At 35.7% G+C, this 65,314-nt stretch overlaps 1 protein-coding gene across 1 annotated transcript; it reads right to left on the bottom strand.

Annotated features, from left to right (window-relative positions):
- Positions 1-5,181: 5,181 nt before the first annotated feature.
- On the bottom strand, positions 5,182-33,572 carry LOC140165740 (oxysterols receptor LXR-alpha-like). Its single transcript, XM_072189058.1, is given in 11 exon segments — positions 5,182-9,055; positions 9,395-9,620; positions 10,398-10,571; positions 14,084-14,152; positions 15,533-15,622; positions 17,389-17,418; positions 19,494-19,705; positions 21,436-21,576; positions 23,913-23,948; positions 23,951-24,190; positions 33,384-33,572. Coding segments are annotated over 11 exon segments (1,545 nt in total). The 5' UTR covers positions 33,472-33,572; the 3' UTR covers positions 5,182-8,816.
- Positions 33,573-65,314: the final 31,742 nt, after the last annotated feature.

Here is a 65,314-nt window from a genome sequence, read left to right as displayed (position 1 = left end):
CTTAGGACTGATATTTGATTTTCTTACAGGAAACATTCATATTGTCCCACTGCATTAATTTTATTCCTAAGTCTCGATGTTATGAATGTTAAATAATAGGATGAAAACACCAGATATTTGCACACAATTCCAATGCAAGGCATGATCAACTGTACCACATGTATACAAAAGCCAGACATACAAGGTCAGAAACCCCATTGGGTTGTGGGAATGTCTTTAAACATCCTCTGAAGTTGAATGAAAGAACAGAGCGTTATCTAGGATAAAATTAAAGCTTTCAAATCTAGAAAAATGGGACAGAATAACTACACTTTGCAAAAATAGAAATCCCAGGTTGACCAGTACAGAAGGGCAAGATTGATATTTTGAAATTGCTGCTTCGATGTATTAGACAAAATAAAAAGACTTTTGAGTTATAAAATATATTTAAAACAATGAAACTGTGAGGGAGTGAATAGAACACAGTGATAATTGCAGACAGACCAGTGGATATGCAGCTATTGGTAATATTCAAATTATAGTTCCACCAATTGGCACCTTTTTACAGTGGTATGACAGACAACTGTCTTACTATTAATACTGGTGCAATTCAGTTTGCTTAAAACATCTTGTACTTAGAGAATAAAGGTATTGTTTTTAGCCGCTGTTGTGCATCTATCGTCTTATATAAAACGGCCGACATCATTATTTTAAGTAAAACAATGAGGCAAAGCCGGGTTGTTTTAAACCAAAAATAATGATGCTGCATGTTATATGAGACAATAGATGCATGACAGCGACTAAAAACAACTTTTATTCTCAGTCTTAAACACTTGCAATTCAAATAAATGTATCAATCATAAGTATACCAAATTTTAATCAAATTTAATCCTACATTTTACAAGGAATTACCTAGGGCTTAGAATTGATTAGTCTTGTTGTTGCTATGCACCTCCGATTGGTTCAAATAGTGTGTACGAGTATCGCGTTGACACACGCACGCTAGTGTGTTATATCGTGTCATATCACACAGCTAAGAACCAATAAGATTGCAGGAACTTTCTGAAGTGTTTAAGAATATACAATAGTATTATGATTTTTCTTGTTTACATCTGTCCCTGCCTATGCTTATTGTACACTATGCATAATAGTATCATACTTTATGCAGTGGTAGCACCGGGTTGGGGGAGAGGGGGTGTGAGGGACATTTCCCCCAATCATGGGCTTTACCTCACCCCCTTAGTCAATATAAGAAACCAGTCAAATATTCACTTTTTGGCCAAAATCTTAACTTAAGGAAAATGTTTCTATTTTTTCCCTCTACTTATTGCCCCCACCCCCTCCCCCAAAAAATCTGGGCCCCATGCCACCGGCTGTTTGCAGTCACATGCCAAGGATACAACCACCAATTAATGATAACGTGCATGCTGGTCTGACTCAACTGGATATATATAATGTACTCACTGATTCACTAGGCAAAAACATTACAATTACCACACTAGTTTCAAATCTTGGGCCACAACTGATTCAATACATTGCTTAATGTGGTTCTTATTTGGGTGTTTTTTAAGTGTTTTGACTAGTAATTATCACCTATACATACACAAGCAGAACAGGGCAGCTTCAGCGTTACTTTTTAAGGAAATTCTCTACAATTTGTGGACACACATTTAGGGACATTATGCCATTTTGTTTTAAAATTCTCATCTCTTATATATCTATACAAGAAAAAGTAAATAACCATACACAAATTATTTTCATATACCAATGCAATGCATTTTTTGGTTTAACACCAAAAACCAGGTGAAAACCTCAATTTCTTTCTTTTTGTCAGACAGAAATACAAACTTTTATATACAAAGATAGTATTGGGAAGAAGACACTGTATTTTGTGTTACTCCATATTGCAGGATGATGGATGCCAAGAATTATACTGCCCATAGTAATCTGCACAGTTTAATGATACAGTTGTCCCATTACATTATAAGACCAGTATCATATGCAAATTTCCCACCAAATCTAGACATAACATTCCACTCAAGTGTTTACACATAAGAGTGCACCCTACATGTAGGTAAAATTTCACACAATATTGTAGCTGCAATGCATTCAAAGTGCCTCAACTCATTGTAAATCTCCAACAACTACGGGCAGGGCATATATTTAATACCTGCCTGTCGACATTATGACATTAAGTATAAATAACTAGAGATGCCAATGGGTTTGTTAAAAAAACCCAGAACTTTAATAATCATGTAATATTGTGACAAAATAGCAGGCCTAATCTGACATTGTAATTCAAGTTTCGTCAGGTAACCTTTCTCACATACTCCCAAACAAAATCATCTTTCTCCTCCAACCATTACCAGTCCCATTTAATTTTATGTTCTTTAAAATTAAATATATTTTTTCAACCGAATTGTTTCAATCATTCAAATTCACCATAAAATTTAGCGATCTCTATGACAGTCTGCTGTGACCTGGCTCCCAGCACCAATGCCAATTCAATATGTATAATAAGGCAAGTGCTATCGAGAGCTGGCAAAACTCGCTATCAAAATAAACCACTGTGTTGCCAGTGCAAATATTAATTTTACTAGGGACACAAGATGAAAATATCAAGGGATTTTGTTATATTTTTTTCCCAGATGTTTTTTTTTTTGAACGACAGGCTGCAAAAAACAGATCTTACTTTGGCCTGACAAAAAGCATGTCAGTGGCATCTGTGATGTCTTATGCAAGTTGGAGGTTTTCAATACCTCTGGGCACTTCAAATACATTGTAGGTGCTTGTAAAATAAGGCCTACCTGATATCACCCTAAACAGCTTGGTCCAGAGAAGAAATCACAACTGTTCCATAACAATACTTGTTTCATCATGCTAGCACTTATAGACACTGATTTGGTCCTATAGAGCTATCGGTGAGCAGTTAGGTAACAACAACCCTTTTTATCATACCCTGGTAATAAACTGTATCAAGCATAATAATCAACATTTGCATAGTGTTATCGCTTAACATTCAAATAAGAAATGAAAGCACTATGCAAATGTTCAGGGTATGATAGAAATGGATTTCAGGCATACACCAATTTATTGTTCTTCATCTATTTATTTTTTCACATAATCTATGCTCTCCTGGCCCAACAAAATGATTGTGCACCTGCTCCACTGCCAAATCCTACATGTACTAATTTTGAGAATTGACAACATGTTAGCAAAGTGACTCATGGAAGCATTGATTTCTTCTCTGCACCACCCCTTCCTATAGTATAGTCACTCACAGTAGCTATTCTCGATTTCCACAAAAATACACCACACATTTTTTGGAATTAAACAAATATTACCTTGTTTTGCCAAATGAAACATAGCTAAATCCTAATCGCTCAGTTAGTTTAATTGGCAATAAAGGTCAAATTTTAATATTTTTGCCATTTGAGGAAAAATGGACAATTTTGAATTTTGCACAAAAAAAAAGCAATTTTCCATGTTTTTTTTGTTGCAAATTGCACTTGCAGTCACAAAATTCTAAGACTTGGCATGAGTTTAAGTGTTACAAATCTTGAGTATAGGCTAATGTAGTTAGCTCACAATTTTAAAATTTTATTTTATTTATGATACTGGTTATCATGGTAATGAAAAAGGTTTGAAAAGTTGTTTCCAAAACTTGAAAAAACTTTCCATAACTTGAAATAATCCTTGTAAAAGTGTTTTGGGCTTGATTGTCACATCATATGAACTGAAAATGCCTTAAAAACACATGGTTTTGGCTCTTATTTCCTAAATTTGGCCAAATATTAAAATTTGACTTATTGCTTATTAGAATTAACTAGCGGATTAGGATTATGTTTCACTTAAGGGATCTAGAATGGCGTTTATTATGCGTTTCGACAGTATTTTTTGTGGGACATGAGAGCACCTCAGACCTATCGAATTGCATTCTGAATCTGAAGCATGTCTTTCTGATATCAAATAATTTTCATTTTTGAAAATTACAATATAATACAAATTTTATGACAAATTATAAAAATTTGATATTTTTCAAATTTTTGATATATAACAGTCCTCGAAGTAAATTATATAAATCTAATGATATATTCTTAAAGTGTATGTGGCTGGGAGGAAAAGCCGACGGTCAAATGAAAATTTTGACATTTCATATTGAAGATATGGAATTTTTTCCCCAAAAGACCTAATTCTTTTTGGTGTTTTGGAAAAAAAATCCATATCTTCAATACGAAAGGTCAAAATTTTCAATTGATCGTCGGCTTTTCATCCCACCTATACATACTCTTTAAGTATAAATCATCAGATTTAGTAAGTTTACTTCGAGTGCTGTTAAATATCAAAAATATCAATTTTTAATGATTTGCCATAAAATGTGTATTAAATTGCGAATTTCAAAAAATCAAAATTATTTGATATCAGAAAGACATTCTCCGTATTCAGAATGCAATTCGATATGTCTGATGTGCTCTAATGTCCCAAAATAAATACTGTCCAAACGTTCATACCCCAGCCCTTAACAAACAAGATATTTTTTAATCCCAAAAAATTTTGTGCTGTATTTTTGTGGAATCGGGAGTAGTTGAATACCAATAAACCCACATTAAGTGTGTTTACAAATGCTAAGTACAAATATTTCATAAATGTACAATCATAGAAACCTAACAGAAAATGAAACAACATCTACTCCCACCTAGAACCATTGTCCATATGTTGCCTTCAATATTTTTGAATATCCTAAATTTTGTGGTCAAGAAGAAAGTTTACAATTTTTCAGGAGGGAATATATACATCACATTTCATATTAAATCTACAATGACAGAGCTGGCTTACTCTGTGCTTTTTATTATTATTTTCTTTAAATATAAAATCCTTACATAATAGTAACACAGGTTATTTCAGTAATTGTAAGAAAAAAAAACACAGCTTGGCACCATTCATTCCAAACATCCTATGTATGGCTCTTTTTTTCACCCTTTACAATGGTCAATTTTAAAAGCATACAATAAAGCAAGCTATTTTCAAGTTTTTAAGTCTTATAAGACCTTTTGTTTGTTTTACAAATGGGCAGAAGCATACTTTGTTGTAGAAGCAGACTATTGGGTATCCTAGAATCTTCTTGTGTTACTAGTCAATTACATGTAGATATTAAATGGAGAGGTTCCCATATTCTAAACTGGTCACTGGCAGTTCAGTCAAATTTTGCAAATCTCCCACAAGGTAGCGAATCACTATCATTTTTATAGTCTCTGATTGCAAATTCTGGTGTGTCCTTTTTGTAAGATATTCATGAGTTAGACTAGTGTGAAGACTCCATTGGGGAATCAATTCATGAGTTAGACTAGTGTAAAGACTCCATTGGGGAATCAAGCAGCTTACAGAATAAAGCTGTATAATCCTTCAATAGAAGATTCTGTGTTGCTATACTCTTTACAGTACCTGGCAATGTTCAGGTTTATCCTTCCTGTAAAACTGCATGGAATTAGCCTAGCAGTAGCATACTCTCTACATCCCCTACCTGTGCATTAAATTAAGTTTTCATTAGTACCATAGCATTTCACTGCCATTTTGATTCACAAATCTTGTTTTGTATGTACAAGGTGTATCAAAATGATTGGTACCCATCAGTTTCAAATTATTATGAACAAGTTTGCACAACAAAATACAACATTTTGGAGCTACCTTATTTATAGATAAATGTTATGAAAGGTCATAAAACTACAAATCCTGGGCATTTCAAGAGGATCCAATGTTGCATATTGAAGAGGCAGGCTTGTCAATAAACACCAAAAACGATGGGTACCAAACATAGAGCCTGTATAGATATGCCAAACTACAGTAGTGCAAAACACAGACTGTGTAAAATCAAGCAGTGTTGCAGAATACAAGTTTCATTCTTACAGAAAAATCAAACTTGAACAAATTGATTTAAATGGACACTGAAGGCTGCTAATGTACGAGACCACTTGTTTTGATCCTAGAAAGCAATGTGAATGGAAATGCTTATCAATGTTGTGGCTGTATTACAAAAATCATTTGATTGGGGAATTTTGGCTATGTTAAACCTGTCATAATAAAATTTGAATTCACTTTATTGTACATTTATGTGCTCTATAGGCTACAATAAAATATCCAAATATTATCACATCGCCATTACAAAACCAAACGTGTCAATTTAGGAGAAAAAGTTGTCTCTTTTGGGGTCTCAAAAGTGAGGGTGTTATGATCAATTACCTGATAGTGAATTTAATATCAAGCCATGTGAGTAGCAGGTGGCAAGACATCATTGATGGTCATGTACATGTACCATCATTGATGGTCATGTACCATCATTGATGGTCATGTACCATCATTGATGGTCATGTACCATCATTGATGGTCATGTACCATCATTGTGACCAATTATGTACAAGTGACAAGATATTCACAGATGGATGCAATTATATTAATCTCTATGAAAAAGTTATGGCAATGAGGCTCTTGACTTCGTGGATGCATTGTATGACTGAATTATATGATATGACTAGAATTTTAAATTGAGTCATTGTATTATTGATGCTTCATGTAGCCACTCTGCTCATTTGTAAACATATTTTATGAATATTCATCAATCACTTAATCAATTTGCATAATAACCTATTCACATCTTCAAACACAAGGGAAAACAGGGTAGAAAAATACATGAAATAAAAGAACACAATTCACGACCTTAGGCCCAGACATCATATACATGTATTGAAAACTTGAACAAAAATTGGTAAAACAGTATCATGCAAGTGATAGTCGACGGGAGCTGCTTTCAATAATATTAGGAAGTAACTGCCTCCTTAATGACATATGTTCACTTGCTATCGCCAAAAGGCATCCGTCTTTGTCTATAACACATGTATGTAAAACAAAATGTTAATCAAATCATGGAGGAAACGCTTTATGTAATTTACATAGATCTTTTAGTAATTGTGATGTTTTAGATTTCATGTGTAATAAACTGTAACCAAAGAAAATATATGCAGATGATACACCTTTTGTCAATACAAGTGCATTAAGTCAGCGCTATCCTTTACATGTTGTGCACATAAAGACCCCACAAAAAGACTTCAACAGAAGTGCGGGAATTAGTTTAGTGACATATACATAATTCAGGAGAATCATTGTGTTTACAAAATTGACACTGTTATTAAGACTCTTTTAAAGAGAGATTAAAATCTCCATTTTTTAAACAATAAATTTGTTATTCACACATACTTTTATCATGTTTTATGTACTTGCTAACATTACAAGTGCAGTCTGGTACAAATGTCTGAATTACACAAATGCAAGTTATGGGCACCATTTCCCAATTATTTAACTCAAAAAACATGGCAAAAGTGTCAATTTTTGTGCAGTTAATTTTCCGGCCTGCCACAATTTGAAACATTTTCACTTGTTTGGTAATTTTGCTATAAATTTCAAGTTGACTACATCAAATGTTTATAATTTTGCACAAGTTTACAGCAAAACAAAACAAAGCAAAAAATAAAATCATGGTTTTGCAAAAATTTCCGCTTTTAGAGATGTTTTGATGGAAGGAAAATTGCCCATGCCAAGATAGAAAATCTTTAGTTTCAGAAAACTGGCCAGAATTCCAATGTTTGAAACCTAGCCCTTTTGTTGCAATACAGTGTATTCAATCCACTCAGTAAATGGAATTTCACAGAGGAAAATTCCTCATATATTTGTTGCTTCACATACACATGTGACTCAAATATTGTTTTACATTAATGGACACACTTAAGCATGACAGTGAACTATCACAACATGGGCTGGCTATAACTATATCAAATGGACTTAGTCTTTAAGCAGGGACAGTCATACATTTAATATTACATGGCCTACATTAGGTGCATGAATTATATTTCTAATGCCCAAAATCTGGCAAAAATAAATGATAGAATTTACATGACATTATACAGCGGGGGGACCATGTTTACAAGCTTTTAAGCCTAAGGTTGCAAGTTACCACCATTTTATGCACACTATATTAACTCACTGGCTAGCAAAAATGTCAAACTACCAGTAGTTTATTTTCTCCACAAAATTTACCTGAACTTGGATTAAACCTGAATCCAATAATTTCTCAACAAGAATAAAATGCTCTCCTGTAAAGATTTAATATTTACGTTGCATATGATAGTCTCCGTCTTCTCATCCAATGTACATATAACATTCTATATTTCACAATTTCCGTAAGGCAGCTTTTCTTGGTGTACAGCTTATCTTTCTTCCATGAAAGGCTGCCTTTTGGTGCAATTTACAATAGTACCAAAAAGGCAGGTGACTTTTTAAAACTTGGAAGCCTTTTCAGTCTTCTCTCCTGCAAGATGCGATGTTCTAATCGTGTTGTTCACTCCAAGGCAGCCATTTGTGTTGATAAGACTACCAGTTTCTTCCATTGATGTGGTACAAGCCAGACTCTTGATTCATTACTATTCAGCCCATATTCCAGCAAAACATGGAATGCTTCATTCTGGTGTGGACTTCAGGGTTTTCATCAACCCTTTAAAACCACCAGTACTTTTACATAGAGAACTAAAGGGCAAATTAGTTCAAGAATTATATTCTTAGCCCTTTTTAATAATTAAACACCCCTTGTGGTGTTATCACAATTGAGTTGTGTCCTCAAGATGTGGGTGATTTTGTGGTGCAGATTGAGTCAATTTAGGTAGCACAAAAAGCCAGCCAAATTAGTTGACCTTAACATTTTTTTTCTTCCAAATTTTCAAGATTTTTTGTGTGCATGGTGGGTTGTCATAGCAACACAGTATACAATAACAAGACCCATCCAATTGTCATCATTACTGTACATCCCATATTTCTTTGAGAAGCGGCGGGATTGTCTGGTCCTGTAGTTTGAGTTGAAATAGCAGCTCTGAGTGGCTGTTATTGAGTGTCCTTAATTCAGTCAGTTTCATCAAAACTTTGGGAAGCAGAAGTGTTTGGTTGGGCCGCCTCATACGCAAGTAGGATCTCAGCATATCCAAGTAGCGTTCTTGCACCTCTTCAACTTTCGCTCTGTCATTTACACACGGCCGATCTGTCACAAACAAAACACACAAGTATACGGTTATCAAACATATCGTGAAGTTACTGAAATCCACAGTTTAGATACAGTAACAGCTGCCCATTCAATGTTGCCGTGTACAAATTCTTGTCCTCTTGTGAGAAGCACTGATTGAACAGAAACAAACCCAAGCATACAGAAAATGGAAAGGAAAGCACACAGACAAGGAAAACTACAACTAATCAATATGATGGTAAATGAGGACCATGCATTTTATTTGTCTATGTTGTACATTTTCTTTTCAATTAGAACTTTGGAAGCAAATTTTTTTTAGATATTTGAATGAATAATTTTAACATCTATATATCTCACCTGATGATAGAATGGTTATAGCCATAAGCAGGACATATTCGGCATAATCTAAATCAAGTTCTGACATGCTCTGTGCAAAGTCATACATAGGATCTACCAGGTCACCAATACCACCTTCTTGTAGTTGTTTACGCGTGTACGGCTGCTCATTTCCAAACATTATTGCGTCTTTCACTTTGTCATATCTCAAGGCAACTCTCAGCAACATTACTTCAATTGCTGAACCCTGTAGGTAAATAAATCAAATTATTAACAAGTGCCTCTTGCTGTCTCTCCACTGGTTGTCACAAAGCATTGTGTATAAGATCATTGTGTATGTATTTAAATGTAATAATCAAGGTCCTTCATATTTAATTGATCTTATCCAGGATACTGTTTCAGAAAGATACAGACAGAACCTATATGGGCTTTATGGCCGATTTTAAACACACTTCAAGGGACAATCTGTGCGTATGAATGAAGCCAACTTTTCAAACCTCACTGTTGCTTTATTATAATGACTTCTTACAAACAAGATGGCTCATATTAATAGTTAGACTTTCCTTTGTTTGCTCAATATCATTGATTCTATTTATACTGTAAAACGGACACATTTGTGTATTTTCTGTTTCATCTGTGCATTTGTTTCCCATTTGCTAAATAAACACAGGCTAAATAAGCGCCCTTGCACCGTCACAGGAGAGTGGGTTTGGAATAGTTCAAAAGCGTGTGTACGATCATAGCGTATGGAAATCGCCACCTTTCTACTGCAATTTATTTCAAAAAATTGCCTGGAAGAGGGATAAATATGTTTTGATTCCTCGCTCTTTGATCAGATATGAAGGACTCTCCATTATCCATTTCTCACAATAACATATTATTGATTTGTTCTTTTTGCCTGCTTTTGAAGTTTATTTTGTGGCAATCTCTGATAAACAATTGCATTTTTGAAAAACAATTGTGTTGTCACTGAAATGGAGTGAAATGGGACAAGTGGGCCTTCCATCATGGCAGGAATGCTTACCTTGAGCAAAACTATTTGGTCCTCCCGACTGAGATCTAAGAAGCCTGGGATGCGTTTGCTGAATTCTACTATGAGCTGTATTGTGAGAATGGTCAGCTCTGTTATGTGTGCAAATCTCCGATGGAGACTCATTGGTTCATTTGGGTCTTTAAGGTCTGTCATCCCATCCTGCAACTGAAAGAAATTATAAATATATAGATATTAAACCTTGTTGCAATGTCAACTTATCTCACCTAAAGCACCAGTATGAAGAAGCTGAGGTTACTAAGGTAACCACTCTCTTCTATTTCCTTAATAGCTGTTTCATTTGCAGCTCTCACAGAAAGCCAGCATTATCATATGCTACAAACTGTAAAAAACATGAAGATTAACATGTTTTCCATTGAAAGTAACAAACATATTACATAGATATGGTGATGTTGACATTTGTACAGGATCAGCAGAGTAAAATTTCCTGAAATCAGGAAATTTCCTGAAGACTTGGCAACACTGAAAATATATATTTGAAGTGGAAAATCACTCATGACTAATGACAATAGCTTTCTATTAGTGCTAAGTGAAAAATGGATTTTAAAATTGTTTTACTACAAAAGATGATATTTTCTATATGGATACAACTACAGTACCCCTGTGTAAAGAAGTTGAAGTCAGTTCACAACATATGACTCTTTATCAACAAATGAGACTCATGTTCCGTTACACTTGCCTATTTACATCTAAAGCAACATGGCAATTAAAGCCTTAATGTAAGATCTTTTTTCAAAATATACCTTTATTTTTTTCAAAACCAATTTTTTGGCATATTTGTAATACTTACACATGTTCCAACTTAAAATCTATGAGCAAACTGTCAAATTCGCCCTATTTGTAGTAAAACGGAATGATTTTCTGTTGGTCCGACATATTATCATAATTTTCAGATTATGATAATATGTCAGAACGATCATAAATCGTAGTCTCCTCTGAAGCCAGTTTAGTTACGCTCCCTCCACACATGGGGGGCGTAATAAACTGGCTGCATAGAGACTCTCTGAAACCGCTTTTCGCCGTCCTAATCCAAAAAGTGCGAGATATTTCGAGTGATAGAGGTGAAGTTTATGATGTTGTTTCTTTGCAAATTTCCAATGTTTTTCGCTTCCAAATGTATTGGGAACTTTCATAATGATTGCATATTAACTATTTTATCATTTTGGAAGAAAAAAAGAAAAATCTAAAAATTTAAAAAGATCGTACATTAAGGCTTTAATGTGCCAGGAAGATAGAAAGTACACATGTTATGTCTGTGGCACTTTACACAGAAGGTAAGACTAAATGGTGTCTATTAGCATGTTTCTATTGGCACCATTTACCGGTAAAAAGACAGATAAGAGATTACTTCTGCTCAACAGAAACTGACCGGCGAATAACGGCAAGAGTTTACCAGTAAAATTGTCCTTCTTGAGGAAGAAAATAGCAAAAACATTTAGCGGCAAAGGCTAATAGAATCTCACTCCGTTGCTTATACAGGCAAACAGAAATGGATGAGTCCATGCCATTATTGTGAAGAGACCTCTGCATAAAGTAATATTCAGATTTCCTTTTACAAATTAAGCGTACTGCTAGCCGTCCAGCACGTATTATTTTGCACAAGGTCCAATGCACGCGCTTGACGTCGCGCGCGTATACGCGATGGTTATGCTGTCAAAGGAAATGTGAATAATACTTTAGTCCAATTGTTTTCCATTTCATTCAGTTACCTGTCTTCTGCTGCTATTTAACAGCAACTAATTTTACCGGTAAAATGCAGGGGACTCAATAGAAACATGCTACATGTTTCTACAAAAATTAATTGGTTAGATATATCAGGCATGAAATTATAAACTTACAGAGCAGTGATACTGCAATTATGGCCACAATGTAAGGGCTAGCTCATATCTAGTGTCAACATCACAATGTGCATTACTATTACTTTACATGTGAACTTTGCTAACTATACTGATAAATAATTATTGACTGTGATTCCAGAGAGCAAATTTCCTTTAATGGATGAATGCATATTGTGACTAGATAATGCTGAGCCTGATGTTGAAGCTAATTTGCAGCTACCACTAGAAACAAACATGCACATCTATTCTTACTACATATGTCTGGCAAATATTGTCTCTCATATCTCTCATTTAGAGTCAATGAGAGAAATAACATGCACAATTCTAAATCAAAATCATTCAAATCAAAATAGGCCTAGTATTCAATGAAGACCAAACATGTTCCTCTTACGACACAACAAATATCAGAATCATGCATGATTGCATCTTCAAATAATACATAAACTGCAACCTTTCAGACCAGTGACACTATATGACACATTATTAATAGACGACTGAATATCATATTTGTTGACAATAACTATTGAAAATACATTTTGGCAGGTAACCTTTTGGAACAATATCATGCATTTTGTTTATCAGAAGACTCTGCAGCATTTCACAGTTCAGTGTATATAACAGGAATATAGCCAGCCACATGCCTGTATTGTAATTCTGACATGCATGTTGATTTGATGTTATCATGGTGAAATATTGACTAGCTCTATTAGCAAGAAACAGGAGCTAATCCATCCCTCTGCTTTGTCTCTACTTGGATGATGTAAAGAGATGTTCCTCTGGTATTGAGACAAGATAATCTGAATTGAGTAAGTACTATGCTAAGTTCTCATAGTTGTCTTTCCCTAGATTGTTTTTGTCATGTCATTGGCTTTAATTGGCATTTTTCTCTCTTTCTTTTCCCCATTAAACATGCAAATGAGCTATGGTTAATCTATGAGAATAAGATGATATACAAACTACAAGACATAAGGTTGCACTACTTCACAAGTTTCATGCCATATCTTGACCTCATTCCTGTATGTCAGCACATGAATTGCAGCAATGCATTTCTTTACTTTTGCAATTTGACGCCCACATACTAAACACACACTGTTTTTGTTTTAGTCTCCAATGTAAAACACTTCTTTTGCAAAGAGCGATGCTCCTGGGTTCAAAGTTAATCAAAACATTTGACAAAATCAATTCAAGATGTAACCTAAGCCTAGATTTCCTCATTTAATTGTGATACTTGATTTTTGTGTATATGCCATTAATATGCTTCAAGCAAAACAGCAAGAAGTGGAACTCCACAGAAATGGTTAAAGGACAATATAGGACCATGTCATAAACCTAAGTGTAGTTTCATATTTTGCTGATGTCAAAAACTATGTCAACATTAGATGAAGCTACAGAAACAACTACATAATCAAGGCAGAACATGCAAAAAGATCATTCACTGTCAACCTCTCAATAAATGGTATTGCATAAGACTTGTACTACTTGTACTCATGCTAGGTGTGGACCCCAATACTTGTGCCATGGGACCCTCCATCAACTCTTTATTTGTCCCGTGCTTTAATTACAAGACTAGCAAGGCACAATGACTCACATTTTTCAGCAATGTTCCTTCAACATATAACATTTACTTTTCTCTTCACTACCCATAACAGATACACACAATGGGTGATGAAAATATGTGGCCCACCCACAGCCCTGACTTTTGTATTGAATTACAGAAGCATCAAATTAATGTGGGGTTATTTGTGGAGTGTCATGAACACATGTGACACTGGCCTAAGCTAAAATAAGCAATGGCAGAACAGAGCCATTATTTGTATTTACTTTGTCATCTTTGTTGGTCTTCGCAAAGTGCTTAGCGCCTGGAAACAATGAAGTAATGTTGATTTCACCCTGGTGGGAACAAATGGAGGTCAAGGGTCAGAGAGATGCATACATAATTAATCATAATAACACAACATCGCATCTTACATAGTAACATTTTGATCAACATGTTCTGAAGATTTCTAGCTGCCAATCTTACAAATGATGCAACATCTCTCCTAAATTACTTGCTTGAAAATATCAATGGCAGATACACCAAAAGTCAAAACACAAATGTTCCAAGGCAAAATATTAACCTAATTTTGAAATTATGGTACTGATCTGACATATAAATTGATCAACATTATTAATTACTGTTAAGTGGCAATATTTGTTTTACATTATATTTTTGTATTTCAAGTAGCTACCATGAAAATTACAAAAGTGTTTATGACTTAACCCAATAGACAAACCAGATGCAGACCATTCACCAACTCTGTGCTTTATATGCTGACAATTCTAGTATTCATGAGGGCCCAATGTCTAACAAAACACACCAGCGTTGCACGCCATTGTGTTATGCAGTAGAGTGTTTTGTCTTTGCGTAAACGTGAAAGACCGTAAAAATATGCAGATGTACGTATAAGTTTCGTATGGCACACTCTTTGGAACAATTGGCTCTCATTACAAGATGATGCTGGGACTTTGCCAGATGGTGATTGGTCTGTATCTCTTTAGTCTATGCTTAAGATGAACAATGTACTGGTAACTTCTTAATGACAGGAAAGACAAGAGGATTATTATTAGAACCTTGTACTTTAGTAGTGGCTCATAATGAATGAGCCCAGTGCTCATATTACATAGGGGCTAATTAGAGATGTGCCCCAATATTTCATAAAAATGCCCCTGTGAAAGCATTTATATGGCAATGGGAAAAACTACACACAGGGTTTACTTTTTGGATAAAGTTTATATTCAAGCCTTGATTATAAGCTCCTACTTTGTTAACATTTATTTAGATCAGAAAGATCTGCCACTGTGATAAAGCTTTGCCAAATATCAGGGGTATGGAATCCATTTATGGCAGCAGTAAAGTTGGGGGTCAAATATCACCCATGACAGATTTACCAAAATGTGTGTCCTATCAACAAGGTGTACAAGGTGGTTGGAGTCAGCTACCGTGTTCTCTCTAATTAACGCCCAGGGGCCGTCTCAGAGCATTTAATTAAAAAACATCATCTGGCAGTCAACGTGGTGCTCACAAACAAAAAGGAATTTCTACCAATATTGTAAACATGGTCAATAACACTAGACGCACACATGCATATCGTGAAATTGGCGATTGTATACTTTAAAATACGGGTACTATATGTCATTTGCAGTATATATGGAACTGTTTGGTTGGAAAAAATGGCAATGGGAATTTATTAGAGGTACTGGATTTTTAATAAGAGAGAATCCGGTATTTACTTTTGAATGATCTGCAGTGCTCTGCTGTGTCAGTTGTAAACCTTGTAACCCTGCAGGGCCTGCTGGAAATATAGATGTCACACTCAGCTCCTGATAAGATATAAGCAACAAATCAAAGGTAGGTCAGTCAAAAGGCCTGTCAACACAATTATATAGCTACATTACAAAGTTCTCTATCTATCCCTGCCTGCCTGCCTGCCTGGCAAAGTTCAATAAGCGTCTACTACTGAATAAACTTGAATTATTAAATTACCACACATATGAAGGGTATTTATGATTCTTTACACAGTCACTCCCATACAAGTTGTCCAGACAACTAAACAGCCTCAATGCCAAGTCACAATCTGATCTCAACGTATTCCATTTCTTATATACAGCTCATGGAACTGTGTTGCAAGAACTGAAGCCTTGAGAACTCATATTATGACAGCTTTACTTGGAATTGTGCCACTTTGACTTGAAGAGAACAAGAAAAAGAGCAAAAAAGCGGCAAGTTACCGTATAAGTAACACTTTCAAACTCTGCAAAGAGCAAAGTAACACATCATCACACAATTAGGTAAATGTATTCACCATTCCACCGTAGGTTTGGAAGGGGACTATATTGGCATTTATGCTTAAACATGTATATATACTTGATAGAGAGACTGCATATTTTGTGCTTCCATATTGCACAGCTATCAATCCCAACATGCAAAGCAGCAAGTGTGTTAGAAAGCAGTTTTGCTGTTTTTGAAGCTTTTATATTAAATTTGGTAATTACTGTTTGACCCCTTTGAGGAAGAAGTGAAAATTATTATGATCAGATATGACATTAAAACCAATTTATAATGAATATACACCTTCTTTATAAACACTGTAAAATTGATATATTGACACACTGTGACACAGTGTACTACAGATCTGCTACCTGTAAATTTGGACAAAATTGTGATGTTTCCTGTCCTACCACATACAACCTTGGATGACACTTCCTACTCTTTCACAAACAGCATTATTTGAAATAGAATAAAATGCATGTCCTACTTGCAATCCTTACAAGGTCATTTCATAATTCTTAAGTTCATTACACTAAAATGATCAATTAATTGGAGTTTTTTAGTTTTGGAAACCAAAGAACTTATGGACTGATGGAATATTGAACCATCTCAAATGACAAGATGTAAGCAATCTTAACACATACACCTTTTCTATACTTCAAAACTACATGTGTTTATTAAGTTCAAAATTCTTCTAAACAAATCCAAATTTGATGTTACATACCTTGATCAACGACAGTTTCATGATAACACTTAGTACTTTCTCAAATTAAATGACCAATTTCTGCACCTCAACGGCTGCTTCCTGATGGAGCTGACATTGGTGGTGCTGTTTGTTTAAATTGGTCATTTAATTTGAGAAAGTAGTTCCCTTTGTCTCTGGTGAGTGTTTTGCCCCGAAACTTTTTCAATTTGAAGAAGTGCTACATGTTAGCACAAAACCGTCATTGATCAAGGTATGTAACATCAAATTTGGATTTGTTTAGAAGAATTTGAACTTAATATTCTGCAATAACTTTCCACAGGCTAGTGCTATTATTGGATTCATATACACATAAGATATTACAAGTGTACTGTAGTACTATTTACAGGTGTAATGTCATCATCCATATGAATGTGAAATTTTTAATTCTTTGAAACAATGAGGCCTTTAATGTTTGCTTGGCATAACTTCCTGATACTTGTGCTAAATACAAATATATTTGCAACATAAAACCATGTGCTTCTTTGACATCACATCATAGCACAATATAATTGCTTGGTTTTGCAAAGCAAACAGTAAACAAGACCTATTGATTCTTAGAGAATTGATACTTACCGTAGGATCTCTATTTTGATCTTTCCAGGGCTGTTGGAAAAGAAAAAGGAATCTGAATTATTATCAACAATACAAACAATTGATTTCAAACAATGACAAAAAAGACTCTCTTTTAAAAGACTACCTTACTTCAAATTACCTTAGTAAAACCATATCTTAATACCAGAATCATGAAATACCATTGGCCAAATGTGCCATGATGCAAGGGTTTTGTGCTCTTGCCACAATCAGTTTTGATTAAGTGTAGTGTTATAGCTGGACTGTCCCAAAGCATCCTGAAGAAGTTTGCAATTTGAAAAGACATTATCTACACCAATATAAGCTATGTGCACATGAGGAACTTCCAATTTTGCACCAAACAGCACTGCTGACACAGCAAACGTAAGATAATGGAGGTGTGCCCTCCTGGCCCAACCCCTACCTGGCCAATCCAAAATAGCAGTAGCTTAGTGTACTCCGAAATAGCCCAATACATGAATAGACATAGACTGGTTGTTCTTGGCTTTCACATGGCTTGCGCTATTTGAGGGCCCTCCCGGTCTGTGAACTGGGCTACTTCTAACCTACGATGGCTAAGAGTGTATACATTTAGAGGGTACAAAGTTAACCCATTCAAAACAAATTGCCTTTAAGAGGATTATTTCAGTTAAAGGATGCCAATGTCATGCATTATTTTCCAAAATGCTTGCCAGTTAATCTGTCAAGCAAACCTGAAGACACACTTCATCACATGCACTAAATACTCAACACAGCCCAAACCTCTATTAACTCTAGGGTAGGTTCAGGTGATTGTTAAAAACAATCGATTTCGATTATTTTTTTTAATTGTTTATTTTCAATGTATTGAACATCGCGTGACTGTAATAGGTTGAGCATCATTTTGCATAGAATCCCACTATTAAACATTGCTGTGCATTTTAAATAGTTTAGATGTGCTTAGCAGTTGTTTCACTTGTTATTCTGGTTTTAGTTTCAGCTAATAAAGATGCAACTATTTTAAAAACCACCTATCAGTTGACAAAAATTGCTTTAATAATCTATTTGCTTAGAAAAACAGTCGGATTAGTTTCGATAAAATCTAAATGTCGATATTTCGATTCCGGCGTTTTAAAATACTAAGTAATCGAGTACCCGATTAAAAAAAATAATTGATTATTTTCGATTAATCCAAATATCGCCCAAGCCTGATCTAGGGGTTTGATCTCATGAGTGAACTAAGATGAAACTCCAGATCGCCCAAGCCTGGTCTAGGGGTTTGATCTCATGAGTGAACTAAGATGAAACTCCAGATCGCCCAAGCCTGGTCTAGGGGTTTGATCTCATGAGTGAACTAAGATGAAACTCCAGATCGCCCAAGCCTGATCTAGGGGTTTGATCTCATGAGTGAACTAAGATGAAACTCCAGATCGCCCAAGCCTGGTCTAGGGGTTTGATCTCATGAGTGAACTAAGATGAAACTCCAGATCGCCCAAGCCTGATCTAGGGGTTTGATCTCATGAGTGAACTAAGATGAAACTCCAGATCGCCCAAGCCTGATCTAGGGGTTTGATCTCATGAGTGAACTAAGATGAAACTCCAGATCGCCCAAGCCTGATCTAGGGGTTTGATCTCATGAGTGAACTAAGATGAAACTCCAGATCGCCCAAGCCTGATCTAGGGGTTTGATCTCATGAGTGAACTAAGATGAAACTCCAGATCGCCCAAGCCTGGTCTAGGGGTTTGATCTCATGAGTGAACTAAGATGAAACTCCAGATCGCCCAAGCCTGATCTAGGGGTTTGATCTCATGAGTGAACTAAGATGAAACTCCAGATCGCCCAAGCCTGATCTAGGGGTTTGATCTCATGAGTGAACTAAGATGAAACTCCAGATCGCCCAAGCCTGATCTAGGGGTTTGATCTCATGAGTGAACTAAGATGAAACTCCAGATCGCCCAAGCCTGATCTAGGGGTTTGATCTCATGAGGATGGTGTAATTCACTGATTCAATCTATAATTGACTGGTTGGTGTAGTGATACAGACTTGGGATTTCAACAACTTGGGGAATCATCTGGATATGGCTTTAGTTTTAGTTGATTTCAATGTGATGTTGACTTGTTTACTTACAGTGACTCTTTTGAGATCCTCTGGCCCAGGAATTTCTAATTCTTTATGTGCAGCTATCAACATTTCTATGAGTTCTTGTTGCTCCTCTGTGAGGAAGCCATTCCCAGGTTGATCTTCTTCACTCTGCTGTGGACTCATTTCTTGCTGTGCTTGTGCTTTTCGCAGCATCTTTCGTTGGCGTTTTGATTTGCACTGTTCCTCTGTTAATAAACCTGAAAACAAAAGAGTATTTTGTGATTCTAGCATCCTTTTTTATTGTATGTTTGAGTAGATATTGAAGAAACAAGTTTATTCTTAAAATATCAGTTGATTCAGATTTTGCATTTGCAAGTTATGCATGATTATATCTGTGACATACGTAGTTCCTTCCATAGGCTACTGTGCTGTAATTTTATTCTGTTCACAGAATGTAAATGCAAATCTGACAATATTTCTGCAAAGCAAATTAATCTGCAAGAAATTCTTTCCGCGCACACACATTATGAATCCAGGTTTCTAGGGATAAAAAACTTTTTTTTAGAAAAAAAAAGGGGGGGGGGGTGAGGCTATAGATCAAGAAATGCCCCTTTAATGAGAAAAAAAGCAACCTAGGCATTCAATAATCTTCTTAAAAAGAGACTGATCTAACTAGTTGTCAGAAACATATTTATACATGTTTAAATATTTGCTAAACTTATTTCTTATTTGTTAAAATTATTTAAAAACTAGTAATGTAAGCTTTATAAGTAATCTAGTAACATACACTTATAGGCTGATACCATTACCAGCAAAAGTTATGTTCAAGTAAAATCAAAAAGAATTTTATTTGCAGAAGCTGCCAGCCACATGTATGCACATAAATCATTACAAAGTGGTCAAAATAAGTTGGTGGCTTCCACCTTTGAAAGGGCTTTTCCCTCTCTTTTGACTAAAATTATTTAAAGAAAGTGCTAGCCAGGTTGGTAACATGCACAATTATGTGATGTGAAATATCAAATAATAGGATCAAATTACTGTGGTAGAAAGCATTCTTCAGATTTTCTTGCTACAGCAAAATGTACATCAGGCTTAAAAATGTGTCTGATCTCCAAGGACAACATCTGAGATGAAGGCATGAAATGCTTGAGTACGCTTGAAGCATGTGCTGAAATTTGAGGCGTTTTATCTGACACATTTCAATGGCACAATGGGAATCTTTTAAATGGGTTAACGTAGGTTAGTTCTGCCCTAAAACAAACTAATCAATATGCACCTAGCATATCATTAGAGTGTGGCTGAATTATTGACCACAGAATCTCAGAATACACACACAGTCCTGAGTGCTAGTGTTCATGGGAGATTTGTTTCAAAATGAATGATTTTGCACCATAACAGTAAGATTGGAAACTTAAATGCATGTAGCCAAGTGTTTGTCCACTGGCTTGTGAGAATATAAATACATGCTATAGAATTACTTTGTAAATTAGTTTCATTCATTTGTACAGAGGAATACAGCTGTATAAATATCATGTTATGCATACATATATTTGAGAAAGGTTTGAAAAAATAAGACTGAAACCGGTAAGCATGACAAGTGGAACATTTTTAATAAAATAGAGACAAAGACAGTAATACTATAACTAATAAATTCAAACATGTACAAGATGCCTGTTTCTATTTCTGTCCTGTTCTTTGCATATTCTGTCTACTTGTTTCACATTTTTACTCCTTTTCACCATCATCATCATGTACAAGTACATCACGGAATCAATCAATCATGCAATTTACATTCACAGTCAGGCAGCATTTAAGACCAAAATTAATGCCACTCATCATATCATTTTTTCTTCACTTCACTCTAGTTAACACTAATTGACAAGTCATAAATAAAACATTACATTTGAATACAATGTCAAATGCATTTTCATAAAGCCAGCTGGGGACAGATGTCCAATTGGCCACTAGAGGGCAGTATGCTACTTACATTCTGGCAGCATTCCCACTTCCCGACATTTGCGTAGTCTGCACTCTTGACATTTCCGCCTCATATACATGTCCATTTCACAATTGCCCCCTCTTGTGCATTTGTACTGTGCATTCTTCGTTATACTTCGCCGGAAGAAACCTAACAGAATATTGAGAAAATAGAAATACTATAACATGTTTCAAAAAATATTAATCCCAAACTAATTAATTAATGAACTGTGAAACCTATAATAATTACAAGGATTATTATTCTTTCTTGATTCATTCAACTGACTGATCCAGTGGCCCTATTACTTCCCAGGCAAACACAAAAATGTTCTTAATTTATTAAATACCATTTAAATGTTGGGTTACATAAATGAATACATGAATGTTTTGCATCACATTTTCTAAAATGTTGTATGAATGTTATCAAACGTTTTTATACCAAAGTATTCTAGCCCTTCATATAATCCAACATTTAAAAGTTTGCTGTAAAATGTTGTGTGTTTGCTGGGCCTATACAAATTTGGTTGAAATCCACAATTAAAGCCATATTATAACATTTGCTGAGGAAGACGCCCTCACTGAATTTGTAAAATTCCTTATTAAACCAATATACCCTGCAAAAATCAAGACTCTAGGTGCTGTAGTTTTGTCAAAATCCGAGATTTTGAATAAAACGCCGGATTCGGGCGCTTTATTATTACGATGGAATTATTAGTCGAACGCATACACGATGTTCATAACACACAGTGCGTACACGGCGTGCTTGGACGGTGATGATATACACAACAAAGGGTCGTACCACAACATGACCGAAGGAGTGTAGTACGTATTGGCGATTTATGTGCGCTGGTAGTAAATTCCAATTTTCTTTGCTTTGCCGTAGTTGTTTGGCTCAAAAATAAAAGGGGATATATCTGACAGTAAAAGCTAACATTTTGTGGCAAATAAATGCTAATCTATTTTATAATATGGTTTTAACTCAAGGAATTTTTGGCAGGTAGACCTGTAATATGTTGTTGTGGCAGATATTGTTATTACAATTATTATTATAATTATAATTATTATCACTATTAGCATGGATTGTATATTTCATAAATTGGTAATTTTTGACATTTGGGGAAAGTTGCTTTATGCTCTAACAACACACCTATTCACATGCTAATACTGTAATTCATTCTGTTATGTTAATTAGTTTATGCGAAATAATAGGTGATGGGCTGTCTTTACTCTTTGGCAGACAAATGTTAAACATGATTAATTAGCATACTGAATAATTCAATATCCCACTGATAATTAGTAAGTTTACTTATTACCCTCCACCTATTGGGAAGTAAGTAGAGATCTGTAACCATGAATAGACAAGACTAAGGATAAGAAAAAAAAAAAATATTGTTGTGTTGCCCTCAAGTGGGAAGATGGGAAATTTGGGTCGGACGGTCGGATTTTTTTTATTTTTTTTTTAAAATTTTTTTTTTAAACCTTCAGTTTTTAAAATTCCTTCAAATATTAAATAATGCTTCTTCAATTAGGGGACATTTGTCAATTTTGACTTCTGGATTCCTGTTAGACATCAATTAAAGACTAGTCTTTCAATAAAATATTAATTTTAAGTGAAAAACATTGAGTTTTTGAACAAATCTGTAAAAATCATCATTAAAAAAAAAAGATTTAGGGTCGGGCGGTAAGGGCAACACAACAACTTTTTTTTTTTTTTTGCCTAAGGTAGGCCCTCCATATGTCAATATTTTTTTGGAAAAGTTTGGTAAGTTTTGTTTTGCAAGTTAAGGATGACACTGACAACAACCAAAACACTTAGGCATCTCCAAAATGATGGTAAGCTAAACAAGGATTTTGGCAAATAAATGAAAATGAAAATTCTCTGGCACCAAACCTCATTTTCAAAGTGTTTTTAAAAATTGCGACATACATATAAGACCTCAGATGTGTTATTTTGCAATACTCGGACAATAATACAGACGAAACACGGGTACAAGTTCCAAGGTAAAATTGACTGATATGACAAGTCATATTGACTGAAGAAGATCGATAACTCAAGTTGATGGCTACAATTTGGCTTAAGTTAGACATGCTTTATAAACACACAACTAACCAAACTTTTGCTAATGTGCCTCTGAGCACGCTATACAAAGATAACACAGTGTCAATCATATCCCTGGGAATTAAGTATCATTTGTATCAAAATAGAAATGATGACAATTTTAACAAGCTGCTAATGAGGTTTGGACTCCTTTAAGCTGTCTACGACTTGTTGCTCTTAAAGCAGTATCAGAAGCATCTAAAAATGAATAGTTTTCAAATCACTGTAAACTACCTTGTTGAGCACTTTTGACAACTTTTCCTATACCTTTAATACAGAAATCATGCACTGTAGTTAATCTGTGATTAATCTACTTTATGTAGCGTATATTGCGTAAAATCTACTTTATGTAGCGTATATGCTGTTCACTATGTTGAAGTTTGTCTCACCTTTGCATCCTTCACAGCTAAGTGCATTATAATGAAACCCGATGCTCTGTCTCCATAAACCAAACATAATTCTAAATCCATCCTAGGAGCAGGGCCTTTCCGTTTCTTTATCGCCGATGCACTATCTAGCATAGATGCCGAGGTAATATGTTCTTTGAGTGGTGGGGAGTCCGGTAAACTGTTGGATGAACTGTACTGGGTACCGCCGAATGCCGCCCCCATCTCATAGTCACCATCTGGAGGTTCTCGTTTCACTAAAACAGATTGACCACCAGTGTCTGCAAAAGACAAAAGAAAACATACTTGTTATATATTATGCACAACATAATGAAATACATTTTTATGCCTCCACCGCGAGGCATATTGTTTTTTCAAAGTCTGTTCTGTGTTTCCGAACCTCCGAATGCTGTATCTCGTGAACAGATAGGCGGACTGACTTCGGATTTTCAGGATAGATGTGTCATGGTCAGAAACTCTTGACCGACTCCTTTTTTTAGGGTGGTGTTCAAGGTCATATACTGAGGTCAAAGGTCATTTAAGGTCAACAAGTTTGTAAATTAAAATTTGGCCTCATATGAACAGTTCAAATCCCTATTACAACCAAACTTGAGTCATAGCTGCAATATGGGAACCCTCATCTATTGGTGGTGTTCAAGGTCATATACTCAGATCAAAGTTCATTAGAGGTCGACAAGTTTATAAATTAAAATATGGTTCCGGGGGGGCCACTTGTATTTCAAGGTGGACACCATGCTCATGTATAAAAACAAGTAAAAAGGGTTGTTTTTCAGCACTGGGCAAGTACAGCGCTGTACCTGTTTAGGGTGTCAAAAACGCCAAAAATCAGGAAAAAGGGTGTACTTTTCAAGCAAAATACTTGCTTTAGGGTACCAAAGTTTAATGGCAAAATAAAAAAAGGGTGAAATAGGCTATGTTTGGCTTCTATCAGAATCATATCTTATTTAACAAGAACCTGAACATGAATTTTTACTTTCTTAGTGTTAAAAAATGGCAAAATACTTGTTTAGGGTATGTTTTACACACGCTGAGTAATACTCGTTTAGGGTGCGTTTCAAGAGTCCATACATGAGCATGGTGTCCATCACGTAATGTAAGTGGCCCCCCGGGATATGGTCTCATATGAACAGTTCCCAATTGATGTCTTGCGTCAAAAACCTGGCCGTTTCTAGTTGTTATTGATATTTAGGATGCAAATAAATTTTCATTGATTTCGTTTAATGTGATGTAAAGTCCAACAATTATTGGCAATTTCAGAAAATAATGCTACTATATTTTAGCTACAATAGGCAAAACATTAATAAAAATCTTGACATTCTTAACAATAAACCCCCAGTATTGACCAATCATACCAACAACAAGAAAGTCAATCACATGCTGAAGCACTGACATGTCTCCAGACTCCTTGGTGAGAGACTACATCATGTAGCAAAAGGATCCAGCAATGGTCTTGTCAACTGTAGCCTCTATAGACCCAACAGCACACAAGAATACTTTGAATGGAAGCAAGCACTATGGTGTATTTTACTGTACTAATCTGCTGTACTCCCGCTCAGCCCACTCATTGGAGTTTGAACATAATCCTTGGTGATTCCAATCAGTTTACCAGCCTGTGGTGCAGACTAAGAATTGGTAACATAAAAACACCTCATGTACATGACCTTCCAATGAACTTGCTATACATTTTGTGATTTAATCCATGAATGCATAACCAATGATAGAAATGATGTCTTCTCACTGTGGCACCACACATACATTTGTATCTGCGCCACACATAGCCATGTAACATGCCTGGCTAGTTAGCAGATTCATTCACTGTTGCATTGCCATGGGCCAGTTTTGGTTAGCTGTACTCTAAATGTAAGAAGCCAGAATCATAATTCATATCACTGTGTGCATAAATATGTCTGTACTAAGCAAGTAGGTATGTGGGCGGCCAGCAAGAGAACTGAATGTCAGCCATGCAATGTCAATGTCAAGTGTACACAGGTGTACACAAGGCAACATACCATTATATATGTAGGGAATTTGCAAGGCAACATAGTGGCAACTCAAAATTTATAATCAATCATACCTATGTAACTGACAGCACTTTTTATACTGGCCAACTCTGATGAGCAACAAATCAATCTATGATTTAATTACTATGACTTAGACCTATTTAATTAATGACTTTTGCTCCAAACTCCACATGCTATTAAACGTTTTCTTGTATTTTGGATGTTGATAAAGGCTATGCGCTATTTCTCCAAGCATATTTATACTGAGCACCTCGCATCACAGCGCTTGTGACCAGAAGATGGTGTGCTATGCCATTTAATTTTTAAATATGGCAACAGCCAATATCATACTCAAAACAGACATAAGACGGCAACACTACCTGGATGTTAAAAAAATTTGCGCAACGTTACACATTATGGAAATTTTGAATCTATATCATAATACGTCATAGCCGCACGCGAAAAAGATTGAACAACCATACTTTATACTGGAGTGCACTATGACACCCCAATGAATTTACCGTAGTGTCACAGTTTACAGTGACTTCCGGTGTCACCCTCTATTATCACTATACTGGACACAGCATAAATGTATTACTCACTATTAATGGAACAGTGATGTTAACTCTCATACATGTGCGGCTTTAACTTGCAGATAATGTCTGTGAAGTTGTCAAATCCTAACCAAATCCTAAATAGTACTATTTATGTAACCTCCTTCAAATTCAAAGTAGTTATTTAAAACAACATACCAAGTAAAAACTAGAGCGGTTCTCGGGTTGCGCGGTTTTCGGCATACGCGGTTGGTGTGTAAGGTTGTTGGGTGATGGTATGGTAGTGGTTGTGTTTAGATGTGAGTTTCTTTTCAGAACCCTGTATGGGCGAAGCCTGGATGGTGGATGGGGAGTGTGGGGTGATTAAAGAAGGAAATAATATGGAAATGTAATAGGCCGCACAGCTGTGTAATGTTTATGTTTTACAAGATGCCCGAGCACGGGTTGGGATATGGGATATCCCCTCGTGGTGTCGAGTTCACAACAGGTGTTGGTATTGCTTTACCAAAACAACCCGAGCCGTATGTTGGAAGTTTTTGTATGTATAGACAGTTTCCTAGCAATGTTGACTGTACCCACCAAGTTTCATGCCCATACGACAGATTTTAGTCATTTGACCTCAGATGACCCCTAAGTGACCTTGGATTACCCCAAAATGACCTTCCAAACATTTGACTCTTAATGTTGACTGTACTCACCAAATTTCATGCTGTTATGTCAGTTTTTAGTAATTTGACATCAGATGACCCCTGGGTGACCTCGGATGACCCCGAAATGACCTTCCAAAAATTTTACTCTTAAGTGTTGACTATACCCACCAAGTTCCGTGCCCATATAACAGTTTTAGTAATTTGACCTCAGATGCCCCCTGGGTAACCTTGGATGACCCCAAAATGATCGAAACTTGTAACTCTTAAGTGTTGACTGTACCCACCAAGTTTCGTGCCCATATGACAGTTTTTTAGTCATTTGACCTCAGATGAACCCTGGATTACCTTGTATGACCCCGAAATCTATTCAGCTCTGTAAGAACATCAACTACAAATACAACTGACCAAGTTTAGGCGATACACCATGTTGTTAAAACCCCTGTAGACCCTATAAGGAACAAACCAAAAGATCGATGACATCCTATAAACGTAACTAGTTTCATTTCTCAGCCGACCCCTCCCTCCCTGCCAGAAAGCGTAATAATGAAATGTTGAAAATTTTGACATAATAATAATAATGACACATTCTTCAGACCGATGGTTTTGTACAAGCGTAATGGTGGATTTTTACCCCCTCACCCCTAAACGAAACTCGTTTATAGGACGTCATTGATCTTTTGGTTTGTTCCCTAATACTCGGCATCATCGCACATGTTGACTTCCAAACTTCATCACAACATAAACTTCGACAATGATCTATTCATACTGTCCCATTTATTGATACCTTCTGTTTGTATCAATTGCCAGTGAGCAAAATACACGTGCTCTGTTCACTATACACAGCAAGGTATATGTAGCTATGTGCACGATATTACAACCTCTACCTTGCTGCATTTGATTTGCAGTTCTGACATCTGGCCTCGCCGGTTTAACAACCAGGTCAAACCTTTGGAGCGGGCTAGACAGGGATGACAGAATGCTGTGTCGTCATTAATTAAATAAAATTTATTACTTTTGGTAAACAAGGGTTGTCTGAGAAGAAAAAAATGTGGAAAGGTGAAAAGCAAAATGAAAAAAAAGCAGAAAAACAGAAGGGGAAAATGGGGAGAAACAGGAGGAAATTATGATTTCCTTTCTCCATGCTCAAAATTAGATGTTGAGATTAAAGTTTTCATTTTTCGTTGGAAAGGGTGTGCCGAGTGATTGCGTATTAAAACCCCTTAAAACAAACGTTAACAAACAAAAACAAAATTCCCTAAATTGTTATGCCAAAATAAAAAATTTAAGCTTGTAAATTTTGGCTCTATGTAAAGTTTGGAAGGATTTTTGTTTCTCAAAAAAGAAAAAAAATCTGGTGTCATAATGAGTCAAAAGATGTATGTTTTATACAGTAAATGAAGTAAAAATTATGATGCGCAGTGATTATGCCACGTTATTAAATTTCTAATCTTAATATTTCGTCTTTTTGTCAAAAAAGTATGTGATAGCTGATTTATTGCTCAACCACACCAAGTATTTAGTTTTGTTTAGTTGTGGCGTTAAAATACCCAAACAATTAAGTTTCTGACGATACAGTTCTTTCAGGGACACCCTGTATATAGCATGTTTGTACTACAGTATCGATTTTATTGAAGGTCACTGGTAAACAAACACTTGATAGTCTGTGCCTCGGGCCAGACTGTATGTGGCTATCACGATGTTTGTTTGGATCGCCCGACACAAATTGACTGTGTAGGAGACTAGGTCTGTGCAAACAAATTTAACGACTTTATAGCGAACGCGAGTGTTTCCAAAAAGCAGCACAAAAACAAACAAAAAATACACCCATTGCCCGCTATTTACCGCACGAAATGAACGACTCTAATCATGTACCGCACGAAATGAACGACTCTAATCAGCTGCGGCAATTCCCCAATGGTGGATAGGCCTATACTATACACGTATTCTTATTCGTGCATTTGACGGACTTGGGTGTTTTGTTTTTGTTAAATATCTCCTCTCCTGAACACATATTATTATAGAAAATCTATCTACTTCTTCATTCGATTACATACTATATACCCTGCAACTTTCAATCTACACAGTGGCTTGATAAACCCTTAAACGTGCGAACAAATATTGCAAAACAAAATTAAAGTATGGCTCTCCGCCTATGGCTCCGCCCATACAAATACAGAACACGATTCACAACAAGTAGGCCTTGTTAGGTATACAAAGGAGGTTCCTTTTCCATTTCCAATCTTTTTCATGTGTTTCTACTTCCCAGTATTAACACAGCATTGCATAGAATGAGCAATAATAAATAGTACACATGCCCTTCCCACTAATCACCTCTTACAAAACCACATTATTACATAACATCTATTGGTAAATGTCAGCCTTGCATGTAAACAAATAAGCCAATGGCAAATAGCTCGGGTCACAGTACTTTGCCAGTAATTAATAAAACAACATTGCAGTCATTATATACATTTTTCCTCAAGAATAAGTAGCATACTTTGGTGATGTCCTTAATTTCATACATGTAACACTTCTTGGCTAAGCTTGCTCTATACATTTTGCTATAATGTACTTTCATATTGTATTGATTTTAAGGGCAAAGTCATTTTTATTTGTATAAAATAATATGCTGCCTGTGTAGATTACCTCACAAGGCCATTTATTAATAATTAATAACTCTATTTATCTCATAATAAGCATCAATCAAAAATTACACCGAAATATGCACATTGCCAAATGTGTTCCAATATCTGTGGTTCAGATTACCCAGTATCATTGATTGCTTCAAGGATTTTCCACAAAGCTCAATGATTGCTTCATCTCATCTATCTCAGGATCATGAAATAATTTAACAACAAGGCATCCAAGATAAAACCCGCCCAAATTATACTTGTGCAATGTCATCTATTGTTTCTTCAATACACAAACCACTCAGCCATGTCTTGCAAAGGATTTGGAAAACAGAAACCAAAATAAATTATGCCCAGTCTTTTTTTAAATTTAATTCTGCAAATCCATTTGATGTCATATTAATTTTGACCACAAGGTTAATTCTTTTGTAATGGTTTGGGGGGTGTGTTACTTTCAACATTTTTCCTCCAGAAAGATAGATGACATGGTTGATATAGTTTTGATTAATAAAAAGTGCATTCAAATAGCTATATATAATTAAATATGCAAGCTAAATGGATAAGCAAAATGCTCACCTGTGTCGTTTTGTTTTATAAGTATACATGTTGCACATTAATGTAGCAATACTCAATTACATGTGCTTTCAACATGAGTTCATATTGTTACTTTTGAGCACACATGTATCACATTCTTTGGGATGTTTAATAAAGACACATTCAAGTTCAAAAATCATTTTTTAATCAAGTCTTTTAAAATTCCATATTGTAATATTCTAAAAATGATAAGAATTTATACACATACAATGTGGAGTGCAATGTTCACTTTGCTAATGACTTCTGGAACATCTGAGATATATTATAAGTCAGTCTGTTTTTCATGATTTCCTTAAACATTATCATTTCCATTAAACAGTGATACTCAAGGATTCTTAGTACCATACTTGGTAGTAACTTCAGGGCAGTATTGGCATGCGCTTCACATTGATCTGTAACTCAGAACTTACCCAAGGCAATGCAATCACTACATTTCTTGGTATTTCTGAGTTTATCTCCCCTATTTTTCAAACCTTGGGAGAGTGAATGCCGATATTGATTTTCAATTCCTGTTAGCGCTTCATTTGTACAAAATGAAAACATTATAGCAATATGTGCACATGACTAATCCAAACTGTACACCAATGTACAATTGTACATGTACAGCAAATATCATCATACTTTATTGGAGAAAGGAAATTTAGAACTCCAGTTCCAGTTCCTCAAGGTTGGCCGCAAAGCAGCCATCGAGCCGCTTGCGGTGAGGGCTGGTGGATTTTGTAATGTCAGAGAGGGCCTGTCATGGTCCCCTACGCAATGAACAAGTGCTAGGGAAATTTTGATATAATTAGGCCTAAGCTACATGTACAAACACCAAAATGTGATCCAAAGGAGGAAGAAGTTTGTGAATATAATGTTGTGAAATATTTAGTAATTAATATGTCAACATTGGGAGAATTTTATATTGTATTGAACAAAAATAACTCAAGTTTCAATAAATCAGAACTTCTGAATGAAAAGTAACTTTGGTTTAGTTTGTTTCCTGATTCTGGAATGACACACAAACACAGATTGCTTGGTGTGACCTTGACAACCTGAGAACTGGATGACAGAATATCAATGGATCAACACAAAAGTCACTACAAAAGCATTCAAGGATTAAGAATAAAAGCAGTGGCTTTAAGCATGTTAAGTGCCATCAGCAGTGAAGCATATATAATGTGTATAATAATAATAGATGTGGAGTGAGAAATAAAGAAATGAAGGTTTGATTTTTTCAATGTGATGATTGATGTTTTTTATCCACCTTGAAAACTGCCAGTCCTTAAAATAACTGCCTGTCCTCTGACTGTCTGTATCTGTAGGTCTATCTCACTGTAGTCACTCAAATGTTTTAAACAAAATATTGACAGAGTCTACTTATATTTTGAATCCATGTCATTTAATTACCTTATTTTACCAGATTTTCTAGAGCTTGATCCAGTGTAATGCATGTAATGAGACCACGGTAATAATTGTTATCAATTTTTTACCTAATTATGGCACATGTGTACTGTGATGGCTGTACCAAGTTTTGGATCAAGTACTGGTGAAGTAACCTACCATGCCAGCATAATTATAAATTAAAACATTACTGCTCATGCATTGCGTAATTATGCTTCACATTTCCAAAATTAGTTTTAATGCACTCAACCCATCTACAATATCAATTTTCTTTCAAATGACAAATAAATTGATCCGAGTCCCATTCATGTATGTATACCAGTAAGTCTTTATAATCAAAGATATTGACTAATCAATGCCACAACAACAATTAGTACACAACTAAATCCACACACTGAAACACATACCCTTTTACATCCATCCGGGCTGATGCAGCCTATATTTTGCCATAGAGGAATTGATTTTAGGTACAGACTACAGTGGCATATTGCCTATAGTGCTTATATTATAACACCGATATGATTGGGAACAATCCTAATTACCTAACTCTCTTTTGGTATATGAGATGAGCGTCAATAAATATATGATGTCACACCATTATCAATCAGATGCCTGATGAAGTCTGATGGTATCAAAGTAGCAAAGTTTTAGTTCCAGTAAATATGTCCATACTCTCTTTTTGTTTCATTAAAATATGTTTACTTCATAGCAAATGTAGCTTCCATCAGGCACATTTGTGACAGGAAAACATGGACTTAAATTTGTAGACTTTAAGACATAAGATTGCAAGATTTATTCACACTTAATACACATAAGTTGTCCTAAAACTGTGATATGACCAGTGATGTTGACTACACCAATGCAAGCATTAGTTGCAGTTGACTGTGTAGGCATGTGGATAAGGACAATTCCAAATGGTTTAATCAAACAACATATCTATGTCCACTAAGCAAAACCGATTTTCAAGCATGTCAAATTATAAATGACAGTATTGACACTGCTAGAAATGTAAAGCAAATTCTCAGATGAGTCATGTAAAAATCCAGTTACATTATGTAGTTCCTTTTCAGCATATACTGTGTCACAGGTGTTAAATGAAAGGGCACTTTGAGGGAATGAACAGCCAAGTATTAATTCTATTGTGTCCTATACTCTCCAATGGAAATGAAATCCTGTCAAAGTAATCATGGTGATACAAGCTATTGAAATGAAAGTACCAGTCTGCCTGAACTAGGACTGTCAGCAGCTAAAAGCTGATCACCAATAAAGTACAAGTCCTCATATTAAAACTAGGGTGGCTAGTTCTCTCTCAATTCTATCAAAGAACACAATTTAACCATAAACAATAAATGGTTCAGTTAACAAATCTTATAAAGCTGAATTACAGTGAGGTTCATGGTATATGGTTCAAATTGGCAAATACAATCACAGAACGGGTTTGCGAGTGAGCGGATGAGTATTCATTTGCTTCTTATCTCTTGTGCACTGAAAGTGCTTAGACCCTAATCTCTAGTCATGTGTGTATATGGCCAATGAAGTATAGACCAATTACCAATTGTAATCAATAAACACGCACACATGAAGCACTCTCCTATGTCTCTACAAGGAAATACAATCCGGTTGTGTTACGCTATTCACTTACCACCATTAAGTTCATCCCAGTCCATGCATTGGTCATAAGTATATTGTTCCAAAGGACTAGTATCGCCTTCATTGTTATTATACATCATGATGGTTAGTTAACATGAATAACTAGAACACAAGTTTGACTATGCCACAATTGGACTTTGCTACTGCTTAACTAGCTAAACTAAAATATACAACGACAAGCCAGCAAGCAAGCAGCCAGTCTGCTTGGATGCACCCAGTTTATGTGTGATTAACCAATAGTGCAGTGGCCTTAGTGGATATATGCCAGCAAGCACAGCAATGCAATGTCTATGGGTAATGTTTATGCATGTGCAAATAAGCATGGACTATTATTTAATATTGGGTATAGATATTGACTGGTCAGGGTTGCAGAGAAAAGACTCATACCTCATTTGAGCTGTACCTATTTACTGTTCTTTTGTTAGCAGTCTCATCTTCTGTGACTGTACATTCTTCATTTGGTCCCTGGGACTCTGCATAGTGAGGCAGGTAATCTTTGATGATCAAAAGGATAGCTGATCACTTAAGTGCAACTTGACTGTAGTGTGTAGCACTTGTGCTTTAAATGATTTACTTTTGTGTAGCACTTGCGCTTAAATAAAATTAATGATATCACTTATAACTAAGTATTTCATTATTAACAAATCAATTAATATTAACCAGCTGGAATTATTGGAAAAAAAGAAAGAAAATGAGGAGTGAAGGAATAAAACAGGTCATATATTTACATTATTGATTTAGGGGCCTACTTTATCAATGACTAAACTGTCAGGTGGTGGCAGAAGCATTAAAACTTAGGGGGGGGGGGGTCGGGGGACAAGCATTTTTTGTTCCGGTTTTACCAGGACTTTTTTTTTAAATATCAGGCTATTTTAGCCCTAAAATGAAGGTTTGTTTTTGTATTTGATGGGCCAGTGCACACAAAATAAATATCACAAACAGAAAATCTGGGTTAGTCGGCCCCCATAGAACATGGTGGGTTTTTTTTATCGCTTTAGGTGTAATTTGAGACATGTGTCAAACATACAAATATAGCAAAAAAAAACAGCTTTAAAAAAAATCAATTTTATATTAAAATATTGCACATTTATGGCTTTAAATTATTTTGGCATAATATTACTGAATGTGATAAGCAAGAACGAAAGAATTGGTTATGTTGTAATGAAATTGTTTCATAGTTTTTATATTCTTTATAACATACAAGAATGCCTAACATTATGCAATTGCTGAAAATACCAAGTGTGCTTAATGTCAATTGTCAGAATAATTATTGATCCTCAGTTACCTGTTATGACAACTTATGAAGAAATCAATGGACAATGATAGAAACTGTCCATCAGCGCCTGGCACGGTATATTAAGTATATTACTTTCATATATTAAATCTGGCAGTTTCATATTGCTAAAAATACATGGACAAATTTAAAATCTGATTTTATGCCTTTGAACAGTGGAAACACCAATGATTGTCAGAAAAACTTTTAAATGGCGGCCATCTTTAAAATATAAAATAAAAAGCCACTCCTCCTTTTTTTTTGAATACCCGGACATGAAACAGGTTTGTTTTTTTACTTGGCCTGAAAGCAAACAGTAATTGGTCAATTCTTGGAAGCCCCATAATAAAAACAAATGTAGGAATACTTATTCCATGCTTTCAAAATACAATGTGGCTATCACATTGATTGGTTTTCCAAAATGATGTAAGAAATCTGAAAAGCTGATAGAACACCAACTGGTACTGTGTTTCATCAAACCATACGAGTAAGGAAATGCGGCACTTACCTCACACTCCAGTGCCACATTTCTCAGAATACATTAACATGCTGGACGGTCAGTTTGCGCTTGACCATGGCCGTCCATGTAAATTCACAGCATGTCCAGTCATGTCCAATGAGTGGCCGTAGCTTAGCGGGACATTCTGTCCACATCATAAATACCAGCATACCACTTACATATTAACTTGACCATTCAATAATAAATGAGGGTAATATTAAAGTACCATGCTGGCACTGAATCATCTTCAACACAGGTCTCACATATAGTATATGACCAATTTGTGAATAATTACACATCATACATATTTTATTCCAAAGTAGATTTCTAATGTTTTAACTACAAAAACAAATATTACATTCCCAAATGCAGAATCACGACTATGCTAGCTGAGATTTAAAAGCTGAGACGAAAAGTCTCAGATTCTAGTAGATGAAAACATCATCAAGATGAGTATTGCAAGCTATTTGTGAATATTAATTTGACAGGATCATCTACCAAGTTCAAATTCACTGATCCATCAAAAATATGGCACAAAATGAATGGTAACTGAGAGACAGCTCCAATGATATTTTTATCTTCACCAGGTGGTGAGATCCACCTACCTGCCTCATATGTCATCCTCATGTTCTATAGTTGTCTTCTACTATAACAACAAGAAACAGGCACGCAATAACTGTCTCCTTCGTTATGTTCCTAGCGCATCTATTACACGTATGTGCTATTTACACTCAATGCCAAGCTTGCCGTCCGTCCGCAGCACACAAAACCAAATCACATCACCAGTGTTTCTAGATCTTTTACATCTCATGGACTTGATAATCAAGTAAAGTGCTTGCTGCCATATATAAGACTGCACTTTATTAAGTTCAAGTGTACTTTTCCTATTACCGAGTCCTATCCAATCAAGGCAGCGCTCTGCCAGTCTCTCAACTAAAAACATCAATGTTCTGGATTAATGTTTTTCATAGATTGCAGCAGCTTGGCTGGTGATGTTCAAACACCCTATAGATCAAGTAAGGTTGGCCAGGCCAGGTGCTGCACTTGGAAGCTTTCTCATTTCACATTGACCTCAGTCTTATGACGACTGTTTTCACATCTCTCCTACAACCGATCCACTTTTCATTCGGCTTTTATTTTGTTCCACTGACCTGTAAAAGTAGACCATTGAATTCAATGGTAATTCAATTTTTTCTTTCTTGATCTTAAGCCTTATATGTAGCCGCTGGTGCTATTTATTACTTCACCTATACAGGCCACTTGTTTTGTTACTGCCGCAAATACATAAAGGCCAACCAAAGAAAGTTAATTTGATAGCAATTTTTCCCGTTCTATACAACTTGTGTTTTGTACCTCTTGGTTTTGTACAGAACAGTCTGTATTGATATATTTGTGGTTGTTCAGAGAGTTACTAATCAAGCATTTTTCATGAGTGCATTAATCACATCAATGTCCATGCCATTGCATATATGTTATTTTTAGCTCTCAATAGTAACAAATCTAGCTCCATTTCCTTTCCACAACCCTGACATGGCGATGCACCGGACCAGGTAGGATGCATGCTTCATAGAACACAGGCATTTTATAGTCTTAAATGATATTGGTTTTCTGCCTCAACAGCTTTGTACTTTAACATGTTTTCAAGTTCAGGAAATTGTTTTTCACTAGATTTTGTGATTATAATTGAACACAAACAATGCTTGTTCATTGAGACATGAAATTTGCATTTTCTGCGGTTTGTTATTTGTCTACAGAAAGAGTGTTATGTTTCAAATAAAATCTATATTAATTTTAAAATCTATATTAATTTTAAAATCTATATTAATTTTTATCTTCAAAAAAAATCTAGGCCTATATTAATTTTTACCTTCAAAAATAGGAAAGGTCCCAAATAGGTTGTTGCAATTGGATTTGAATGTTCAGAATCATTTTTTTCACATTTTCAAGCTCCTATACAAGTTGACTTCTCAAAAGCTCTTTGAATTCAGTCTGGTTGCAATATTAGGACTTTAACTGCATGTTCATGTGATACCACATTTTAACCAAAAGTACAACATGCAAGTACATACAAAATAATGGATACACAAAAGATTATTTGGCAGGATTGCTGAAACATTACAATTCAGTGCAAAATGCAATGTTGATTTAGAAATACTTTTCATATTTTGTAATCATATTTAAGTAAATGTTCAGCAATTTCGACCATACTTAAGACAATCTTGCTTCTCATATTTACTGTTTTATTTTTGTCAGTGTTTTTGTTTGGTATTTGTCTGATTGTTTACTATCTTGTTTGTTAGTTTCTTTATTTGCCAGGAAATGTAATAAACATGGAACTGGCTTTCCCTCCTTGCCAAATACAAGTGTTTTCAGTCTATTGTATTCTAGTAACAGGCAATGCGCAGCTCCTTCAATGCTGTACAGGACACAACAAGTACCCCCTCTGTAGGTGAAATAATATTTCTCCATGCTGTTGTATATTCACCTGCATCAACACACTATTGAGGTACACAGATCTCATTTCAGAGTGGGCCAGGTAGTGAGTGGGCCACTGGTTTGTATGAAAAGTCCCTTCATCTTCACATTAGCAGAGGCACATGTAACACAAGCAGCTTACAGAAGACAAGTTTTTAACACCCTGTTTCAACAAAAAATCTGACAAAAAGTGTTTTGTATAAAACTATATCAATTTGCAAAGCCCCTATAGAATACATATGATTCCTATTATAGGTTTAACAGTCAACACTGATTTGAGTGAAATTGAAATAAAACAGGACTACCACAAATATAGCCATTAACATCTAAATAATTGATATTGCACTTTATATGTATTGGTTATATTTTCAATACCAAAATAAACTAAAATGTTAATGAGACTCAAACTGAAAATCACACTGGGCATAATTCTATGCATTACAATGCTGTCATTTCCCAATATTACTAGAAATTAGACCTAGGGAAAATTAGAGAACTGTAAAGGATAGAATATTTGATGTAACATATCTACATTTAATCTATTCCCATTCTATTTCCAGTATTAATGTTTAAGTTCTAACGAATGTTTGATGACGTAAAATCAACAATATATTTCTGCTCCACAGCCGACTGATGATGATGATTTCTACGTAACATATTATCGATTTTACGTCATCAAAGATTCGTTAGAACTTAATCATTACTGGAAATAGAATGAGACAAGATATGTTACATACAATATTCTATGTTGAATACTCAGAGTCTGTAGTGGCCCTTAGTCACAGCTATAGAGAGTTCCCGTGTTTTCAAGCGGAACGGACTACAATAGTGTTTATAACGTGATTCGCACCGCCGTATTCCTCATTCCTTTGATTTGGTCAATGACCCTATTGGTGCTACATTCTACAAAATAACATTTGCTAATTATTGCGCGAGTGTTGGTGTTCTGAAAATTGTAAACGGAGTTTAGGTTTCCCTCCAAGATGGCGGGTAACCCAAAACACGGGAACTCTCTATTGCAACTCGATGCCCACAAACAGTTTTCATAAACATTTTTGGCTGAAAGTGCACAGAGAGGGACACTAATTAAGTCAAATATGGTAATACAAGTGATGTACACTAAATGTATAGGCAGGCCTACCCATTTCAAATTTCACTTGAAAAAGGACTGGTATAAAAACCTGTTTCATTGCCCCCATCTATGGCAGCAAATTATAATGCTTTTCTTGATGTCTGAGCTAGCGGTCAATTCCCTAACGCAGGTTCAAAGTAAGGCCAAGCTTTTCTAATCAGTGCATTTGGGTGAGCATGAGTTGGCTCTCAAATTATTACTGCCAAAGTACTGCACAGCTCCATGTGAAGGCTACATTTCTTTGATGGGTGGAATAGTTTACAAAGATAATACTAGTTGGTGTTTGGGGTGTATGTGTGAATATACGGGTACAAGTGGGGTGGGTAGGGGTGTGTATGTGTATGAGGGTGGGGGTGTGTATGTTTGTCAATGCTATGAAGCATATAGGTCTAAGTAGTGTTGAAATTCACATTTGTTCATATTTGTTTACACAAAGTATAGGCTATTTCAGCATTCTAAAAGCACTATTTCAAAAGATTACCAGAGTGCTGTACAATAGCAATTCATCTAGTTACAAGCACATATCCAATTATAAATCAAAATAATACACAATGTAAAATGTACTTTTTATCAAACAATACCATGCAAAACATACATTAAGTCTGTCACTGAATCACTCATTTTTCAATCTGAATGACAAATAAAGATAAACTTTAATTACAATTTTTTTAAAACTTCCTGCATCGGTATGCTTCCAGAACACCTACAGGCTGAAACTTTGCACAAGCCATGTTAAAACCATCCAATATGAGCCACTCTACTGGGAAGCCACAGTTTTCCTGGAACACATGTTTGCAAAGGACATTGTATCCAAAAATTGTAGCTTATAAAATGGTGTTATCCTTTGGCTCACCTCTTAGTTTCCATCACATTATTATATCAGGCTTGCTCTAGCAGGCAGGGAAGGAAGGCACACAAAACAGTTGCATCTACACACATTTTCTCTCACTGTCATTCTCAATAAATGTCAACACAGCAACTGAGACTAAACCATTTAAACCCAATAACAACTGAGTGCAATACACTTTATAGTACAACATCTCATGTGTCACTTTAACAATTATCAATTGATTCCATAAATTGAGGGAAAATAATGAAAAAATAACAAGCAACAAAGTGGTTTAAACTGCACTTCTTTCCACTTTTATTTTCTATGTTAACACCAACTTTGGACTATTTATTGTGAAACATTTGATGTAAAAAAACTGTTTATTTTCACTGTTGTAATGACTAATGTTATATACTTTTATTTCTAAATGTGATATAAAGCAAGATTATTCACTCTGTCAATATGATAAAATATAGAACCAAAACCATTCCTTGGCATGGTTAATATACATAACATGGTTAATATACATAACAGATGAACATGAATCTCAACCATCCAAGAAGTATTGCTTTCACAAAACATTCTTTCACTCCAGCTGCCAGGATATGAACCAGGGCCCTTCAAGTTTTAACAAATGAGAGTAAGGCAAGCATGTATGCAAGCAAACATGTAAGGCCAGTGAAGTTATTTGCATAAAAATTATGTGGTAATTCAAATATTTATTAAACTGAGCTTAGATGATTTCTTCTATGACATAAACACCATGCACAGTGTGACGGTGACACACTTAAGTACATGTGACAGGGTTATAGGATAGCAAATAATGTTACCAGAAGTTAAAGCACTTTTTACACTGCTACTAAGTGCTTTTGATTTAGATTTTTCCATTAAAAATGCACAGATATTCATCGTTTTTTTGCAAATATTACCAGTTTTTATTGTTATTTTTGGAAAATCACAATAATGAATTCAAGTGCGGGTCAGAAAATGAAGTGAGGGCGGGTGACGGGAAACTCATTATCAACTTTCATTGGCCTAATGCTCATGCAGCCAAGTTCAATAATAATCATTATTATGTCAAGCACAAAATAGAAGCATTGAAATATTACTTTTGTTCTTCAGTTCACAGATTTTGACATAAATATTTGTTTGTTTCATATGGTTTGTATCATTATTTCTCTATTTTTGAAACAAATTCAAACACAGCATTGAAATAATCATGTTTGAAAGATCTTGTTTGAAAGCACACTTTATGTGTAGAATATTATGTAGCATCATGTCTTTTAACATCTGAGGCCGGGCATTCTAAACTGTATAAATCCCCTTCCTGACCAACTCGGTACTGATGAGACTGTAGTCACAGAATTTAAGAGTTCAGCAACATTTGTATGAGCTTGGAACGGTCCATGGTTTTCCATGGATTAGCATGTGTTCCTCACGGACCAACCTGGGTAAACAAACAAACAAACAAACAAACAAACACACAAGTGGATCCCCTTAACTATAATAAAACCATGCAAAGCTACTTTGTGCCAACGACATGATTACATTGAAAAACATGTCTGATTTGGGTCACAAAATGAGCCAATCTTGCTTGCTCTGCACAGGGATGCTAACAGAGGATGCATACTACTATAGAAACAGTTGCCATGGTTAATCATCATCATGGACATTTGACATGAAAACTGAAAAACCGATTGGCCACATCCCAGAAAACTAATTAAGAAAATTGATTTGCTGGGAGTTGCTTATAGATGATGGACTCTCTTGCTTCATGAGGTAAGGGTATACTTAATTTCGGTCAAGAATAGCCTGGATACATTCATTGCTTTTGTAATTAACTGTATATCACAAAATGACCCGACCACTGCAACTCATCTTGAAGGAAGGGGGATACATGTTCTGTTTATTTCATTTGGTAGCACTGGAATTTTCAAGTTGATATTTTTCACTCAGGCAAAGCAACAGCATTGCATTGCAACAAGTATGGCACCAGATACCAAATATTTGCATTTTGGGTCAGTGTCACTATCAGTATGCCCCAACATATTTAAGGATATCCTGTGTGTTGATAAATTCCTTGTCCAGTTTGTCAAGTAATACACAGTGAAGTACCACATGAAGCTTCATCTCAATGGTCCAACATGCATGTCTCATAAACCTATGGTCCAGTTGATCCCTAGGCAGATCACTTGTGTTTTCTTTGGGATATTTTTGTCATTTTAATACAATAATAATTGCATCATTTTTACCTTCAAGTGTACACTCAAGTTTGCTAAACAATAACATTATGCAATCACCATGGGGTGACAATAATTATGTTCCAATGGCAAAACTGTTAACAATCAAGTGAATATTGTTCCTACTGACAAGCCACAAAAAAGCCAAAATTCTGGGTGAATTTGGACCCTCAAGGTAACATTTTTATGGGCCGAATGGAAAATTGTAGTAGCGTAAAAAAATATCATATTATTTTGCAGTGAGCGAACAAGTTGTGAGTGAAAAATGTCAACTTGGAGGGCCTGTGCCCATTTTTTTGTGGGTCATTAGCCCTCAGACCTGCCTTATTTTGATGCCTGATTCCTGGGCCTGATTCCTACATCATGCATGTTGTGATGCATAAAGTCCGATTCTTACTCCACATCGCAGTGCGATGCGATGCTGCGATGATGCTTTTAAAACCTCGCAGCATTGCGCGATGAAATTAAAATGTACTTTTTAATTTCATCGCGCGATGCTGCGAGGTTTAAAAGCATGTGGGGTCTGCATCTCCTTTTATGGTCATTCTGCCGACCTTGATTTTCCAGCAGCCAATCACAAGCGTGTACGGCTGCAATATCGCAGCGCGATGCTATAAAGTTGAACAAAATCCAACTCCATCTCCGACCAAATTTCCACCGCGCGATGAGAATTTTTACCGCCGAGCTCGTAAAAACCTGGCTCAGATTTTAGTTTTTATAGCATCGCATCGCGCTGCGATGTGGAGTAAGAACCGGACTTAAGTGCACTGAAATAATGCAGCAGACATGAAGACCTTCACATAACATGCATAATATAACATTCACACATGCTATCAGGTACATGTAGTGAATGTTTAAACAATAGTGAATAAATTGCAAAGACAATTGCTATTTGAGGTAGAAAAGAGATGTGTCCTCTCATTTACAGTTCATGCCCCGCAGGACAAATGCTAACATGTGTATGGTACCTAATGTACCATTAATAAATCCCTAGAGTTCATCCATACATGAACATGACTATGTCAAGCATATTTGGCAACATGGGAGTAGGTGATACAGGTTGCCAGTCATATTTGCTCCTTACAACTCGATAAATGAAGCATCGTCTTACTTGCTAAGTGCAAAGTTTTGACATTTCCATTGAAAAAACAAAAGCTTGAAAAGGCAAAATTCAATAACTAGAACTTTCAATCAGTACCCCGTTGTTCAACATTTCCAAATTGAAAATCTATGTCATCAAAACTTCCAGAGTGAATATGTTCTCCAAAAAGAACTGCCGCTTCTCTCTCCAATTTCCCTTTTCCACCCTACATTATATTATACAGCACAGTAACAATCATTTTAGGAGAGCTTTGATAAATGAATGAGCAATTTTGGGGTCTTCCCTTGAAGTCCTTGAGGTCTGCTGACACTGAGATGTTTGTCATGAGGTGTAACTTGCTACTTTGGTCCTGATTGGATAAGACTTTCCAATCAATCTCAATATAGAATTTGAATAAATTATTTGGTACAAAACTTTCATAGTTTACACGACTAGAGGTCAATTTTTCAGTTAAGATTTAATTGACCTTTACCCATAATTCTTTGAGGTTAGACCTGAGATGTCGTCACGCTGATGTTGCCAGTCGATGTTCACTTAACCATGTGCACATCAGCGTAACGGCAAATGACGACATCTCAGGTCTAACCGCAAAGAATTATGGGGTTTACTGAAAAGGTCAATTAATGAAGGAGGTTATCATGGTTATTGAACTATGACCCTGTGTACATTGGGATATTCCAGTTGACATCCATACACCCCTATGGCTGACATGACCTTGACCTTCCACACAGGAAGTGTAAATTTAAAATGGGACTACTGAATGTCTTCCATAGGGGTATATACAACGCACTGAATGGTCTATTGTTCTATTGTGTCCGATTTGAGCGCTGACATATTGGAAAATGTTGCCAATCAATATTCATGAGAGTGTACATTCAACGTCAATTTTTGAAATTGGGTGACTTGTGCTTGGCAGGTGTAAAATACATCTGACTTGCGTTTTAAATAAGTAACGATAAAGGCATTGACATCATCGAATGGCTGCCTAGTATAGTGCTGTTAGTGTTTGGCCTATGTGGGGGGGGGGACTGTGTTTAGTTTCTATAATAATTATTATAAGGCCTAAATTTATTTGTCATTCCTTTCTTTTCCTTTCTCTGTACTTATTCTTTCCTTGCTAAAGTATCACTCCCCCTTCTCCATACCCTCTTACTTTTGTCCCCTCTCATTCCTATCATTTTCCTTACCTTTCTATTTATTTACATCTATTTATTTATTTCTCTTCATTTCTTCCTCTTTCTCTCTTCTTCCAGTCCCCCTCTCTTTCTCCATATCCTCTCCTCCCCCTCTCCTCCCTCATCCCCTCCCAAGACCTCTCACAGAGCTGCCCCCCTTCACTACGCCACTGTTTATGACATTCTCCTTCTTAAAATAAAATAAAATGTCAATTTGTGAAACAACTTTTATATAGGCCTATACCGGTATACTTATTATATGTTACATGTATACGTAGCTATTATTTTTTTTACCATTATACAGGACTATAGACATGCAGACATGGCAGCCTTGATGTGTAATCATTCAGCAAGCGCATTCAATTTATTTAAATGAAGCACCTAAATTCAGTAGGGTGACAACGAACTGTACATCAGCGACTAATGTGTGCCTTTTGTGCTTGACTACTCAATCACACCCTTGAGTGGTATGACAACAAAAGGTACTTTTCGTTATAGTAGGCGCTTTCACGCGACTTTCGTTTGATCACTTATTGACAGTAGTCTGCTAGGTAAAGCGTTAATACACTGTCGGGTCAGCTTACCGATTTAATGGCGGAAGCCCTTTGTCCCAAACAAAAGGTACCTTTCGATGAATAGCTTGTCAGATTTCAAATCGGCACAAGTTTACAATGCGTTACATAATCTATTGCCTCTCCATCTTTAATAGCTCCATGGGTATATAGATTGAAGCCCATTTTCTAACCAAATTGTCCCTCAGCAAGGAGACATGTGACAAATCAGTAGTCCAGTCCAAGCTAATGCACTATTGTCAAAGGGTATGGACAGGGGCGATAATGGGCGGCATATACTATATGATCCAAAATCCTACTTTTGTTGTGGAAACAATAACACTGTGGTCAATGCTTAGTTTTTGTCAAGTCAAGCTTACTCTGATCTTATGGTCCAGCTGCATGGACCAGTGCTGCTGCAGCTAACCTTTTGTTTAAGTTTCCATAATCACAATACAATGATATTGTTATTTTTGTCCTTATCCAGCCTTAATCCATTTAGAAATAGCGGGACAATTGGTGTGTCCATGTATGTTTACCGCCATTATTTTGTTAAAACATTTTGTATCAACTTCCTCACTGTATTACCATGGAAGTCTATCTATCTGGGAAGCACAGTGTCATGCAAAGTCATGATTCCAAAAGTGGAAGCCTATCATCTCTATGACCTGAATTGACTTAAGGTCAGTCCTTCCCTGCATTGTTTTTATTTTTTAAATTTCATTTATTGTACAATGTTTTTCTTTTTTTTTCTGAGGATTTGGGGAACCCATTGTCCTATTTCCTATTTTAAAGTTCTAGGATCTTCATAGTTAATTTGAAAAAAAAAAAAGTGAAAAAAATTGTTGAAAAATATACAATTTCTTTATCTTTAGTATGCAAAAGTATAATTTGTGTTGACCTCATTCTGCTATCACATAGTAAAATGCACTGGGTTTTCTATGTATTTCTATTGCTTTAAAAGTGGAAATTTTCTTAGTATATTAATTTTCGCGCCTTTCGCACGCAACACAGCTACAGCGAAAATAAAAACATGCGAATGTGTTCTAGTTTTAAAATATAGGTCTATGTAAGAAAACTCAAAATCGCAAAATTAAAAACAAGCAGTGTAGTTCAAAATTGCAATCTGCAAAAAATTACACACGCAATATAGAATGATGTAAACACAAATGATAGTTTAGAACACTAAAGATAACAAATTGTAAATTTGTCATAATTTTTTACACCCACGCACCACTTGTGGCACACCAAAATGGCACTGAAAAAAAAAATTAAATTAAACTAGAATTACACGGTTTGTAATTAAGGTAGCCCCACACGAAGGTGTGTAAATAACAAAGGTTTGTAAATACAAATAATATGCACTATGCAAATAAGCTCATTAATATTCAAAACTATGCAAATAACATGACACATATCATTTGGCAGTACATTAGGAGTAAGAGTAACACATAATTGGGTGATGAAATCAGTCTACAAAAAGAGTAAGAGTTGATCCAAAAATCTAATTCCATCTATTTTTCAATTCCTATCAGTCGCATAGTTTGCATAGCCATAGAACATTTGCTGAGAAACAACACCTTTCTGACCTGAGCTAGCTATCAATTCAAGGATGCTTCACAGATATCCACACAGCATGCAGTATTTCACCATGCAGTCATATTCAAATTTTGCGCTACCGATTTTGAATCCGATCATTAATATCATTTCTATTGGAAATCTAGTACTTTCCACCCAATCCTAGTATGCTGTCTTGACCTTAACCTTATTCAAGCCACTGCAAACAACAAAAGACGCACTGAGCATTGGAAAAAAGAAAGAGTGAAAAAAAACTTGAATAGCTAACAATCCCTACCTACGTGCCTCGCGGCGGAATAACCGTTCGGTCAAAATTAGCAGTCGGGGCTTATGTTGCAGCCCAGCATAATGGCGGTTAAATATGCACTGGCCCAGGCTCTGTTGATGCTGTAGCCTCTGGGGATGAATATTAAATTATGGTTGCTTGTCTCAGGGAATAGCAGCCAGCCAGGGTAGAGAAAGTACTGCTCACCCCAAGTTGTTAATGCACACACTAGTCCTTTCAAAATGGTAGAACAAAAAAAAATGCAACATTTTCAGATACTTCACAAAATATCAACACATGTACCCCTATTTGTGAACCATATATCAACATGGTCAATGCACAAGTTTTAAATTGATAAGTTCTCAAAACACTCTCATCTTTCTTTCCTAAAAATGCTGGCCCATGAAACTGCAATATTTTGAGAATCACAATCCTGTTAATCCATTTATATTGGAACAATTTTGTGTCAGAAACATGATCATAACATTAAATCGTTTGCAATTGGTACAAAACTTGAGCCACTAGTCTGAACGTGAGGAGACTGTTCAAGCAAACAATTACGGTAATAATGGATGGTCATGCGATAAGAGTTTCAAACTCATGAACCATCCATTATTACCGTAATTGTTTGCAGATCCACTATAGTGAGCTCAGGTAAGATGGACCATAGATTTATCATGGATGGATAGATGTAACATTCATGTGTTTAGCTCTCTATGAACAAAATTGTGACGATAATAAAATGAGCATACTTTTGTACAAGTATGCTAAGAGGCACTATTTCTTCTAGAAAAGAGGTAATCTTCTCTTCAGATCATTGCAGGACACCTCACAACAATGATCCACTGTTACAGCCATGAAAAGTCTATCTAAGTCCTGACAATAGTTTCAAACGAGTCTGAAAGCTAATCTGTTGGAAATGTTCACACTGTATTTTCTTAAAATATCTGTGAATCTTATCATGCCTTTGTATATTGCAATACATGTAGTTGTGACAATGACCATGTGATTTTTTGACCTATTCTAAACCAAATGATAGAAACAAACGGTGTGTGCAGTAACCATAGAGTGTGGTTAGCAATTTGATTCAGACTAGTTCAATACAAACACATGACTGACAAGATCAGGGAATGCGCAGGCACACATCTGAACTTGATCAAGGGACATGACCCCAAGGAAGGGAGAAACACAGAGAAAAGGGAATCAACAATGATGACGGTGGTGGAATGTTCTTAGCCAGCGGGCATAGTGGATGGGTATAGGCTGCATATGCCTGCCTGCTTGCCATACACAATACTTTTCTATACAGAAGGTGGGCAAATATTCATGCAAATACACAGTTTGTATATAGTCCATACAGATCAGAGTATGTATTTACATACAAAGACAGTTGAAACTAGGAAGCCAAACACACATACATACAAAGCTATACCTTTAAACTGAATCAGAAGTAAACAGAAGACTGCAAAGTTCATGTATTCACCCACATACAACTACAGGTTTGAAATTTGTAAAATTCATATGCCTATAACATAATTAGAGAAGACCTCTGATAAACCTGTGTATTCATCAATACAGAGGATGACCATTTAGTAGAATCAAAATCGTAAAAAACACTGGCAAGCCTGTGAATTTGTACAGATTGTTAGCAAGAACATGCAGAGGTTGAACAACATAAGGATCATAATGATCCAAAATGGATCCAAATCATACCGTAGGCCATATAGGCCTATACATTCACTCATATCAATATTAAAGTACTGTCATCATCAAGTCCAATCAAACTGTACAATCTATCATGTGAAATTTACATCTAATTTAAAATAATCATGAGCATAATTGTGCTGCAATTTACATAATCTATTCAGTTTTATGACAGGGATTGGCATGTGGACTAGCTCCTAATGTGGAGCAACTATCACAACCAGAACATAGTAGAATTTCTTGCAGCGTTTCAATGAAGCAAATCAATTTCTTAAATGACCTAGAGTGTACCCTCTGTCCAGGAAGTAAAGAAAAATGCAACTGTGGGCTAGATTCAATAAAATCAAAATTGTCTTCTTGCCTACAGGACTGCACATTTATCATTCTGTTGCATGATTATTTCAAAGATTTGATCCATCTCTGAAAATATCTGGCCTCAATTACGGTAGACGATTATTACAATTTTCTCAAATGAAGTAGATTGGGATGGTATCATCATTTTTCTCATTATTCTTTATTTGTTTGAATATTTGGAGCCAAGAGCCGCAATATTGGTTTTATAACATAATGTATAGCCAGGGCTTTGCTTGGATTGGCCTACCGTGTTGTCTCTCTGGAAGTCTAGAGAGGCCAAAAGAAGCTTGCTTTGCTTGTGTTTTTGAGGGGTGCAGTAATCCGAAAGTAGCCGCTGTCGGTGGCTCTTGCAGACTTAGTGAGTTTGAGTCACTAGTCGCAAGCAGACGAGGATGCAACTTCTCTGGAGAGTATTATTAAAGCAGAAGAGCCCGAAAGTAGTGTTACCATGGAAATGGTTCCATTCTATACAACTAAAAGTATCAAAACAATTATTTTGGGTCATAAAATGAATGAATCTGAATGACAGTGGTATTTGGCTCTGTGGAAACATCAAGGTTGGGTAATTCCAAAGCAGGTGAGTATGGATGCAACTTGACAGCAATATCACGGTGAATCACATGGAGTATAATTGCATGATTCTGTGATGAATCTCGGTATGTGGTGATACAGATAGTGGAATAAAACAGCAACACAATTGCATTGTACTGGAATCATTCACGTTTCTGTTTTCTTGCATTTGATGATATAGCAGGTTTATTTTATAGGCCTACATATTTTGCTGGTAATCTGAGCTGTGGCTTCATACAAAATATTTCATGCAAACTAAATTTAAAATCCCCAAACTATGCCAACATTGCACCAGGATTGTATCAAAGGAAATAAAGAACTTATTGGTCATGTTGGTTGAGTCCTGTCCTCATGCGTGGGATTAGTTTTTAAAAAGACAAAAAGGTATGTATACCATTTGGTTTGCTGAATTCTGCAACCTTCCAGGAATTGCTCATTTTGGAATATCACCTAGCATTTCATATCATTTGACATCAACATCTAAACAGTAAATTGATAAGACTGCATGATGAACATATAATTTGAGCAATAAATACATAGCTTGCTTATGTAGGTTGAGGAGAAAGTGCTGCGGCACACTTGAACAGAATAACACTATTGTTTATCCCCATTCAGTGCTGCGTATTTAAAGTTCATTGCTGCAATTCTCGGAATTGCATTGATACTAAATGAAATATACAAGAACTTTGACAAATGCACCATCAGCTAGCAACATCTCAAAAGGTAAAATTCTGATATTATGGACCAGGTTTCTTTAGGTACCAGTCATTTGGTAGCAAAGGATTAGTCATGTGACTTTTAGCCACTGCAACAATATCATGTCAGATGTTTATGAAGTCATGAAGATATGCAGATTGATCGTCAGAATGGTCCAGTATAAGTGACGGATATCAGTCAGTGCTATTGTCACTTCTATAACTTGAGTGAATCAAGTTCCCCAACACTATATGATTGGCAAACACCTTTCCGCTGCGCAAACTTCACAAATTCTAACAAAATGGAGTCAGACAAGATCTAAACATACTCCAGCAGAGTTTGAAATTGTGGCATGGGCGAGACAACACACACATTGACAGGATCGCATGTCAGTTGCCCTTCCCTAGACTTACCTGAATAATTGTGATGCAAGACAAGACAGGTGCATTAAGTGATGAGACAATGGAGGCACATGAAAAGAAAAATACAAGAAAAAGCAAAAAATATTAGATATATCAAAGTAATATTATACCATTCCTTGATCATGTTGATCAGCATTGCTATTTTTCTCATTTGCTATATTTTTACATTATAATATGATAAACACTTGCTGAGGCTCTTCACAAAACAAAATGCCAAAACATCAACATCAAATTTACTATATACTTCCCCCAAATGACGCCAAGCACAGACCATTTCAAAATGCAATAGAAGACAGGATCTATTATTTCAAACCCTAATGCAGGTATATCTGGCAAGGTGGCTGTACTTTCATTCCAAATGGAATTCAAGCTTGTAAAAATGTGTGACCCCAACTTGAACTCTGATTGGGCACAACAACAAAAAATCCTCTCCTAGATAGGGTGTGGTGAGTCTAGCTATGGCACTTCATAGAATTGGAAATGTCAAATAGAAATGTCAATGTTAATAACAAGAGAGCTTGAAGGGAAACAGAAGAATTATTTTTGTAAAGAAACATATTGTTTTAAAAGATTATCTGTACTAATGCCACACCAATTGCTATGCCATGCATATAGATACAGGTCAAAAGTCTTAAAGGTCATTGATCCGAAAACCCAAGAACGAAGTTATTAACCCTAATCCTTGCCCTAACCTAAACTTCGCCCTAACCTAAACTTCACCCTAACCCAAACCTATAACCTAAGCTCTAATCCTAACCACAACCCTGACTCTGATCCTAACCTATCCCTTAACACAGACTGGACTCTAATGCTAACCCTAACCTTATCTCTAACCATAATCCCTATCTTCAACCCTTTTGGACTATGACCCTTTTGGAATAATGGGCTGTTCCCATGCATACTATGGAGTATCCACACCACTCTTCGCCATACATACATTCTCCCAGCCACATTTCCCTAACATAATAATTATGAAATTTAAAAAAAAAAGGAAATTTAGTTTGGCAGAGGCGCCGGCAGGGCTCGAACCCACGCTGCACTGCGCCCTATCATCTAGGCCTACACAGTACCGACATGTCACCAGCGCCTTAGACCGCTCAGCCACAAGGACTTGTTGGTGCCATCGTGATCGCAACTTCATTATTTCAACATACCACGTGACAAGCAAAGACAGAAAACGTACCATATTTTGGAATTTTATTTGTTTAAAAACATTAATGTGTATTAATAGCACTCAATTGTTGATAACTGCGTCTTCTAAATACAGAAATCCAACAATAAATGGGCAGCTATACATGCACAAATCAGCACAATACATTATCGATTTGAACTCGCTTCGCTGCTCCGGCTGCACATGCTATACTCATATATTATACCGGGTATATACAATGTGGTTTAGTATGCCATTTTTCGAGTTTTTGTGTATACACGGTCTGGATATTTGCAATTTATAGGAGAATTCCACGTAGGTCCTCAAAAGTTTCTTCCAGATATTGGAGATTAGATTCCTATAAAGACGAAACAGTAATCTTTAGTCGGGACCTCACGTAAAATTTACATAAAATTTTTACCATCAATTGAGTGTTAATTTTGACTAAATTCATAAAATATTTTGGCATATATAAAATTGAAATAAAATTCTCTGCCTCCTAAACCACATAAATTTTAGCATGATTGGGTATCACGAATCGTTATATATGATGTGCAGTTAATATTCATATATTCTTTTATACATAGGATGCTTCAGTTTTAACACAAAAAATATTTCATTGAAAACCCTCCCACTCGGCGGTTTCAAAAAGGTAACCACGCTTCCCTAAAATGTGCAATAAATTTTCTTATTTTAGCAGCATTCTGGAAACTCTGGCGTATGGTGAGTACTGCTGTATGGAGTATCTATACTTTAAAACTGTTGCTAGAGCAATGCCAACCCCATCCCATGACATTGTGAAAGTTACTATTATTTTGACCAAGATGGTACTGCATGGTTGGAAACAATTCTATTCACTTTGTATTGATGATGTCTAACTCCTTTTCTCTGTAGTGTCAAATGAGCTTACTTTTATGAGCATTTGCATAGATTTATCTGTTTTAGGTCAAGTAAAAATAATAGAGTTTCTTGTCCAGATTAAAAAAAATCAGTGAGGGAGGCCTTTATTATTATTATTATTATTATTTAAAGATGGCCGCCATGTATAAAATGGCTCCTACGACATACCTTATTGGATCAAATATAGTATTTATGTCTTATAGTGTAGTGCATAGTGTATTTTCCCGGTATTTTCAATGCGGTGTCAAAAATTGGTGCTTGGTGGTGTGGGAACAAGAAATACATTATTCTTTTTTACTATTCTTTTTACTTGGCCTTCTATATAGTAGCTAGGTTTCTATCAGCAAACAGGGTATAGCAGTATTAACTTGTCCTAACAAGAATTACATCCATTAAGTTGAGGTAGTGAGTAATTTCACATGATAACATATAAGAGGTTTGTTTCTGGGAAAGTGGAATATGAGACAGTATCCATTATGTATTTGCACCCACTCATTGCATCATCTCCATCATTGCTGCCTAAATGTGTGTACCAGGCAGATCCAATATGAAAGAACAGTATTGGTAATGGTGATCACTATTTCATCTACACATTCCACCAAACATGCTAACTCTTCAGGATCATACCAAAGGCCCCAAACATTATTAACAGAACAATTTGTATTTGATCATTTAATAATCAGTCAGCCAAGAGATTATAATAATTAGGCAAATCGAGAATTAACAGTGTTGCGATGTGTCAACATATTGAAAAATATCAATGTTTAACATTGGCTTCTCATTTTTCAATCTATTGACATTGACAACATGTTCTTGGCAGTAAAGAGAAGAGAAAGAGAAAGAGAAGGAGAAAATAGAAAAGAAAAAGAAAGAGAACACAGAAAATGGAAATTGGGTTGTGTAATAGTTGGATGATTTGAACACATGTTTGTGCAAAAGGAAGCCACATTTATAAGCCAGGGCAGAGACTTGATTTGCATGCATGTCATGTGTACTTTTAGTATGTGTCTTGTAAACTAATTACCATCAATCAGTCTGTTGCACAAATTGCATGGATCACAGAGATTTTGTTAATATCCATTCCCAAGATATCACACAAAGAATATTCTTTCAGCAGTAATACTCCATCATGAACTCCAGTGGTACAGCTAAAATGCATGTCTACAATGTATGCCACCATCCAAGACTCGAACCTATAACCAAGGGTCTGACACTCGATGCACGGTTTTTCTTTTAACAATGCAAATTTATGACAAATTCTGGTGGTTTGTGAGTGAAGAAATATCTGCGTAATGACTGATTATGTAATTACTTATAGGTTGTTCATTGTTCAATGCAAGAGCCTCATCCATTATGAAAAAAAAATTCCTAAAAAAGAAATAGGCCGGGCAAATGAAAAATTGTCAAGAGAAATGAAAGAATGAGTAAGTCTTCACAATTAAAAACAGGAAAATATGACACAACATCGATTTCCAATGGGGAATAACACAAAGCGTATAAACAAAGTTAAGAGTTTTAACTTTATACGTTTATATGTTTGTTATTCCCCAAATGCAATAGGATTAAGGGGAGTTCAATGAACTATACCCTGAAACTGATGGAGTTAAAATAGTACTGCCAAGAAAGTGCAAAAATAAATGTAGCATGAAAATGTGCACTTTGACAGTATTTCCAAAGACCTCTGCCCCATTGATATCATGTGATTTACATCAAGAATACATTCCTATTTATATGGTAGTTTTCACCGATCACATTGTCCCTTTTTTAATTTTCGAGCCAAACAAATAGGTAAAACAACGAAAATTGCAATCTTGTTCTAGCACCTACAAGGTGTATATTGGCCTGCCAATCATACATGTATTATCATTGCACGGAGCTTCACATAGGTGGGATGTATAAATAAGACGCAATTAAGACGAACAGCGATATGCACACAGTTTATTAGGCAAGATGATGGCTTTTTTGAAAACTGCCTGAAAAAAGCGTGTGAATTCGGCCTTACAAGGCCTAAAACAGGATGAAAAAATAAAAATGTGTAAATTTGGACAACAAAACTGCCTGAATTCCGGCAAAAGCCTGAAAATTCTCATGCCTGAATTTATATGTCACTCATTCAATGCAGAGTGGATGCAATTATAACAAATCGGTGAACTCGGAATAAACCCGGACCTCTGGATTTAATATAAAAACTTCAGGCTTTGTCTTTTACACAGCATTTTAGTAAACCATTAGGCATATATCATGCAAACAGTAGAAATTCAAGAAAAACTGAGAGTGCTGCTGTGGCGCAAATCACTTATGGCTTTAAGAACAAACCATGAAAGATGAAAACAGGATCTGTGATGAAAATAAAAACTGAAAATGAAGCATCCCAACATGATGATGATGATGATGATGATGATGATGATGACGATGATGATGATGTTAATGATCATGATGATGATGATCTAAGTGATGACTAAGGTATAAAGCAAAAAGGAATCCGAATTAGAACCTGACTGGGCCCCCATGTCAAATTACTAAGCCATGGGGCATATACTGGCATAATAAACCAAACTGCTGGCCAACCTTAGTCCGAGTTTTTGCCTGTATTTCTTACAAATAAAGTATTTTTGGCCTTAGGTGGAACATAAGAACAGTTCAGTCCGTACTTAGGAAAGGAAAGCTGAAAAGCAATGATTTGTGTTAATCAGCTAGCTATTGGTTGCAATGAAGTCAGGTTGTAAAAGCAATGATTTGTGTTAATCAGCTAGCTATTGGTTGCAATGAAGTCAGGTTGTAAAAGCAATGATTTGTGTTAATCAGCTAGCTATTGGTTGCAATGAAGTCAGGTTGTAAAAGTAAATAGTAAATGACAAAAAAGGACTACTTCAACTTCATAGTCATGAAAATGAAAATTGGCAATATTTGTTTTAACCTCATAATTTTAAAATATAATATGGATTACAATTCACCATGTGCAATTCCTGTAAGAAGGTTTGTATGTATACAGTGCACAAAAGAATTAAGGTACCAGTTATATTCACCTCTGTATATCCTATACAAAGACAAATTATGTCCAAATTAAAACAAGCAGCAGTACCTGCATCCTTTAGCTCTTTGGTTGAGTATTAAAGAAACAGGGATCTAAAACCTAAGGAATAACATCAAAAGTTGCACTTTTATGTTGTCAGTCATGAAAGTGGGCAATGATGTAGGGGAGTTTGTTGAAAGTAAGGAAGGAGTGTGGCGCGTATGTGTTTTTTCACCGGATTTATTCAATTTGTACAGCGAGTGGATAATGAGAGAACTGGAGGGTTTACCTGGAGTGAAGATCAGTGGGAACAATATTAACAATCTAAGGTACGCAGATGACACTGTCCTGATGGCTACATCTGAGTCAGACCTTCAACAAAAAATTCAACACAGTTGTGACTGAAAGTGAGAAGAAATTAAGGACTCTTCATCAACTGCAAGAAACTGAGTGTCTGGTAGTTACAAAACAGAAGGATGTTCCTATCTGCAACATTAAAATCCATGAGGGCAATCTGAAACAAGTTGATAGCTTTAGCTATCTGGGAAGTTGGATCACATCAGATGGGAGTAGTGACAGAGAAATCAATATAATTGCAATGGCAAAAGAGACTTTCACAAGAATGAGCACCACATCTCTTTTGTAATTTGAGTACAAGACTCAGGGTCTTGGATTGTTATGTACTTCCAATTATGAAATATGGTTGAGAGAGCTGGTAATTTTCAACGGCAATGGAAGATCGATTGCAAGCAACTGAAATGTGGTTCCTCAGGTGAATGTTGTTGTTTAGGATATACAGGGGTAAAAATTAACTGGTACCTTAATTGTTTTGCGCATTGTATATCTAAATATACTAGTAGAGAATATCAAATGGAATAAGTCAACCTGGGCTACTATGTTAAAAAGAATGCATAGTTTAAGGGGAATGTCTGTCTATTGATAGCAAGTCCATGTCTGGGTGACCTGATGACATGACAGGGACCGACAACCATTTTGCTGCTGCATTTTCAGATAACATGTGCTTTTTTCATCAAATCATGTCTCTTGTGAGAAATCTGTTCCAATGCTGCCTCAAAGTCTGTCAAAATGTAAAATGCCCATCGGCAGTAATGTGAACTTGCAGAGTTTTTACCCTGCTATATAAAAGCACTAGCATTAATGTTTGCCTGTGTTTGCCAGCATGGCTGAATTGAATTTCCAATAGTGCTCCATAGAGTACAAGTTGACTAGTAAGAAAAGAGTAGTAGCAGAAAAATTGAATTGATTTACTGACATTTTGTTAAACTTGTTAAAATTGAACATCGTTCTGTGATAAAGTGTTTTGTTGCTAACACAAATTTGGCACTCATAACAAGAACTGCATTTTCCTTTTGATATGAAATCAACTTGTGGAGCAACTACACACAATTCATTACATGAAGACCCTGCCTTATTTGTGCATGTATTTGTATGCAATAACCCTTCACAGGTATGGTGTATTTTATTTAGACAATAATAACTGCGCACCATCTATTTTGAGGTCATTGTGTGAAATCGGAGGGTTTTGTTTTGGGCCGAGGTATTTTTCCGAAAAATACCCAGGCCCAAAACTAAACCTGACAATTTCACGCAATGACCGTAAAACAGATGGTGTAAAGTTATTATTGTCATTCATTACCGCCAATTTACAAATTTGTTCCATGAAAATAACATATTTTTTTTGCTAAAAATACGATTATAAATGTATTTTCCTTTCACCGTTTTTAATTAGCAGTTAATACACGATCAACAAACGCGAGTTGTCAATTGTGTTGTCATTGGAACAATTACGCATTTTGCGGTCAATTGTGAGATATTAATGACCTCGATTTGCGTTAAGCGTTTTCACAAATAATAAAATATTATTGGATCGCACGCACCGCGTATATTAATGAGGTTATGAATATTAGACCATATCCTTATTAGACTTGTATAATTGATTGGGGTGCAATGTTGTGAGGCAAGGGCAGTGTTATTCATTTTGTGTGTGGGTTGTGGAAACACTGTCAAACGAGGATACATGCACAAGAAATCGCCATGTAGGAGTGGATGTCCACGCATTCTGAACTTTTCTGGATGATGCTATATGAGATTGAAAATAGCATAAAAATGTATAAAACATAATGCTTGGGCCTTGAAAGGTGTTTTGTGATATCAGGGATTTTGTATTAATGGATTTCATGTTTAATTTAAAGAGTTTCCACTGTAGTTGAATCATTTTCAAAAATAACATGGGATAATATAACATACTTGCCAACATTGGAAAATCAAAAACAGGGACAATCTTATTCAAAGCGAAGCGAGCGTAACTCAACACAAAAATTGACAACCATGAGAGTTACCAAATAGCGCGGAAAAGGGGTAATTTTTTTACCAGTAGCGAGGACCGCATGAAATTGGGAAAATAGGGGTATTTAATTTGGACAGTCCATAAAATTTGACCGTGAAATCAGCAAAATAGGGGGTATTTAATTTGCACTGTCCGCGCAATTTGGATAAAGGGGGTACTTGGGAAAATCCGGTAATTTTATGTCAATATTTAGTGTCACTGAAAAGGGGTGTTTGAAATTCTAGTCATTGAAAAGGGGTGTTGAAAAGTCTAGTCATTGAAAACCACAAAAAAGGGGTTGTTTTTGGCCAAATTTTGTCCTCGATTTTGCATGAAAAAGGGTGGTAAATTTGATGAAAAATCATTGCAAAGGGGGTCTTTAAAAGATTTGGTAACTCTCATGGTTGCCAACTATTGTGTTGATTTGGGGGGCCGGGAGCTCTCGCTTGTCACGGCCGGGGGCCAGGAGCCCGCTTTAAGGCGCCCCTGGTGGGGCAGAGTCGAAGGGCTTAGCCCCCCCCCCCCGAATCGGCTTCTACACATTAAAACCCTATATAGGACAGATACTTTAGAGGACAGTGATTTCAAAATGCATCGAGTTGGTATCCATTTTGAAATCATTAATAGAGTATTTGAATGTAGGTCAACCATGAATGATCCTAGCATTTATTTTTAGGTCTAGGGACACTCCAAACCCCAAAAAATAACCTAACCTTGAAAAAATTTTGGGACACAGAAACGGGCCAATCCCAGGTAAAAACGGGACAGTTGGCAAGTATGAACTATGATGATCACACTCAACTGTATCAAGTTAAAGTTCATAAATAGGCCAGGAACTAGATTGATAGAAAGGGTGTCTACTGAGCTGACTGAATACTGGGGTCAGTGTCCCCTAGGTCACAAGACTACAAGATTAAGGATGGAACTGTATGGATTTGAAGCTAGGCACAAACTTTGTGTGCAAAGCGGTGATATGGAGATATGAACTTGCTACCTATTTCTGGTCATACTGAGGTAAGAGGATATGGCTTGTGTTACAAGCGGGAAGTAAGGAGTTGAAGTTGTCCACCAGTTGAACTTTGATATCAAATTGGATATCATAGGGTGTTTCTTGAGAGAAAATTATTGGCATTAAGTTGAAACACTAACAAATCAAATCCAGAAACAACGGGTCCTTTGCACATGATTTAGCTACGTGTGTAATCCTGTTTTGAAACCAGTGCAGTGTGGTACTAAGTAGACAATTAAAATTCATTAATTCTACAAATCCCACACAATATACGTGTCTGTTACTGATACTAGTAAGGCCAAGTAAAATAAAAAACATGTTTCACGTCAGGGTTTTCGAAAAAAAAGGAGGAAGCTGGGGCTTTTTATTTTCTATTTTTTATCGCAAAATTGGGTGTAATTACCCATACTTAGAGCTGTTTTAGCGTATACAATAATGTCTGGAAAAAGGAGGCCCTTTTTTATTTGTTGTACTGAGAGTTACACCCCCTCCAATGATCACAAAACCTTCCTAAAATGTTTCTTGTATCTTAACAAGGCTATAGAAAGCATCCCAACTTCCTAGACATATTTTTTGAAAGGTTATAACTGAATTTCAAAAAATAAAAATATATTTGAGGAAACCTCAAAAAAGGAAGCGGGAGGGGACGTGAAACATGTTTATTTTTTTATTTGGCCTAATACTGCAACCATACAAGGATTTCTGGTACACAAATTTAAATTGCTGTTTAAAATTGAGCATAAATTCATATAAAATTATTATACAAGATTTGAGGATCAATTTGAGAAATCTTTAATTAAGAAAAATTAAAATAAAAGAATAGACCATTTTGGAAAATGTCCACAATTTAACATGCATAGTTAGGGCTAAATTCACACAAACTTTTGGGAATAGGTCCTACTGAAAAAGTGAATAACCATGTCTTTGGAGATAATGTAAGCCCATGTTCCCCTAAACTTCAAAAACATGTATAGTATTATTTTTGTCAATAATCAATATAGTTAATGAGCTAAAAAGGACTGGAAAGGCTCATTATAAAATATGTATTAATTGTTGGCAATATAATTATTAAAAAAATCAATGCATATAAAATGTTCAGGGTACTTTTATTTTGCATACTTTTTCCCTGAAACTTGGTCAAAGTGTTTCTAATATGTTGTAATGTATTATAAGCCGCCCTCTATATTTGCATAATTAATGAGCAAATTGGCATAAATGCTAATTAATTATGCAAATATGTGGGGGATAGTCATGGCATAGATATGCAGAGATGGTAACAAGTCATTTTTGCTAGTCCAAGTCAAGTCACTTGGTTCAAGTCTAGTCACAAGTCAATTAGTCCAGTCACAAGTAACATTTGGTCACCAGTCAAGTCAGTCACAAGTCATTTGGTCCCAGCACAAGTCAAGTCACATAGCTGGACCACACAAAAAAATACCCCTAACACAATAACACAGGTCTGAAACTATTCAAGCATTCGAGCAAGAAACTGAATGGCAAATCTAAGCATCAATTATGATGCTATTTATTGCAATCAGGGCAGACTGGACAATGAAAACGATCTTTATTATTTTTAACACAATTCTGCACTGGTACCAAGTCCAAGTCAAGTCACAAGTCATTTCTTGCAAGTCCAAGTCAAGTTGTGAGTCAATGCTAGTAGTTGCATAAGTCAAGTCTGACTTGAGTCTACAAGTCATAATACTGTTGTGCGAGACATGGTTTGAGAGTGGATGCCATGTAGCGGCCTAAAACATTTTCAACTGGTATTTTATTTACTTGGCCTTATGTGTGGTAAAATGGGAAAATATACATACAATAACCAAACTGCAACTCAGGTAACTTGGAAGTTATGTCATGCAAGACTAGTCCCGCTCCCAGGTTCCATTATACATCAATTCACAATGCACAAATCCATTGATAGGGGTGAATGACATGCCAGACAAAGCACCCTTAAACAAAATAACTACCTGGCCTTATTCATAAATGCCAATTGTATCAAGTTCAATCTTAGATCAGACTGTCCCCCCTTTTTAAACTTGCTGATAACTGGGTGGATAATTAATAATCCAGATGTTTTTCATGAAACAGAAAACGAACAAATTTCACAGAATCGGGAGGTAGCAAACGGAAATCAGGATTTCATGTTTGGTAGTAGGGATGGAAGAATTATACCAGTAGTATTTCAACAATACACATCACTTGAAATATGAATATTTAGAAAATGAATAATCAATATTACAATCACCTAGCGACTTTAAAACTTGTGGAATACTAATGATGCATGTAGACTACCTGAATTTTGGATGTACTCAAAATTCATTAGCAATACAGGATATAAAAATCACCTCTTGTTGTTTGGGTCATGCTGTAATTAATTGAATGTCAAATTCAAAGTACTATTGTGACTGCTTTATACCAATTTTCAAACTATGCATTTCAAGGTGCGCAATCATATCTTTAAGGAATGGTAATTCGATGACAACTACTGAAAAAAAATTGTTGCAAACTTTACTATGTAGCTTTAATATGAACACGTAATACCTTGCTATACATGTGTGCATAACCGTTTCTATCTATGTCATTGACCTCTGGGTTTATGTCCCGACTATGAGTAGGATGAAAATGGCGAACAAACTGAATATCTAGTCCATGGCTCATCATGACTTGCCATGCATCAAATCATACACACTGGCTTCAATGCTATATGGTGTAACATACATGCAAGCGCATGCTTACTGCTTTATATGCTTTTGGATATGGATCGGTGTATGTAAGATAAGTTTGTTTAGATTTATGAGGTGTTTGTAAGACATACAGTTATTATTATATGAGCGGTTGTTGCACCCAACAATGAATTCATGACTAATGTCACGTTATGAACATTCACATAATATTGCAGTATTACCAGAGGATTTAATACAACAGCAGTGCTACTGCTACTTCCAATGAACACAATGTAAATACATTCTCTAAAGAAGGTTCCACATTCAAGATCATTCATGAATTAAATAAAAAGTGGCATATCCATGTATTCAAAATTTCAAATATGGTCCAAGAAAACAAGCACTGGTTGAGGAACAGCTAGGCCGGGCCTCTGGTCATTCCAATCCAATATGCAGTCCTCATAACACATGGATGCTGTGATCAGTGTATCTTGTTAGCTGTCCGTACTCATTACCATCAATTAGTTGACCTTTTACATTTTGCACTGCTCAAGCTTCATAACAAGTGTTGAAAGACTATTATGACCCCAGGTACTTTGTCTTAATTAATTTGTAATATCATCACCATTCAATAATAAATGTTTTCTCATGAAAGAAGAAAAGCATATCTTCATTGTTATTGTCCAACTACTACTTTTTAAAAGACTTCAGGTTGTTGTTAGAAATTTGCTAGAAATAGAACCCGTAAAAATAACAAAATGACATGTGGCATAAAATACAGAATATTCAAAGCAGTGATCCTTCCATCCATTTAACCAGAGGCTGGGTTTTGTGCTTCTCCTCTTCCCCAGATTAATACAAGCGGCCTCTGCATGCACATTTTTGCAATGAAGTTCAGGGTAGCAAGTTCAAATTGACAGTGACAAAGTTGTTTTACACATGGTAGTGTTTGACCCGGTCAAGTCTCTTCTCATTTTTAGCCATCTACTTTGATAGAAATGTGCACCTGTAATCACATAAAGTATTGCTTAGCCTTCCAATTCTTAATTGCACAATTCTCTTGACCCACATCCTATGTGCAGAGTGTGAGAAGCTACTGAGAACTGACCTTGCACAATTTTAATAGGTATCATTTTCACCATATCAAACTTTCTTTCTGGTGAATCTTTAATATACAGGGGTGGATCTGGATCTGGATCATTTTGAGGATCTGTGTACAGTGAAAACAGTTTTGGTTTGTGGCTGTTAGTGTTAGGTTTTAGATGTCAGATCTGCATTGCTTCATCAATGGGCTATTCCAATTGAAATCCATACACCCCCTATTGAAGAGATAACCTTAATTTCCCACACAGGAAGTGTGAATTGGGCGACTCTATTTGAAATCTACATAGTACACCCCCTGTGTGCTAGATAAAGACCAATTCCTTGACTAGGCAGGGGTGCGACATGTAAGCTTTTGTCAAGTTAATAACAAAACCGATTGTTTCAGCCAACCTTCTTTCCTTGGCAAGTAGCAATTACAAATTCCAAAATATGAAAAGAAATGCTTGTGGGGTAGGCCTACTGATATTTCACTTGAGTGAAATAAACAAAACCGAAATGTAATTGTTTTTATAATTAACCTGTCTTTATTGATTATTTGTTTGTTAAAACTGTATATTTATCTGTTTATTTATTCAGTTTACATATTTATATATTTATCCATTTATATTTATCCATTTATTTATTTATCCATTTACTTATTAACTGAATAAACAAATGTTTATGCACATCTATGGACAATACAATATTATCATATAATATTGCTTACAACATCAACAGTTGTACCAGTTGGTTCAAATCTACCAATTAAATAACAAGAAGTATCTTTTTTTTTATACCAGTACTTAATTTTATAAAATAACAAAGAGCATATTAGGCATATAATTGTGAATGTGTGCCCTGTGGTTGCATATTTCATTATTTGACCTCATTCAAGCCAATGTAATTTGATTTCCCTTCTCACAATTTATCCCACACTAAAGATCATGATTAAATTAATATTGTATACATGAATATAAAATACCCTTTGTCTATACTAAAATCAGCAAGTAGTTTTGAATGGTGTGACCTGAGAGTAGGGCAAGTTCAAGATACTGGACTTTCAACACCAGTAGATCTGTTCAATGATTGACTGTACAAAAACAACATCATGTTTGATTTATGTGCATTCATTCACAGAAAACACACTTGGCCTTTTCATGTTTTCATCAACCATTTTGTGTGCCACCCATCAGTTATATTTTATTGGATATCAAAAAGAGAGTCTGGTTTCCTTTGACTTCATTGGACCTGACTGGTTAAAAGGCTTTTGGAATTCAGTTTGCTCCATGTACCCTTGACCTTATGGGGTAAACTGGGCTAAGTCAGCTTCTCTGTTTTGATAAGAGCTACATGGGAGAAGATGTGGTATTTTGCTGAGTGTTTCACTGACTGGCTGTGGGTGCTGCCAGGTTGTTTGCATAGCAAATGACTTTCAAATAGCACATTTTGAATATTTACAATTGGTAAATGTGAAAGAAATGTTATGATAGCAGTGACTTATCAGCTTGGTAAAAAAGGATTCTGTGTTTGGTGTTCACTTGAAGGATGTACAGATAGGATCAGATTTAGGCAGTCTATATGGAAGGCTATAAAAACACATGGATAACTAGTCATGTCATTCAATTCAGTTAGGCAAATCCTTTCATATGGGCATCAATTTGATCAAAACTGATGGGTTCTTAAGATGTACCATTGAGCGGCCAAATACCTGTCATAGTATCTTATTTTAAGTGTGGTACAGAGTGTAATTAATAGCATGATTAGGTTATGTAGCCTATAGGTTAATGTTGCTTTTGATTTGAATGATGTCAAGCCTTATTTAGTAAATCTGGAGTATTGATTTTTGGCTAATTTGGTCCTCTGTTTGAAAATACATAAATCTCATTGTGGCAGTATCTGTAGGCCTATTTCTCAGTGTAGGCCTACTGGTATAATAATCAATTTGTATACTTTACTCTTCAGATGCTTGGTGTATGATCATTTTTTTGTTTCTGTGGAATGTTAGGCCTTAAGGTTTGACACTATTTTAAAGTGTTACAATTTGGTAGTTCACAGCATCTTGCGAATGGTAGTCAGCTTTAGCAAAAATCGCATTGCTCATTTCATAGCGAGTGTGTAGAAGAATTCAAATATCACAGTTATACTTTTGTAGAATGGTTCTTGAGTTATGTTGAGGAGGGCTGAAACACCTGCAACACTTACATAAGCGCATTAACTCATTAACAACAATAAAAACAAGGTTTGAAAGTATATGGTTTGTAGAATTAATTTTGCAAAACATCAAGTGTTCTTTTTTTTCAATAAATATTGATTTACATAATGAAAATCAATATTTTTTGGCTGCTTCGACCAACAGTACCTTGTCTACCCTTAATGTGACACAATCTGGTTGAAGGCCAAAGGAGGCATTTTTGAAAATTGAGTTATTATTATTATTATATTTAGGCCTACAAACAGTATGCCTACTGAAAATCATACTTGATTTTTAAGTTATGAAGATTTGCGATGTCTATTTTTCTTTCTATTTTATTGTTTGTTACTCCATATTTTGCCTTCATCTTAATTTCAAATTTACTGCCTTTGGCTTCCATGGACCAGATTATGTCACAAATGTGTGTGTTGGTTGATGTTTAATGATTTTGATGATTTGTATGTAGGCCTATTTGTTCCAATTTTTTTGGATTATGCATTTTGTCTTCTGATTTTTCTTATTGAATACAATGACCTAAACAAAAGAAAGAAAAGAAAGAATACTAGGACTATACTATACACCTAAGAGTTTTAATACACACATTGTGTGTGGGGTGTCTACATTGTTATGTCAGGTTTATGTTGTCCCATATAACATTGTATTAGTAACCCTACTCCAATAGCCCTCACAAAAGTGCAC

Source organism: Amphiura filiformis, chromosome 12 (genome assembly GCF_039555335.1).
Source record: "Amphiura filiformis chromosome 12, Afil_fr2py, whole genome shotgun sequence".
Lineage (NCBI taxonomy): Eukaryota > Metazoa > Echinodermata > Ophiuroidea > Amphilepidida > Amphiuridae > Amphiura > Amphiura filiformis.
Note: the sequence above shows the minus strand (reverse complement) of the source record. Positions and strands in the feature narration are given on the sequence as shown.